The sequence below is a fragment of the Zingiber officinale genome, chromosome 9B (genome assembly GCF_018446385.1).
Source record: "Zingiber officinale cultivar Zhangliang chromosome 9B, Zo_v1.1, whole genome shotgun sequence".
Lineage (NCBI taxonomy): Eukaryota > Viridiplantae > Streptophyta > Magnoliopsida > Zingiberales > Zingiberaceae > Zingiber > Zingiber officinale.
This window is the reverse complement of record NC_056003.1, coordinates 110,071,523-110,138,994: the sequence shown is the minus strand read 5'-3', so window position 1 is coordinate 110,138,994 and position 67,472 is coordinate 110,071,523. Positions and strand designations below refer to the sequence as shown.

The 67,472-nt window shown below is 37.2% G+C and overlaps 3 protein-coding genes and 1 pseudogene across 3 annotated transcripts; 2 read left to right on the top strand and 2 right to left on the bottom strand.

Moving 5' to 3' along the window:
* Positions 1-8,871: 8,871 nt before the first annotated feature.
* Positions 8,872-11,098, bottom strand: LOC122025111 (cyclic dof factor 1-like). Its single transcript, XM_042583871.1, has 2 exons — positions 10,720-11,098; positions 8,872-10,242 (listed from the first exon to the last, which is right to left on the bottom strand). Exons 1-2 carry the CDS (start codon positions 10,807-10,809, stop codon positions 9,253-9,255), a joined length of 1,080 nt encoding a protein of 359 aa, XP_042439805.1. The 5' UTR covers positions 10,810-11,098; the 3' UTR covers positions 8,872-9,252.
* A 4,482-nt stretch (positions 11,099-15,580) lies between these two features.
* LOC122023561 (probable glucomannan 4-beta-mannosyltransferase 11) lies at positions 15,581-21,901 on the bottom strand. Its single transcript, XM_042581721.1, has 10 exons — positions 21,813-21,901; positions 21,395-21,732; positions 19,540-19,638; positions 19,064-19,316; positions 18,372-18,482; positions 17,770-17,906; positions 16,991-17,104; positions 16,569-16,768; positions 16,141-16,335; positions 15,581-16,050 (listed from the first exon to the last, which is right to left on the bottom strand). The coding sequence occupies exons 1-10, from the start codon at positions 21,817-21,819 to the stop codon at positions 15,885-15,887; spliced, it is 1,620 nt and encodes a 539-aa protein (XP_042437655.1). The 5' UTR covers positions 21,820-21,901; the 3' UTR covers positions 15,581-15,884.
* Positions 21,902-36,008: 14,107 nt separating this feature from the next.
* Positions 36,009-45,863, top strand: LOC122023289 (annotated as a pseudogene).
* A 14,801-nt stretch (positions 45,864-60,664) lies between these two features.
* Positions 60,665-61,798, top strand: LOC122024161 (myb-related protein 306-like). Its single transcript, XM_042582717.1, has 2 exons — positions 60,665-61,033; positions 61,120-61,798. Exons 1-2 carry the CDS (start codon positions 60,901-60,903, stop codon positions 61,776-61,778), a joined length of 792 nt encoding a protein of 263 aa, XP_042438651.1. The 5' UTR covers positions 60,665-60,900; the 3' UTR covers positions 61,779-61,798.
* Positions 61,799-67,472: the final 5,674 nt, after the last annotated feature.

Sequence of the window (67,472 nt, the reverse complement as noted above, 5' to 3'; positions counted from 1 at the left end):
ATCGTGCCATCTACAGTGGCTCCATTTTCTATGATGATCCGACGACCCCCTTTGCTTGGATATCTCAAACTTCTTTTATTGTGAGCCACTGGATGGTGTTTTGAACTTAATACCCTTATGAATGTCGGCTATAAATAGGCCGCCTCCTCTACCCCATGGAACTTTTCGCCTGCTTCCTCCTTCTGCTCTCGCTTTCTGTTCACTCCGTGCTGTTCCTGCCTGACCTCTCGCTCCCTCTTGCCTCCTACTTCGCCTTCTTGTCCTTTGCCTCGCCCTTGACTACTTTCTATGGCTTTTCCTAACATCATTTACCCCCCCCTCCCCCGGGAGTTTCGTCCTTCGCAGGTGTAGATCTAGATGATCTTCGTTTCACTTACGAAATCCCAGATGACTTTCACATCATAATTCCTAACATTCTCTACCAGGCTTCCTCCCCTCCAGCGAGGTACGTCACCTTTTACAAGGAGCAGTTTGTCGCTGGGCTACGCTTTCCCATTCACCCTTTATTTTCGGATGTAAGTCGATATTTTCGAATCTCACTGGGCCAATTAACCCCCAATTCCATAAGAATCCTATGTGGGTTTGTGGTCCTGTGTGAAGTTTGCGAACTTTCCTGGTCTGCCCGCCTATTCCATTATTTCTTCACTCCTTGCCAGCACAGTGAGGGCTTGTTTCGCTTCCAGGTCCGTACCCGGACCACTTTCTTTTGTCACATTCCCTCCTCTGAACCTAATTGGAAGGATAAATACTTTTTCCTTAAGTTTCCTTTTGCTGTGGAGTGGCCTACTCGCTGGTAGCGAATTCTCCCTGGAGCACCCTACGTGGGGGACTTCAGCACTGATTCCCTCTTCACAGAGGCTCTGGCTCAGATGAGATGTTGGAGGCTGGACTTAACGAGATTGCTATCCGAGGAGGTCTTGTCTTTCTTCAGGCTGAGTCGCATCTCCTCTTCCGAGCTGCCTCGCTCCTTGGGTGAGTCTTATTATTCTTTAGCCTCTGTATGTCATTATATATATATATGTGTGTGTGTGTGTGTGTGTGTGTGTGTGTGTGTGTGTGTGTGAGTTACATCTAGTATCTAATATCTAAGTGTTAGAAGAAATAGTATGACATTCAATAAGGAAGACATTTGAAGTAGATGGGGTATCAGATGTCATCTTCTTCTTCATGGACTCAAGATAAATCTTGCAGTTTCTTCGCTAGTGGCCCATCTTGCCACAATGGTGACACGACCCCTTTAGTGTTGGTTCTTCTTTCTTAGTCTTTTTTTTTCCCTTTAGCAACCTTTCTTTGAAGTGTCAAACAACATCACAACTTTCTATTCTTTCTTAACAAATGACTCCACTATCTTAAGCATGCTGATCAACTCTAGAATTGTGGATTCAAGATGGTTCATCTGATAGTTCATCACAGATTGCAAATAGCTATCAGGCAAAATGTATAGAATTAAGTCAATACTTTATTCATGATCCATGACAAATTCAAGTGATTCCAACCGCCCAATATAGTGATTCATCTTTAGTACATATTGCACTACATATGTACCCTCCTACAACTTTAAGCGAAAGAGAAACTTGGTGACGTTGAATTGTTCGGATCTAGCTTGCTCATCGAACAACTCACTAAGATTATAAACAATCGTATATGCATCCATATGCTCATGTTATTTTTATAGTTCAGGAGACATCAAGACTAGCATGATGCAACTAGCAAGTTCAAAATCAGTCGTATATTTCTGATATGCCAACATTTGGTCCAATGTAGCATCATTAGCCACACTTGGGGGGAGAGGCTCTTCGAGGACATATACTATCTTTTCAACCTTGAGAACCATTCTCAGGGTTCGAAGTCAATCCAAGAAGTTTAACCCAATCAAATTATTTGTATCCAAAATTGAGTGCAAATTTAAAGAAGACATTCTAATCCTATTAACCTAGCAATACAAAATTGAGCAAATATAAGATATATGAATTAACTATGTAACGCAAACTATTTACACACATAGAAGGAAGTCTCACTTGCTTATCGAATTTAGGAGCCCTTACTTTGAATTTAGTATATGTCTGGTTTTCTCCAAGTGGGTTGATATCCTCTATAGATAAGAACAACCTTAGAGTGAGTCCAACAATTTATTCTTAGTTCTGGTGGTAGGTATCGACTATACCAATTATATATCGCATATATATAGCTATCACATTATGTTATCAATTGATTGATATTTGCATAAACATCTGGTTGTTAACTCATTAACATATATACATCATATACATGTCACCCAACTTCACCCCCTATCCACATTAAGGTGGGGTTTGGTATGATGTAATATGTCTTGTAATGTAATCAGGGTTACATTACAAGGTTGATTATTTTGTTTGGTTTACTTTTAAACTGTAATGTAATGTAATCTCAATTACAAAAGGTAGTGAAGTTTTATAATTTAGATTACAAAGTAAATACTATGTAATCTGATTATATTACGAGGTCATCGTTTAACCAAAATTTGAATGTCGAATATACCCCTAGTCTGCCGCCGCTCATCGGCCGCCTATCGACCGTCGGCAGCCCCACAGCCGCCGCCGACTGCCGTCATCGCTCGCTGGCGATGGCCGACGGTTGTCGGCGGTCGATGGTTGCCGGTGGTTGCCCAAGCTTCGGCAGAGGTGCAATGATCGCCAGTAGAAGTCGAAGAATATTTTTTTTATTTTATAATAATACGAATTACATTTCTTATAAAAAATAATGGACACCAACAAACAAAAGAATATAACCACCCTTGTAATCAAAGATTACATACATTATATTATCAAATGTAGTAATGTAATCAATATTACATTACATTGCAAATTTGATTATATTACAAGCTCGATTACATTACATCCAACCAAAAAATAGCCTAACTTTGGAGTGAGTCCAACAAATCAATGCTTTAATATAAAGCTGACCCATTAATCATGAGATCATATATTAATATTTTGAATTTATCTACTTTTTCAAGTTAGGCTTAGAGTGAATCCAATAACCCAAGCTTAAAAATTAAACTTTGATTTTAGACCATATTAATGGAATGTGTAAGCTTTAAAATTAAATAAGGGATTTCTATTTATTGGTCTCATCAATTACATGCAAAATAAGTAAATTATCTACATGCATACATGGTATAATCATAGCATAAATATCATGGCATAAATCATAGCATAAAATATGACATCAATCATGACATTAATCATGGCATAATTGTTATAAATTAATTATAAAATCAAATATTATAAAGAACTTGGTTTCCTTAAACCAAGATACCGATTAGGAAATAATTTCTAAATCTAACCTAATATCTTATTAGGGCATGGCCAATGGGACTAAATTTTCAGATTTAAAAAATAAACCTCTATTTTTAAACTTATTACCTTTGGGTGGCTTGGAATTTTGGTTTAAATAAAAAACTTAGTTCCAAAATCAAGAACCAAATTTTTATGGCCCCATTAATATCTAACCACCATGTTTAACTATATATTCCAGTGACAATATATGGAACATCAATCTACTTGGATGAGTCAAGTTGTACATAACCCTAAGATCGAACATCAATTAAACTAAATGGTATTCCAGTGACAATATATGGAACATTATGATGGGCAGATCAATTGTGCTGCCTCAACTCTAGATGAGGCTAATGACACATTTACTTTATAAACCACATGAAAGCCAAAGATCTAAAAGAAACTTTAAAGACTGTTATTACTTATAGAAACTGATGTTGTTACTTCGAAGAGCAATAACATTTTGCATAAGTGTTAAAAGGGAATTCGAAGAACAAACAAAAACCATAACAATATGTCGTATAAAAACAAATCTGCCAAGCTGAACAAAACACTGCGATCGAACATCAATTAAACTACTGATTTCTTATAAGATCAAACCTGCAATAGAAACAGAAAGAAACAAACGAGGTTTTACCTACAAGAGAAACCCTAGATTTCGTTGGGTGGGCGTGTGAGGGAGGCGCCTGAAACCCTAGATATGCCGAGAGCTTGGGAACCCTAGCTTCGTCTCGCCGAGCCTCACAGCCTATTTGTAAGCCTTGTCGCGGCACGAGGTCGTCTGTCGCGAGGGCACCGGCCACGAGCAGAGCTTGCGAGGGAGGGAGGTCGAGCTGCTGGTGGAAAGGGACGCGAGAAAGAGGGAACGAGGGCACGGCGATGAGTCAGGTGCCGGCGGACGCGAGAAGAAGGAAGCCAAGGTCGGCGGGAGGCGTCAGATCTTCTCGCGGCGGACGCGAGAAGAAGGAAGCCGAGGTCGGCGGGAGGCGTCAGATCTTCTCGCGACGGACGCGAGAAGAAGGGCTAGGGAGTAGCTTTCCACGACGCAAGAAGGGAGGAACCCCTGGCTGCGGGAGGCGAGCAGATCTTCTCGCGGCGAAAAAAATAGTGAGAAGGGTTAGGGCAAAGAATGCTTCACAAAAGTCGCTGCGGGGAAAAAAAACGTTTACAAATATGACGTGGCAACTGCCACGTCCGCAACGGTCCGCAGGAGTTGTTCCGCAGCAGAACAACTCTGTATATATATATATATATATATATATATATATATATATATATGTATATAAAATAGTGGGCTAATAAACTTACATTTTAGGTTTACCATTGGGGATACCCTTAGTGGGGTTATAATTTTTGATGTGGTAGGTGATGTGGCAAAAATAAATCTACATTTTAGGTTTACCATTGGGATGCCCTTAGGAACCAATTTTTAAAATTGGAAGTCCCTAATTAATTAGGAAATAATTTCTAAAATTGGAACTCCTAACAAATTAGAAAAAATACTCCGGATTTGATTTCCTAATAAATTAGAAAATATTTTAAAAATTAGAAATTTCCTAACATATTAGAAAACTATTTCTAAAATTAGATTTCATATAAAATTAGAACATAAATTTTAAAAATTAAAAATTTTATATAGAATTAGAAAACAATTTTGTATCTAAATTTACATAAATAAACTAGCTCTATGATCTATGTCGAAACACAAATAGCTCTGATACCACTGTTGAGGTTTCAGGAACATGAATTTTAAATTTTGTTTACTAAACATGCAGCAGAAGATTAATAATTTCCTCAATTATTATAACATATATCAGTATCACACATACAACCATAGGACATACATGCATTCGACATAATCATAGAGATAATAACTTTGTAAGAAATTATACCTGTTGGATGATGTGAAGCAGAAACGACATCAATGAGCAAGCTTAACGAAGTTAGCCTCTACTCATATCCACGTTGAGAAATCCTCAAGACGACTTCCCTAAGTCACGTGTTGTGTCTCCGCTTCAGTACTAGCCTAAGGGGGGAGACAAAGCGATCTGAGAGAGGCACCATGACTCGACTTGGTATCCGGCGGTAAGAAGCAACCAGGTGATACCAAACGAGGTCAACAACAACGTTGAAGTTGTTTGGGGTCAAAAAGCTCGCTGCCGGTGAGGGGTAGCAAGTTCAGCTATGCTAGAGTTTCGACAGGAACCCTTGCTTGCCATAACAACACCTGGGACGTCGAAACAGGGCAGACGACGATTGGAAAAGCTGTTGCTGGCTGCAAAACTTGTTTTTAGCGGCTATTCAAGCTGCTATCTGCCAAGACAACAACTATGGGATGGAGGTGAGGATGATTGGAGCTTCCCTCGAGGCAGAGTAGCTACTAGGAAGGTTGGCCTATGTCCTTTGGGAGGCGACGTAAAGAGTCTTCCTCCTCGTGGTCTGTGACAGTAAAGAGAGAAGAGGAGAAGAGGGATCAAAAAGCTAGCAATTAGGTTTTTAATCAAATTGATGTTCAAATTTTCTCTTCTACCCAGATCTATATATAGATCTCCTAACGGGTTTAAAGAGCAAGTTTAAACCCGTATCCGCTAACACAAAACCATATCCATTAGCTTTAAGTTTGGTTCAAAACCAACCCATCTTGGTTGAAAACCAAACCACCTAAGTTTAAAAAACCAAAACCTCTTTGTTTAAAACCAAACCAATTTGGTTCATGATTAGACCAAAAAGGGGCTAACTTGTCTACAAGATCAACTTCATACACCAATTCATTCTCCAATTGCTACATCTCTTCTTCCACGTCTTCCTCAATCAATAATTTTTTTGCCTTTCTAATAAGCAAGAGTAGGTTTCCTACATTGGTTTACCCTATGTCCATATTCATCACAATGATAACACTTGAAATGAGCCTTAGAATTAACTTATGGTGGCTACCATTGAGAAGGATGAGAATCCTGAGGGAAAACTGGCCAGCTATTTTGGTCGCCTCTACCCACTGGTTTCTAATTCTGCTACTTTTCAACTATCAGCGCACACTAGAAGGCCTCTAAAACTATCAACAATGAATGAAAGCTGAGAACATCTTGTAAGGCAAGACCTAGCGTAATCCTCCTAAGTATCGTACCACCATCTACTCCTCCATCAAGGATAAGTTGTTTCGGGTAACCAACTAGTAGAACTCATCTGTATATTTATTGATTGACCTCATACCCTGTCTCAACAAGTGAAGTAGTTGGAATAGAGTTTGGGTGCAGCCGAAAGAAAGGAAGTGTTCCCTCGTCTTCTTCTTCATTTTTTTCCCAATCAGTTATTTGGGATTTACCATATCTGTCTCATGAGCACCGCATCTACTCCCACTATGTCAATGCTCACCTCTTGAGTCTAATGACAATCAACTTCACTTCATCTGATCTAGAACTTGCTTATAGTAAAATATCTACTCCATTTCATTGATCTAATCAATGAAACCCTCTACTTGTAATGTACCAGAAAATTCAGGCAGTTCAACCCGAAAATTGAGGTCTCCATAAGGCTCGTCCCAACCATAGTGTTCCTAGTATGTAGCCTGATGGTGATATGGTTTCTCGAAGGTAGACTCAGATCCACGATTTGAAATCTCACGATCTTTGAGATCTCACGCCGCTAGACGTTGGGTTAAATCTACAACTTGTCTCTGTAAATCCTTCATTGTCAACTAATGAACGCAATGGTCATGGTGTTTGGCTTCCTCAATCAGAACCTGCCTGTTATTGCGACCGTGATGACAACCGCGACGACCTTCCATTGGATTTGATCTACTCTGATACCAACTTACGCTGGGCAAAATAGCGATAATCCTACGGGCTGTCAAGAAGGGGAAATTGAGGAGAAGGCAAGAAGAGAAATCGTCAAAACAAATGAAAATCTATCATTCTCTAGGTTTTACCAAAAAATAAAACTTTATTAATAATAGAGGATAATTCCTCAAACAACTAAACAGAGCGCTTATATAGACAAACCCTAACTCATAAATACTCGACATACAAAAAATATCCTAAATAATATAAAATAGATATTACTAAAAATAGCAAAAAGATGTTCGGATCCTATGAAAAATAACCTAAATGGTATTTTTTAACCCGAAACTTGGCGATTATGGGTTCCCCAATAACAAACGTAGATCTCTAAATTTTACATGCGTAAGGACAGACAGAACCTGACTCTGAATCCCAAGTCAAAAGTTATGACCCATTGAAGATTGAATACTTCTATGTTAGTCCTGCATCAATATCCGAATTTCATAGTTAGTGAATTGAGTCGTTAGTGTTTGTTGCTAACCTTAAATTCAGTTCACCCAACATGTCTTTTCATTTTCAGCAGTTTGATCAGAACGAATCTGCTATGAATTCTCCATCTCTGTAACAAGCTGATATACAGTGATTCTCAAATCAGTGCAACTATTGAAAACGTTGGTGAACTTAGGCTTCAATGATGTATCATCCTTGAGAATGCTTAAGAATGCTGACTTGTTAAGATTTTCTGGGGCTTATGTTGGATCTGACCTCTGTGCTAGGAATATATATGATTTTGTATTTTAGATAGATACCAAAGATTTCAATGGCATGCGATAAGTGTTATATTCTTCTACTTCTTTGAATGCTGTAATTTTAGCAACAAATTTTCTTTTGAGCAGTATTAATGATGCCTTTTTTGCAAGCTTTGAACATTTTTTTTTATTACTCTACGTTTTTCCTGAAATATATTTTGAATTCTATGGTTATCAGATATGGTTAACAACCTAGCTAGATTCAGTCATAAAGTGTGTGTGTGTGTATACTTGTGCAAAGCTGAAGTATAGTCTTAGCAAATCCTTCTTCTTGATAAAAGTAAGACAAATAAAATCTACAAGTTTGGATTATTTTGCTTGTTTTTTATTCCCCGTGTACACTGTACATGGCCTAGCTATCTTCTCAGTTCATACTTCACTAGGCATGATGCTGAGGTCATTGGGGCCATGCTTGCAACTTTTTCCTTGTCTTTGATGGGGAAGAACACTCATGCATTGCCCAAGTGTATAAGCTTTATGAACCTGAGTGCTTCAATGACACATGAAGCTTCCAATCGGTAGATGACAAAGAGGTGGCTAAATGCTTAATGCACCACAAAGTCAAAAGAAGCTCAACTCTTTTCATTAGTGGCCTGAAAACTATACATGAGGAAGTAGAAATTAACATGGAGACATGTTCTAACCATGGTCCTACTTGAAAGTTTGGTTCAACAATTAGATAACCTCTATTTTGATCAATGGACTCAGCATCAAACTATTGATCCAGAATTCAGCCAATTTAATTTTCAGCTCAGTTTTTATAGCTACACTTTGTTTACTTGTGATTGTGAAAACAATGATATTTCTCAATTATCTTCCCCATCACTTTTAGCTTTTGATAGGAGTCAACTTGGTTGTGGCCTTTGAGAAAGTGAAGATGCTTGTCTGTCTATACTCAATGGAGGAAAAGTGGGCCAAAGTAGAACCATCTTTCAGTTGTGCTTCTTATAATTGCAAGCACATTAGTTATAAACTGAATGTTTCTTTCACTCTTATATTCCCTTCCTTGTCATAAGCAAGACATTCTCATTGATCCATTTGGTCCTAAAATTCTTCCTTTTAGACATTCTCACCCTTGAATTCATAGACTTTAAGAGGATGAAAGTGTTAAATCATTTTCTTTTCCAATCAACTTCTCAAAGTCATGATGTTCAAAGGAACTCTCTTGCTCTTCCTCCAGTTATCATAAGCCTTCTCACTTCTTATCTATTTACATGCAGAAAACTACTCAAACCATTAAACTGAAGACTAACTATTAAACTTCTACCGTTACATTAGTAATGGCTTCTTCTTCCTCCTATGAAAAATTTCAGGCTCTGCTTTCAGTAGAATTCGCATGTTGTGGTCCGACTAGGAGGTCTCTTGGAAGTGGAGAGATCGAGCAAATGCTGCAGGGTTAGCATGCAGCAGAGAAGGCACCTCAAATCCGTGATTCTTGATGCCGCCCTTGGGCTGGAAGGCCTTGAGCAGCCCTCCACCACTGCTCGCGCTACTTACCATCGTCCGGATAGAGCTCTTGGAAACTTCTTCGGAGTCATCAATCTTAAATGTTCTGGCAAGATTCATCTGCTCGCATCCATCTTCTCCATCTCGCACATGCTTGCCTAAGGTAGAACCGGCTGTCATCACAGGAGATAGCCATGGCGTATTCCATGCTCCGGGAGGAACCGCGCAGCTCCAATAGGCTGCAGCATGATAAACCGGAATCGGCACGTTTGGAGCACAAAAAGGAAGTGCTGTGTTCCATAGATATGGCCAGGTAGATCCAGTGAGACATGGAAGTTGAGTGCCTGCTTCTTGAGAACTCTCGTGGACCTTGCCGCTCAGTGCAAGTTCGGACGTGTCGTCCTCGTTTGCGGTGATCAAGGAATTTGTATTGCGCAGAGGTGCATTAGAACCAAAGCTGAGCACACTGCCATTTGGGGCTAAACATGGATAGTGAGCTGATTCAGGTATGGTGATGTGCCCGTAGTGGCACGAGTTCTTGTTCTTGCGTCGACCAGCGCCTACGGGGACGTTCCTCATGGTGCCTCCGGCAGTCCAGTACCTTTGGCAGTTCTTGCAGAAGTGCCGGGGCTGGTTTACATTGTAGTTATTGTAGTAGCAGAACTTGGTGTCCATGCTTTTGCACCGGGGGCACGAAAGGATCTTGTCGGGCTTCTTCAGAGTTTTCTCCTTCGAGTTGCTTCCTTCGATCGATTGTTCATCGCATGGCGACTTCTTGGTAGAGGCATCTTCTTGGTCGACCGAAGGAGAGTTCGAACACTCATGCTTCTCCTGTGAATCTGTTGTTTCTTCTTGGCTTGTCTTTGGAGCAGTTTCCTCATGTGGATCCTGAGGCTGAAACAGGGTCGTGTTACTTTTGCAAGAGGAAAGTAGAGAATAATCAAAGCTTTTGTCATTGCTTTCTAAGAAAGACAAGACTGGGAGTTAATTTTAATATTTTCGAACTATTACTTTTGATCTTTTGAGATCGATATAAAGGTTCAAAGCATGTCTCTTCAATTAAGGTATGAACAAGGTGACTTATTGGCAAATCCAAGAAACCAATTCCTCAAAAGAACATGAAAAGCAAAAAAAAAAAAAAAAGTTCTGCTCAATTTATATGAAGTAACTTGAAACGGAAATAGTTTTTATTAGGTAATCAAAGAGAAAAGCCAATCAAATCAAGTACAATTTAAAAAAAAAAAATCAAATCTTGAGAACGCGTACGAGAAAGAGCTGACTCCCCTGTTTTCCTTAACAAGACCGACTGAAAACCCACCACCTCAGGAAATCAATCTTTCATATAACACGAGAACAAAAAGGAATAACTACCTTCCCTCCTTCTCCGACTTCTCCTTGGCGTAACGTTATCGTCTTCCCGAAGAGCTTGATCGCGGCAGCGGAGTCTCTTATCTCAGGCATCGTCCTCCCCTGTTTTAACTTCTCTTTCTCTTTCTCTTTCTCTTTCCCCTCTAATTTGACTTATTCCTTCCGCTTGCGGCTCGTCTCTTCCTCAGCTCTCTCTCAGTGTTTAACTGCATCAGAAGAGGAGGGCCAGGTCAGCACTCAGAGTGGATTTTGAGCCACAAGTTCCTTTGTGGCCTTGGGAGGGCGTTATTTGATTCTCTCTGCCTTTTCCTCCGACCTCGCCATTTACTTTTGCAGCAAACCCTTGCCACCCAAGTACAAGTGTTCAGTGAGGGCTGTAAATATGTCGAATTGAGCCGAATCGAAGAGCTCATGTCTAAACTTATTTGATAAAATAATTAAGTTAAACCGAGTCGAGTTTAAAATGAATGAAGTTTTGGAAGTGATTATTCAAAATTAACTTAGTTTATTTTTTTATGAGCATGAACTTATTTAAAGCTTGACTTGAATTTGGTTCGTCTAGATATTATCGAACTCTCAATTCAAATTTGGCTTAAACTTAGTTCAAGCTTGACTTGAACTTGGTTCGAGCTTAGTTCGTTTAGATGTTGTTGAGCTCTTAATTTAAATTTTTATTATTATTTAAAATTTTTAGTTGTTTAATTGGTTATTAAACTTGATAATTTAAATTTATTTATTTATTTTATTATTTATTTAGCATATTAAAAAGAGTTTTATTAATAAATATGATTCGTGAACAACGTTCATGAACGTTATTCACGAACGTTAACGAACTGAACACATATGTATTCAAACTTGTTTGTTTAGCTTAACAAGTTGTTCAAGGATGTTTATTTAATTAATCTTGTGTATATTAAACGAACATAAATAAATTTTTACCAAGTCAAATATTAAATTTATTCACGAACGTTTAATTCATTTATAGCTCTATTAGTGCTCGACCAAATGCTCACCAACTGTTGTTGAAGATGTTTTTAAAATCAAATCAGCCCGATCTGTTCACTCGATTGAATAGCATATCACACTTGATTCTTGGATGGGTTCAAACGAAACTCAAAGTTCAAGTTGATCGATAACCAATAAGTCGCAGAGTCATGAACCAAAGGGAGGCTCCATGGATCATTTCCTTCCCAACTCAAACTATGAATATACCTCCTATCCTTTTCTTGAAAAAATAAATTTAAACTTTTTTTATTATTTCAATTAACCAATTTATCCATCCAATTATCTTTGTTCTATGTTTTTGAGTAGGAATACCAATTTCTTTTATATAATAAAATAGAATTTTGGAGAAGGCTTTGCCTGGATACCTTAAGTATAGCTTTGGGAGATTTACCCCCTCCTTTTTCCTTTTGCAAAATTCTATTAAAATTCGAATATCATCCGACACTCAAAAAAAGTCCCTAGGCGGCCCTACTATTAAAATTCTAATATTCCCCCTTTCGTTGAATTTATAGATCAACAAAGGTTGGCTTTATATTTTTGTTTTTATTATAACTTTTCTTTCGATTATACTTATTGATCAAAGTAATCACATTGTCAACTCCAAAATAACTTTAATAATATATATATATATATATATATATATATATATATATATATATATATATATAAATAAAGGATGTTATTAAGGAAGAATAAAATAAAGATATTAATATTTATGAATAATAAATTAAAAGTTCATTTATTTAATTAAAGTATATGCAACTTAAATTAAACTTGCTGTTCTGTTCTGCCCACTGTTTTGTAGTATTTATTGTGGACGGATGAAATTCCTGGTTTTCTTCTCTCCCAGTGGCACAAAAGTCATCGGTCACGGTGGATAAGGATGGCAATTGGTCGAGTTCGGATCAGATTTTATATCTTTCGTATTTATATCCATCGGATATAGGATATCCAATGATATCCATACCCATTAAAAGATCAGATATATTCTATACGTGTAATTTTTCTTCTTTCTATCGAGCTATTATCATTCAACAAAAACATATTAAAATTAACATTATATATATATATATATATATATAGATTAAACATCTATATAGGCCTATTAATATCAACAAAAAATAATAAGTTGATTTTAGAAAAAAAAAAAAATTCTTTAATATATGTATATATATTATTTAATCGGATATTCGGGTTGAGTATTGGGTATTGATAGTCCCTCCATACCCTCTTCTATTCGGGTCGGATATCAAATCTTTCATCGGATTCAGATGAAATTATCATCCTTAATAACTGACAAGTGACAAGGTTGAGAAGATTCTAGAACAATGCATTGAAGTTGTTCTAATAGATTATAGGACCAATTTTCAACTGATATAAAATGTGTTACAAATGTCTCCGTAATTTATTCTCTTTCCAAGAGTGAGGGCATTGAAAACATCACTAAGATGATGGCCTCAAAAACGCATTGAGAGAAGAACCGACCACTGAGCCTGGAGGAGAACGTTGCATAGTGATGGGATAGAGACTGATTCCTCCGTTCTCACTTGTGTGTGTGTTTTTTTTATCTCAAGTAGTAGTGATGCCAACGCGCCTCCGTACAACTGATCTTTCATTTGCTTTTCTTGCTCTTCGTCAGGCTTGAACGCGTTGTGCTCGCGCGGCTGATGATGGCGAGTGAGATGGTTAGGAACAGCGTGTGTTTAATCTCCAGCAGCTCAAGCAGACACGCGAGGTGTTCGGTGGATTGCCTTGGCGCCAGAAACAGGGATGTTGAAGTTTTCGTACGAGAGTTATTGTTCTTTAATCTTTGTTGAGTCAGCCCAAGACACGCCATCGTGCTTAGCATGACGAATCTTAGCCGTATCAGACCTAACGCTATCCACCAAGAACAGCCAAAGGACTTGTGCAAAGGTAAACATTCTTAAATTCAATCGTCGAATTGACTCTCACTCTCCTTAATGACCTGATTAGAACAACCATCAAAGGTTGAAAAAGGAAAAAGAAAAATGGATGCCAAACACCAAGAGAAAAGTGGCATTCAGCGGTTGCAAGTTGTATCCGCTGCATAGCAATAACATAAAATACACTTGTTTTTGTGTAGTGGTGTTGGGTGCTCTCAGAAAAGATCTTACATTGCACTCCAACCTGGTTCATCCCCTTCGTCCTACATCCTAATTATCTCATCCCACTTTCTTTTCTTTTCACAAATGGGATGTGCATTCACTTTCTGGACTCAGTATGCATCAGCAAACCTTTGGACAGCATTATCCAACGGTTCAAATCCACTAATTTTGCATATGATCAACCCAGCCCAAGGAAATTTTCCTCCTCGGCTATGGTGCAACGGTAAGGAGTTTATGTAGTTAATAAGGCACTCATGGATTAATTCTTGACTATGGCGTACTGCAGATTAATTTCTAGAATGGTATTGCAAAGTGGAATTATTCTCCCATAAAAAAGCACCCAAAAATTTTGATGGAATGTTCATCAATGGCACTGCATAAAGGGATTCCTCATGACAATACTATGGAGAGGCTGACCTGCCTTAGTTGTTACTGATCTCATTGGCCTTCTCTCAGCTCATTGCTTCATGCTGCCATGGAATTCCAACAAGTAGTCATCTGCTGCACCATCATCATAGGAAATCAAGTAAATTATTTTAAAAAATATATATCTAAACGCAATTGTTTGGTTCTTTCTGGGTGTCGAGATTTGTTCAGATTGGAGAGAGAAGTGTTAATGATGCTATGCAGATGTTTGTTCTCTCCCATTGTTTGTTCTGTTAAGCTTGAACCAAATATAGTTTTAAGTTCACGTTCTTCGACTGGAATGCAGACTAGAAATGGAGGTGAAGTGTTTCAGGAAGCCAAAAGTGAAAGAATGGATTTTGAGATCAATGATTACCCAGGATCGAGTGTTAATGTTCGCTATAATCCCAAACCACCAGAATAATTGTTCATTTCTGTTAAAAGTCAAAAATAATAATAATAATAATAATAAAACAGCTGAAGTACGAGTATTTGTACTGTAGCAGTTGGTGTGGCCGTCTGACATTAATACTTGCAGACAACTAAACTTTGGATCATCTCCCCCGAATTAGTCGATTCCAAAAACTATATTGGGATTACTTGAAAACAAGAAAAAACTTTGGATCTTCTTCTTCATCATCATGTGTGTATATGTATCTAATGATACACTCAATTATCTTTTGATTGAATTTCAAGTATAAAAATACATTATATAATTTTTTAGTTTGTGCTAAAAATGTGTTGTATTACGTCAAAGCAACTGGTGTCAAAACTTATTTAAACCGATTAATAGGAATCTTAACTTCATTTTCTATAAAGCAATTCATTAGCTGTAGATGGCTTGATGAGCCTTCACTGGAGATAAACACAGAAACCTAGCATTTTTTAATTACGCAGTCCATTTGACGAAAAAAATCCTACAAATTCATTATACCTAAGATCGAATTTTGGATGTCTAGATAACTACTTGAATGTCCTACCACTACATCATAAATCCAGGAGCTATCCCTATTCAAAGAATAACTAAGTGGTCATCTAAAAATGACCCATCACCGATTAAAATATAACCTTGCATAGAATCAATGGATAGAAAATTCATGTAATCAATCTCAAATGGATGAAATTGCATATTATTTACTCACCATTGCAGTCAATTTGAGCAAATACTGGATTGGCAAAAATGTCTACATACTTGAAACTAAAGTTTTTTTTTTCTTTCTGTTTTCTAATCTCTTTTACACTCCACCATCGAAATGCAAATCGAGGCTCTTCCCTCACATGTGATTAGAACCAGAAAAAAAAACAAAGAAAAAATTGTCATCACCACATTTGAATGAATCCATCACTAATCACCAAGAAAATTTTACACTGATAATTTAGTAGCTACATTCTGCATTCTTTCAACTCTAAACGCCTAAACTTGTACTGGATGTAGTCTGCCTCTTGTTCCCAGAACAAGTTCTCTGCATTTCTTCTTGTTATTCGGTGAGATTTTGTTCTCTACCTACAGCATGATGCTGAAATGACCTTTTTCTCAAGAATGTTACATAAATAAATCTCAAAAGAATTTGAAGATATGTAGATAATGTGACCGAGGAAGAGCAAGCCAATGAATGTTTTGGCTTTCTTCAGCTACTTGGTTTGTGGGAAATGATTGCCAACAAATCCAAACCCCATCAAGAGGAAGGAAATAGTTTGAGGGAAAATGAAAAAGAAGTACTGATTTCTTCTGAAGAAGAAATTGTGGCATGCACATAATAAGAGGAATAATCCTAAGGCCAACTCTAAGAATAGGAACCTGTTTGCCATGCAATAAAGGTTAATTAGTAATCATAAATTTTGGATAGCCATGTGGAAGTTAATTTTATGGATATGCTATCAAGATTACCTTTCCCACAAGTTCCTTGGGAATTTCTTAGCAACTGCTGAAATTTGTTTAGTCTTCAATGCATTCCCTAGTTTCTCGGTGACAACCCATTCATTTACCCTCCCAGCTTCAAGAAGACCGATGTAAACAGCTTTGCATCGATGCAAGGACATGACATTTTCGAAAAATATCCAGATGACAATTAGATGTAAAGACCTGTGAAATTAAAGATAAAAAAAAAAGTGAAAATGGTGAAAAAGGAAAAACATATCTAACCTCTTTCTTTCAGTTTTCAGAATACTACCAAGGAAGTTTATTGAATCAATATAAACCAATAGAAGACTGACGCCATGTCAACATAATTTCAGCCTCATTTTTCGGCTTTTGGCTTTTGACTTCACTTTTGTAGTTCATAAGCGCAAAAAAAGGTAAATGTAAACGTGACAAACCTTGGAGTTCCAACTGCATTGAGGATGGTAATGAGAGTTGGAACATAGAACACCCCCCATTTTGGAATCACAACTTCAGGGAAAAAAGAAGACAATGGGATGATGATGCAGTAGAAGAAGAAAGTCACGTTGTGGGATATGATCCTTCTTGCAAAGAAGAAGTTATAGAGCAAAAATAATTTCTTCAATGAGGTCACTTTCTGTTGAAACCAAGTAAAATGAAGTACATTACTAACACTACTTTACTGACAAGTTTAGGATCATTCAGTACATCATTCACATGAGTGAGTGATGATTTCTCTTCTTGATTCTGCCATAAGGTGACATCTCAAGAGAATCTATATAGTTTTGGCACAATCATCACTGATTCATGGATTTGATGTCATAACTAACTGCATGACATACAACAAACTAGCACTGACCTTAGCCATTAGAATATCTAATGCCATTTTCTTAAACAAATTTGCAGGTCCACAGGCCCAACGATGTTGCTGATAACGATATGCTTTATAACTGCTTGGTAGCTCACTTTTGACCTAGCAAACCAAAAATTTGCCTCGGTTAGATATTATCTGAAGAAAAAAGTTGTTATTGAGTTGCAAATATTCTGAATACTTACCTGTATCAAAGCTAGAAGTTCCTGAGGAAGTCCAGGGAAGATTACAAATATTCAAAAAAACTTGTTCTTGTAGATGAAAAAGTCCTTAAATGGGGTATGAAAACAATAGTTGTTGAGAAATTGAATAATATGCCACAACTAAGTTTTACCAATGGGTGATAGATGATTAAGAAACACAATAGGCTGCAAAGCATGGAAATTTTAGAATGCTAGTTGTATCCAACTATATCATTTTCACACATTATGTCAGATAAAGCATCAATCTCATTGAGGCATAATAATACATTATCATCAACAAAAGACTACTAGATATGCTAATAACATGCAACATCATGTGACTTCTTTTGTGTGGGGGCCCATGGTGCGTGTGTGTGGGTTTTGCCATCCCATATGTACAGTTCATAAATTTATCATGTTGGTCTGTTCTAACTGTGCCCCATTCCATATCCAAGTCAGACGCTTCATGGAATAGTTTTGACAAAGAAAACCGGTACCATATCCAGCATAATTCTGAACTCATACTAGTCATGCATTCATTATGATAAGTACAGCTACTCATTAACTTATTATGTAAACACAAACCTTCAGGTCTCCGATGTATAAAAATTTCCAGCCTCGAAGGGTTGCTCTGACTGCTAAATCCATGTCTTCAACAGTAGTTCGCTCTTTCCAACCATCAGCTTCATTAATAGCTAAAATTCTCCACACACCAGCAGTTCCTTGGAAAGAAATCAACAAATCAATTTGATCAGTTAGACTGAAGGTTAAGTCCATCCTTGTTTTCTTGATAAAGGAAAAATGAACAGACGCAAAATATCCATGATCATGTCATTTAGGTGTTGCAAGATATTTCATAGCACATTATGAGTAATCAAGAATTTTTGTGTCCTTGAGAAAATTCTCTCATAGCAAGCCTTCCAATGAGCCTCATTCTATTATGTCTTGTAGATGTGCAGACTTGAAGGGGAGCCTTGGCGCAACGGTAAAGTTGTTGCTTTGTGACCAAAAGGTTATGGGTTCGAATCCTGAAAACAGCCTCTTGCAAAAAATAGAGTAAGGCTGCGTGCGATGGATCCTTCCCCGGGACTCCGCATGGCAAGAGCTTCATGCACCGGGCTGCCCTTTTTTTAGATGTGTAGACTTCATGGGGAAAGTTTATGGTGGCAATAGAAAGCATAACTTACCATTAAATCCAAAAAATGCCATAGTTGACGAACCCGATTGTTGCTCCACTTTGAAATGGTAGTTCAATGACATTTCTTGTATCCTTGTCATTATGCATTCATTGGCATTCACTACAGAGGATACAATCATGCAAATATTAATCAGTTTTACTAAATACAATTTGTGGGTCCTAATACAAAAATAGTATGGCAATGAATGGAAGTTTGAAGTTTATCCTGCATGTTATAGCATTACCAAAGTAGTGGCAGTGGCAGTGCTGTGATGAGAATGAGACGGCATAATAGTTGATGAATGAACCATCAGTTGATCAAATTATTACTTAAAACAACTGAACTTTTCTCCCTTGTTCTTTGTCTATTGTCTATTGTCTACACATATAAGTCATGGATAATAAAGACTAAATGAATACTGAGAAGTTAACGAAACATGTGGACAGTAAAAGGAAGGCTTAGAAAAAATATTCTGGTATGCAATATTTGTAATTATTTTATTTGGACCAAGATGTAATGTTCCTCTAACATCAAGAATATTATGAAGGTTTTGTTAAAAGTATTAGAGGATAATCAATGTTAATCATGGCCTCAATATAACATAATAGTGACAGTTTGCAAGTTCAACTGATGCAAAATATGGATAAAAGTTCTCTGTTTTAGAAGAACGGATATAGAGAGTTGGTTATGCATAAACTTACCAAACTTCCACCGTGCTTGAACAAGTGCAATCTCATGATTGTGCATGAGGAAAGGAACAGATCTTAAAAGGAAATCAGTTGGGGGCTCATGATCTGCATCAAATATTGCCACATAATCACATTTTTTCACATAGTCAAGTTCCATTGCTTCTTTCAGAGCACCAGCCTTGTATCCATTTCGGTTATCCCTAGATATATAATGTATGTTCCGACCCTTTCTCTGCCACTTTCCACATTCCTCTTGCACTAGTTCCTAAATATACATTGATATTTTTCTCTTAATATCAATTTTGATGAGTAATTGCAAATATATATGGTTTAGCACTGTTATAACAGTAAAAGAATCTTGACATGCAACTTTTAGTAGGAAGTGATTCTTATCCTGCAATATATTTTGGGTTTAGCACTGATATAAGAGAAAAAACAATCTTCAAATGCAACATTTAGGAGGAAGTCAACAATAAGGGGAAACTTACCCTAATTGTGATGTCGGTCGAATCATCAAGAACTTGAATTATGAGTTTGTCATTTGGCCATGCAAGTGTGCAAACTGCTCCAATTGAAATTTCATAGACCTGCATAGATGTAACCTGATAGAGTAAAGAGGGAATAGAACATGGAACATAAACTATGGTCCTTATTTTTGTTCATTTTTTTCTTTTTTGAACAACACAAACTCCTGCATTTTTCCTTAATTGACACCATATAGCAACACTGACTTTTTCTTAGACTAAAGGACAAGGTCTCATCTTCATAAAGCCATGTTTCGATATCCAAGTCTACACGAGCATTGTTGAACTTTCATTCAGTTATCAATTATTTAGTTACAGATCGCCCTTAGCTTTACTTTGATCCACAATGTATAATTTTTTATTGCCTGAGTTGACACTCCAACTGAGGGGATGTTGTCAACATAATTTGTATGCCTTTATAATTGTGTCCACATGTTACTGACTGCTACATGCTTAGAGCTGAGAAACAGATTAAGTGTTCCAACTCCAACTTTACCTGATGTAAAAAAAAGGTTTGGAAGGTTTGACAAATGCAGAACTAACTCCATGACAGTAAATAATTGTCGGATTTTGTCTCAGCCGAGAACAATGAAGATGTACCCTAATTTTATCTAGTGACTCAGTCTCTCTAAGGGCAAAGACCAGTACAAACTAAAATAAACTAGATCTGCCAAAGTATTCCACCATAATAGTGGTTTCACAGCGCAGCAGCTTCATATAAAATTCTGGTCCATCACGTGAAGATAGGATATACTTGATTTGAGGATCCAGAAGAAATATATCATATATATTATATGATAACATAACATATCATATATATCACGTTGTAGACTGCTTACAATAATTGTAAGGCAACTCTTGGTAAATAGCAAGTTGGCAAACGCGCTTTTGGCCCCTACATCCACTGATAACCAAGCACAAAGCTGCAGCCTGTCGTCCTACTTACTGTCTAAAGATTAAGATTTGAGCACATTAAAAAATTCCAGCCATATTTCATGATTTTTAGAATTGTCATACAAGACTCTAAATAGTCCATAACGCACTCCATCTATCGATCCTATATTTGTGGTTAATTAATGATATGTCTAACCTTAAAACGCTGATATTTAGTAAGCCTGAATTAGACAGAAAATTGATGCTTAATTTTCTTCGGTCCTACAATGGAAAAGACCACTCCAAACAAGAGACGGGGTCTTGAGCACCATCACATGAATAGTGTCGGTAAGCACAAAAAATTCAACAAATTTTGCTGCTATAACGTGAGACACACAGATCCAATCCAACCAAACCAAGCATCCTCCACACATCAGATGGATGCCAATATTGCATTGGTCCACATCAACAAATTAACAAAATCAGCATTGACTCACACATATAATTGAGACCCAACATAGAACCACAATAACCTAATTTAACTGGCACTAAGTTCTCGAATAAGGGTAATTTAGTCCAAAACCACTGTAATAACCAGCTAGAAGCCTTATGCATTGAAAAAGAGAGTGCCTTTCGAGAAGATGCTAGGTCTTGGTTCACTGCGCAAAAGATGACTTACAGAGTGGAAAGATTGCAGACTTTGGTGAAGATGACTCGACTCAAACGTTCACACACACCAAAAGGACAAAATAAAAATAGAAAAAAAAAAATAGTGTTCCTCATCTCTCGACAATGCTCAAGATGATCTGTAACTTCTGATGCGCGTTTTGAGGGAGAACAAACTAGTCTGAGTTCCAGACTTCCAGTGTTTAAAAAATGAACTCTTTTAAAGGGTAAGTGTAAAAAAAACAGAGCTTTAGGATCCGCCGAGAGAAATAATCTTTACCTCTCGCTCATTGAACATGGGGATCTGGACCAGGACCATGGGGTAGGGCAGTGAGCCGAGCTCCGGATCCTGCGGCATCTCTTGCCACTTGTACACCTTCTCCGGCGTGCGTCCGAAGACCTTCACGTAGAGAGCGACGAGCGCCATCGACAGCTTCTCGACGACAAGGATCAACGACATAACCAAGCACAGGACCACCGCCGTCTTCATCAGCGGCAGAAGCACCGCGGCCCTCACCGCCTCCCATACCGGCGCCACCCGGCTCAAGGAAGATAAGATGAAATCGGAAGCAGCATCCAAGTAAAGAGCCAAGGAGGTCGACAGATCGGCAATGCCTCCTGCATCGACACGCATTAACCCAAGTGGTAGCCGCAAGAACAAGAGTGGGAAAAAACCAAACTTGAGCTCAATCACGTACCTTCCATGGCCCCGACCACCGCCAACGCCTATTCGGCTGTCCTCTCTCTCTTCCCCTCTCCCTCGACTTGGAGTCATTATTTATTCTGCGAATAATTTTTTAAAAAAAACAAATAAAATAAATAATTTTCATTATTATTAAAGAGAATGAAAGAAAAATGCCAGTCTCATTGCGTGCCAAACAGCCAATAGAATTGAGAGGAAAGAAACAAAAATGGCAAGTACGTGAGTAGGACCCACACGTTATATATTTAATGATTTTATATATTTAAAAATAGTAATTTTTTGAGTTATTTAATTAATGGTTTCTAACTTGACAAAATCTTGTACAAATAACGACGAAGTCGATTATGGCAATTCGTATCTTGTTTATGCAAAATAGTAGTAAAGGGGCTAGTTTACGAAGGAGCAAAGATGGTTTAAGGCTTAATCATCCATTAATCGCGCGGGAGTAGCATTAACAGCAGGGCTGGTTCGCCATTAAGTAGTCAACGACGAGTTGGAAAAAAATCGCAAGAGCATGTGGTAGATGCAATGATAAAAACGTTAAGTCGACGTTGACTCGAGCAAACTTATCAAGCTTAATTAGCTTGCATTTGTATTTTTTTTTTTTCCAATCTAACAATCTGTCTCACTGTATTTTTCCAATCTAACGTTAAGTCAACGTTGACTCGAGCACATGTTTCGCACGTGTGATAGATGGACTTGGAGATTCATACGACGTCAGGCACATAAGATGGTCAGGTTTGTGTTTGGGCCTCTGTCCAAATTACAGGCAGCCGATCTGGAAAAAAAAAAAAAATTAATAGTTATCTTTAAAATGATGAATCTGATTCTATGAAGATTTTTTTATCGGTCATCATCAAGATAAATTAAAAAATACATGTAATAATTATCCTAAAAATTCAACATTCTTTGATTATGCTTTTCATTTGGAAAAAAAATTTCTATAAATACATCGTAGTTGGGGTTCGAACCGTGAATATCTGGATGATAATCTAAATATCTTACCACGATATCATGATCCCGAGGACTACAAGCAACCGATTTAGATGGTATGAAGCATTACATTTGATTTGATCAGTCGAATTAAATTGACTAGTTTTCTCGACTAATCAGCTAACTCAATTCGATAAATTCACTTGACCCAGCCGAACCATTCCTTTAATTTACTCCGACGGGTTGATCACCTTAATAATTTTCAAGACCTACATTCAATCTGTGGTTTTTTAGTATTTATATGGTTTAAAACGCTAGTTTCGATTAATTAAAAAAAATAAAATAAAAAAATGATAATTTCAGTTACCCTCATTGACTTTCTCGGAATGATCGATCCGGTCCCACGGAAGTTTCCTATCGACCACCAGGATAAATCGGGAAGTACACGCGTCAGTCAACTCAGACGACCAGCATCCTTTGATTGTACTCCCCATTTAGAAAAAAATTCCTACAAATACGTCGTAGTTGGGGATCGAATCGTGAATATCTGAATGATAACTTGGATATTCTACCGCGACACCATACCCCGAGAACACTAGATCCGATTAATTAGAGCTAAGTGCAGATGCGACTAGATTTATTTAATAAATAGGTACTTCAAATTTTTGTCTTTATTAATCATGTATTTTGGGTCTAATTTGATAATAAAATTATATGTATTTCTAATTCCTTAATTGCTTCGGCAGTTTGTATGCACTCTTTAGCCTAAGAAGTGGTGATAATTATGGGGCAAAAATTAAAAGGTCTTCCTATATTTTTCAGAAACATTAAAGGAGTGTCTCTTTTGATTTTTTTTTCATCAAAAGTATCCCACCCTACCAGCAACTTATATAAAATGATTGAATTTGATGACCATACAATTAAAATTCCATGTTAAAAATAAAGGAAAAAGATCATAGGTTTACAAAATGAAAGATATTTTTATTAGTATAAAGTTTTTTGATATGTAAATTATTTTGATCCTAACAAGTTTGGATAAACTCAAAAATAAATTTATGAGGACTAGACTCAAAGTAAATAATATCATAGAGATATATGAATTTTTTTAATACTAACAAAATTGCCTTCAAATATAGTATTTAATATTATTATCTCCTATCATATATACATTAAATATTAAATATAATGTTAGATAGATTTTAAATGTTCAACAATATTTACTTTATAGTAGCAACGAGTTTATACAAAATAATAACTACAATATTGTAAAAATAAAAAGGCTAGCTCGGCTATCATTAGAAATCAAAAAGGGTATCCCATTGTTAAAAAATATATATATATATATGACCCTTTTAATTTTTGCCCATAAGTGTTCCTATAGCTCTCAACCTCATGAGATATATATTGAAAGGAGAGTAAACATTTTCATTTTCTTTGTTCCCTCAATTGATTTTCCCTTGTTTGAGACTTTTATGGGGCTTATATTCCTTGACAGATTAGTGAGCAATCTATATTGGGGATTATTGTCGCTAGCTCTGCTACCATCTTTCATTTAGTGGTCCTCTTCTTTAATTCTTCTTTCTTTGTCAAAGTTTAGTTTTAATGAATCGTCGCTCTCTCTACTACGATCATACATTTAGTGGTCCTCTTCTTGCTTCTGTCTTCTGTCTTTTTTCTTCTTTCTTTATCAAAATTTAGTATTAATGAATCATCTCATCTTGTCTCAAAAAGATAAGTGTCACCCCGTTCATGCAAATTTAGTATTAATTTTTTTTTTCGTCGCAAAATTTAGCAACGTCATTTTTTTAGACGAATATATTTCGTTCCAAAATTCATCGTAAAAAATTTTACAACAAATTTTTTTAAACAAATTCGTCCCAAAATTCGTCCTTAAAATATTATTTTTTTTAGTGATATCATATTAATTATCTTGACTCTTTTTTACATATGTTATTGTTACGGGACGAAACCTTCTATGATTTACCTCCTAATGGGCGGCCATCCTGGAAGGATTGTCGAAGTGATGATTTCACCATTTACTATCAATATATATAAAATTTTATTATATTATGAGTTGATGTTCATATAAGGATATTTCTAAATTTTGAACGGACATATGTCTCATTAATTATTTCAACCCTTCTTTACATATGCCAATATTATTAGGTGAAACGTTTTAATTTACCTCCTTTGAGCGAGGAAAATCATTTTTGAAGTCGATCAGGTGAGTATTTCACCGTTAATAATTAGGATTTTATTGCTATGTCAGGTAAAGTATATACATGAGAGAAGAGCCAAAATTTTATTCTTATTAATTTGTCATTGTCGCTCTTCTTTTCTTCTTTAATTTCATAGTTTTTTAATCATTTAAGATATTTCATGCAATTTGTGTGCATCTTGCTTTGAGTTGGGTTGTTTATTTTTTTATATCTTTTATTACAAAGTGGTATTAGAGCCAAAAATCTTTCTTTTGATCTTTATTTCGGCAACTATGAAATATGATATTTTGTTGTTAGATAACAATACTAAAATTTTACTATGGAAGATCAAAATGTGAGTTGTGGTCATGTAAATGGATTTGGATGACACGCTATTAGGGTTTGAAAAGGTGTGTTCGTGTTGGTCACCGTAAGAAAAGCAACTTATGAACTAAAAAGTGTTGGTAAATCATATTTCAACTAGTCGTATTTGACCCAGTGAAGATTGAAAAGGTTATTGATATAATCACACCAAGTGTACTATGAGAAAATAATTCAGACATGATAAGATTAAGTCTCCACATCGTTAGTTTGTTTATTTTTATTTATTTTCTTGATAATTTTTTATTACTCAGCCGATCCTATTTTTATGGATCTAATGTTAGCTTATCCTATTTTTATGGATCTCGTAGTCTTTGCTCTTATCATTTATGGTGTATTTAAAGGGTCATAGAGACGTGTAGAAGGTATCTCAATGTAAGATTTTCTTTTATAAGTTAAATTTCTATTTGTCCTATTCTTCTTATATATACATGTGTGTTGTGGGTGTGTTATTCATCGATTCTAAGCCAACATCTGGTATCAGAGCTTTGGCAGTATAGAACACCTAAGAATCCACGATTCCACAAAAATGTCTGGCACCCCACAAGTTGCTGCGAAGGAGAACGACGGAGTATCATTTCTGATGCTAAGCCCTCATAATTACACTGTGTGGACAATAAAGACAGAGGCGATTCTTGATGCCCAGGGAATCTGGGAGGCGGTGGAGCCAGTGGAAGGAGCCCAAGTAGATACAAAGAAGGACAAAAAGACGCGTGCATACATCTTGCAATGTATCCCCGAAGACATCCTTCTTCAGATTGCAAAAAAGAAAGACGACGAAGGAAGTCTGAGACAACCTCAAAATGAGGTACCTTGGTAGTGATCGGGTGAAGAAGGCACGTGTATAAACGTTGAAGAGAGAGTTTGATGCCCTCCGGATGAAGGAGATCAAGACGATTGATGAGTTTGCTGGCAAGCTGAGCGCCATGAGCAGCAAGTTCTCCACTCTTGGTGCCACGCTTGAAGATTCCTCTTTGGTAAAGAAGTTGCTTGATTCTGTCCCTGATAAGTTCTTCCCTATTGTTACCGGTATTGAGCAATTTCACGATCTTAAGACGATACCATTTGAGGAGACTATTGGACGACTGAAGGCGTATGAGGAACGTGTTGGAACCCCAAGGTTGTTTTGGTGTGATCAACAAGTTAAGTTAGGTCCTGTGTTGTTTTAACCTTGTGTCTAAGTGTGCAGGATCTTAGGAGCACAGGTACTCTAGCGGAAGGCGCAGCTAGCGAGAAGGACGTCACGCGGTTCGTCCGAGGGGAAGAGGTGCTGCGAAAGAGTACCCCGGTGGACGAGAAGGAAGCGTGCGGTGGTTCCGAGAAACGAAAGTCGAAGCGGAAGATTGCTCAGGGAGCAAGAGACGCAGCTAGTGAGAAGGTCGGCACGGGGTGCGATCGAGGGATGAAGACTGCGGATGAGTACGCTGGTGGACGAGAAGGAAACACACGGCGATTCCGAGGGACGAGAAGCCGGAGCGGAAGGCTGCTCGAGAAGACCGGAAGTTGGGTTCGGGTGAGCCCTTTTCCGGATGGCAGAGATCACACAAGTGAGCGGATCCGGAGGAGAAGAACCGGACCGAGGCGGGACTGAACCAGAGACGAGGTCCCGGACGAAAATGTCAACAGCTGTTGACTTTGGGCTCCGGGGCGCCCGGAACAGCCCGGGGCGCCCGGAGCAGCCCGGGGCGGTCGGAATGGCTCCGGGCGCCCGGACCAGTATTGTTGACCAGAACACGTCATTCACGTTCTGAACGTCGGGGGGATAAAGTTTTATCCCCCCCAGGGCATCCGGAACCCTTCCAGGCACCCCGACCAAGGCTATAAATATAGCCTTGGTCCAGAAGTTTTTCAACAATCACGAGCATTTCATTTCCAAACACTTGTACGCTTTAGTTGTAGTTAAGCTTCTGTTTCTGCACTTCAACGTTGTAAGAGGCTTCTCCGCCTGAAGAAGTTTTAGTGCTTAATCTTCCTTGGATTAACAACCACATCGGTTGTAACCAAGTAAATCCCTGTGCCTCGTTCTTTTTAATGTTCTATTTACTTTCTGCTTATTATTTATGCATGTGTTAGCTTAAAGATTTCTAGAAGGGTTGTTTGCCTTTTGTCTTTACAGGACTAACCAACAACCCCCTCCTAGCCGGTCCAACGGTCCTACAAGTGGTATCAGAGCCGAGACGCCTCAGAAGGACTAACCGCCGTGTGAAGCAACAAAACGATGGCCGGAGCTAGCGACTACCCACCAGCATTCGAGGGGGAGTTTGCCGTTTGGAAACAAAAAATGAAGGTATATCTTAATTCTGATTTTGGTATTTCTTTAATATTAAAATTTGGCTATGAAGCACCAAAGACAACGAATGGAGAAGAACTCGATCTACGCCTCTGGAACAAGAAGCAACGTGACGAGTCAATGGCAAACGGTCGGGCAGAATTTCATATTCTAACCGTAATATCAAATGAAGATCTCAATAGAGTTGGCGAGTACAAAAGCACAAAAGAACTTTGGGAAAAGTTCTTGAAGATTCATGAAGAATCAGAAGAAGCCAAATCCGAGACTAAAGAAATTGCCGAAACAGCAATCATAGCAGAAGACCCACCTAAAGATGAAGAAAGCTCAACCGAGATGAGCATTGAGAAAGAGGGAGAGTCTTCAGAAGAGAGTAATTTAACAAGGGGAGAACCAACGGTCGATGAGGTAAGTAAGGTATGGTCTCTACCCTCAGAACAACTGGTTAATTCAATAGAAAAGTTGTCTGGAGATTATTGTGATTTAAAAATTTATTTATCAAATAATTCAATAGAAAAGTTGCCTGAAGATTTTTGTGATTTAAAAATTGAACCATCGAAAAAGTTTTTCGGTTTACCAATATTATCGAAAGAATTTTTAGAATTGCAAAAAGTTTTGACGAAAGATTCTTGCGAATTACAAATTATTTTGTCAAAAAAAAATTTCAAATCAGAAATATTGCCAAAAGATTCTTGCAAGTTACAAAATATTTTGTCGAATGAATCTTGCAAATTAGAAAAATTGTCAAAAGAATTTTTACCAATTATTTTATCAATACAATTTCTTGCATGTTTAATATTTGTTGCTTTAAAGTTGAAAAAAATAGCTTGTCGATTAAAGTATCTCGACAAACTATTAACAGATATTAACATGATACAATTCTTCGCATGTTCAAATTTTCTTACTTCAAATTTGAGAATTTGTAATAAGTTAAAATGGAAATTTAAAACCTTCTGATAAAAGCATAAAAAAAATGATGAAATAAAATTAAAAATAAACACATAGATTTTTTATTATTTCTGCATGTTCCAAAAAAAATTTTATGCATAAAGTTTTCTACTGAGAAAATTCTTAATTTTCATGATGAAAACTTGGAAATTTTCCAAAAGTTATTTTTAACTTAGAAATTTTCTCTGATATTTTGAGATTGCTTTTGTGGAAATTATTACAAAATTTTCAAAGTTCTCAAAATTTTCTAAAAGTTCTTAATGACTTAGAATTTTTTTTTTAAAATTTTCTTTGACTTAGAAATATTATCCAGAAAATCAGTGAAATAGATCTTTATAAAGTTTCTAAGTGTCAAACCTTAGATTTTTCTTGCAACCCCAATTTTTTATGTGATCAAAGGGGGAGAAGAAAAAGCATAAGTCTAGGGGAGGTAGAAATTGAAAAATTAAAAAAGGAATTTAATTTTTTCTATCTTGTTGAAAAATTAAAATGTTTAATTTTTATATCTATTTTTGTCACTAGCTTAACTTGGGTTGATCACATCAAAAAGGGAGAGATTGTTGGAACCCCAAGGTTGTTTTGGTGTGATCAACAAGTTAAGTTAGGTTCTATGTTGTTTTAACCTTGTGTCTAAGTGTGCAGGAGCTTAGAGCACAAGTACTCGAGTGGAAGACGCAGCTAGCGAGAATGGCGGCACGTGGTTCGTCTGAGGGACGAGGTGCTGCGGAAGAGTACCCCGGTGGACGAGAAGAAAGCGTGCGGTGGTTTCGAGGGACGAAAGCCGAAGCGGAAGATTGCTCGAAGAGCAAGAGACGCAACTAGCGAGAAGGTCGGCACGGGGTGCGACCGAGGGATGAAGACTGCGGATGAGTACGTTAGTGAACGAGAAGGAAACACGCGGCGATTCCGAGGGACGAGAAGCCGAAGCGGAAGGCTGCTCGAGAAGACCGGAAGTTGGGTTCGGGTGAGCCCTTTTTCGGATGGCAGAGATCACCCAAACGAGCGGATCCGGAGGAGAAGAACCAGACCGAGGTGGGACTGAACCAGAGACGAGGTCCCGGACGGAAAAGTCAACAGCTATTGACTTTGGGCTCTGGGGCGCCCGGACCAGTATTGTTGATCGAAACGCATCATTTGCGTTCTGAACGTCGGAGGATAAAGTTTTATCCCTCCCAGGGCGCCCAGAACCCTTCTAGGCGCCCCGACCAAAGCTATAAATATAGCCTTAGTCCAGAAGCTTTTCAACAATCACGAGCATTTCATTTCCAAACACTTGTACGCTTTAATTGTAGTTAAGCTTCTGTTTCTGCGCTTCAACGTTGTAAGAGGCTTCTCCGCCTGAAGAAGTTTTAGTGCTTAATCTTCCTTGGATTAACAACCACATCAGTTGTAACCAAGTAAATCCCTGTGCCTCGTTCTTTTTAATGTTCTATTTACTTTCTGCTTATTATTTATGCAAGTGTTAGCTTAAAGATTTCGAGAATGGTTGTTTGCCTTTTGTCTTTACAGGACTAACCAACAACCCCCTCCTAGTCGGCCCAACGGTCCTACAGAACGAACACTACGATTACACGGCAACACCAATGACACTGAAGGTGAGCTCCTACTTACTCATGTCGCATGGCAAATGCAATAGAAGGGGAGCAACGTGGACACTTCATCAGGAGGCAAGGGGTGTGGGTCTAGCAGCCCTAGCATGGCAAATGGCGTGGGTGTGGGCGAGGGCGCAGTCGTGGCCGTGGTACGTCGAGCCAAGACAGTGCAGGAGGCACTAGCAGCAACGGCAGAGGCACTCGTGACAAGAGTCGTATAAAGTGTTTCAATTGTAAGAAAATGGGGCATTACGCGTTCGAATGCTACAATAAGCGTCATGATGATGAGGCTCACCTCACTTGCGCCACCGATGAAGAGCCAGCACTGATGATGACTGTGTCCCATGAGGAGCCTGACACTAGGCGTGAGCGGCATGATACCATTCTGCTTAGTGAAGATAAGTTACTACCGGAGATATACCATGACGTTAATAAAGGAGATAAAGACGTCTGGTACCTTGACAACGGTGCTAGCAACCACATGACTGGCCATCGCGAGAAGTTTCAAGAACTAGATGAAACCATCACCGGGAGGGTGAGGTTTGGCGATGGATCAACCATTGAGATCATGGGCAAGGGGCGGTTGTGTTCGAATGCAAGAACGGCGATCGGAAGGCTCTCCACGAGGTATACTACATTCTGAAACTTTGTAGTAATATCATAAGTCTCGGTCAATTGACAGAAACTAGGAACGAGGTGCACATGGAAAGAGATATCATGAAGGTGATTGATAGGAGCGGGAAGCTCTTGATGATGATAAAGCGAATACAAAATCGCTTGTACAAGATAACCTTGAAGATTCAAGCAAGTCTATCTCCTAGCAAGACTAGAAGACCCAACCTAGTTATGGCATATAAGGCTCGGACATGTCAATTTCCATGACTTGAAGCTGTTAGGGGAGAAGAAATTGGCAGTTGATGTGCCTCCATTGCCCTAGCCGAACAAGCTTTGCGAGGTGTGTGTGATCGCCAAGCATGCAAGGTCGCCATTCCAGTGCCAAGCAAACTGTAGAGCGGAGAAGCCGTTGGAACTTCTCCATGCTGATATTTGCGGGTCAATCTCACCATGTACACTAGCCGATAACAAGTACTTTCTTCTGATTGTTGATGATTTCACAAGGTGGATGTCGGTGTTTATATTGGCATCAAAGAATGATGCATTCCGAGCATTCAAGAAGTTCAAATTCTTGACGGAGAATAAGACTGAATATAAGATCAAAACACTCCGGACAGACCTGGACAGCGAGTTTCTATCCACAGAGTTCACTCAATTCCGTGAAAATGAAGGAATCAAGCAACATCTCATGACTCCCTACACACCCTAATAAAATGGTGTTGTCGAGCGCCGTAATCGCACCGTGATGGCCATGGCAAGATCTCTCCTCAAGGGTACACATATGTCGGCAAGGTTCTGGGGAGAGGGGGTTCGGCATGCTTTCTATCTGTTAAACCGTCTCCCAACTAAAGCGCTAGGAGAGCGCACGTCATTTGAAGCTTGGATGGGGAGAATGCCACATCTCGCCCACTTGAGAGTGTTCAATTGTGTTGCATATGTGAAAAATACAGCCCCTCACCTCAAGAAACCTGACGATAGAAGCTCACCCATGGTATACTTGGGTGTCGAGGAAGGTTGCAAAGCTCATCGTCTATTTGATCCAAGGCATGGCAAGCTACAAGTAAGTAGAGATGTGATGTTTCGAGAAAATTGTGAATGGACATGGAATGCAGGTGCCAACAATAAAGAAAAGGTACCAGAGTTTATGGTGGTGGATGCATTCGGCACCGACGAGGTGATTGTTACAGCAGACATTGAGGCCACAGTGGAAGATGTCACAACACCAGCAGTAGTCGTGGTACCCATGACAGGAGCGTCAAGTCCATCTACACCATCATCGAACACTCATACAACTTCCTCACCTTCGATAACAAACTCACCCGATTCTTATGAAGGACCGGTCCGTTTTAGATCCATTGATGATATCTACGCCAACACTGAGGAAGTTGTTGGTATTGATGAAGAAGAGGGTGAGGTGATGATGGTGATATCTGAAGAGCCGACATGTTATCAAGAAGATGCAACCGAAACTTGCTGGTATGAAGCAATGGAGAAAGAACTTAAATCTATTGAGATGAACAATACTTGGAACCTAACTGAGCTCCCATTAGGCCACAAGCCTATCGGCCTAAAGTGAGTGTTCAAATTGAAGAAAGATTCAGATGGGAAAGTCGTTAAGCACAAAGCAAGATTAGTGGCTAAAGGCTATGTACAAAGATAAGGCATCGACTTTGAAGAAGTGTTTGCGCCTGTCGCTAGACTTGACACTATTCGAGTCATTCTTGTGCTTGCGGCAAATCAAAGCTAGGAGGTACACCATCTAGATGTGAAGTCAGCATTTCTTAACGGAGAATTAGAAGAAGAAATATATGTCACTCAACCAGAAGGGTTTGAAGTACAAAATCAGAAACATAAGGTATACAGGTTGTTCAAGGCCCTCTATGGATTGTGGCAAGCTCCACGAGCTTGGAACATGCGTTTGAACAGGAGTCTGGAAGAGCTTGGCTTCAAAAAAATGTACTCAAGAACATGCAGTATATACAAGAGGTAAAGGAGAAGCAAGTATACTTGTTGGAGTGTATGTCGACGATCTCATCGTGACAGGAAGTAGCACAGAGAAAATCAACAAGTTCAAACAACAAATGATGACAAAATTTGAGATGAGTGATTTGGGTCTTCTCTCCTACTACTTAGGAATTGAAGTGGAGCAGCAGAAGAGTCGAATTTTACTTAGACAATCAGCTTATGCCAAGAAAATTCTATCTCAGTTCAAGATGGCAGACTGCAATGCCACAAATCATCTAATGGAACCCAAAACACAGTTGCATAAGGACTTGGAAGGGACTCTAATTGACGCCACGGAGTATAAACACATTATTGGTTGTCTGAGATATTTGCTACACACACGATCGGACCTGTCATATTCTGTCGGAATGGCGCCAAATACATGGAGAGGCCTACAATCATGCATCACAAGGTGGTCAAACAGTTTCTCAGGTATTTGAAAGGTACAATCTATTTTGGGCTTGTTTACATAAAGGGACCCCACGAAATTGGTATATTCTGCTACTCGGACAATGATTTAGCCGGCGATCTAGATGGGAGGAAAAACACAAGTGGAATGACTTTCTATTTTAATGAAAGTTTGGTGTCTTGGAATTCACAGAAGCAGAAGACAGTGGTGCTTTCATCGTGTGAGGCATAGTTCATGGCAGCCGCAACTGTGACCTGCCATGCTTTGTGGTTGAGGAGCCTTGTTAGCGAATTAACCGGAGTAGAGCCAAAGCTAGTACTTTGTTTGTTGACAACAAATCTGCGATAGCTCTCATGAAGAATCCGGCATTCCATGATCGAAGCAAGCATATAAATACAAGGTTTCATTTTATCAGAGAATGTATTGAAAGGGGACAGATTGTGGTTGAGTTCGTTAATACCGGAGAACAACAAGCCGATGTGTTAACTAAAGCATTGCCAGGTGTGAAGTTAGCTTCCATGCGACATCTACTCAGCGTCCATGATTTACAACCATGTCAGGATTAGGTGGAGTAATGTAAGAAAATAATCCAAACATGACAAGGTTAAGTCCCCACATCGTTAGTTTTTTTTTTAAATTTATTTTCTTGATAATTTCTTATTACTCAGCCGATCCTATTTTTATTGATCTAGTATTAGCCGATCATATTTTTATGGATCTCGTAGTCTTTGCTCTTATCATTCGTGGTGTATTTAAAGGGTCGTAGAGACGTGTTGAATGTATCTCGATGTAAGATTTTCTTTCATAAGTTAAATTTCTATTTGTCCTATTCTTTTTATATATACCTGTGTACTTTGGGTGTGCTATTCATCGATTCTAAGTCAACATGCACGAGAATAACCAAGATTTTTTGATGTTTAATCAGAGGTTTATGTTAGGCTAACTAAATGTGGTGTGCCAGTAAGTCGAGGTTATGTTGGCATCAAAGGGATACAATAGGTATTGATAGTGAAGAATAATCAAATTGTTCAAGGATGACCAAACACTTAATAATTAGAAAAGTCTATAAGATTGGAGTCTAGAGTGACTTGTATTTTGGATAAACTTTGGCTTAGGCAATATCTCGACCTTATATTTAGTTGATTGTAGTCGATGATTCAATCAAATAGATAGTCAGCACAAGTTGATTTGCCACATAATAAAATATTTTTGTTCAGAGCTCAATCAATTGGTCCATCAATGAAGGTAAATGTTAGGATTCGTGCGAGCTAGAGGGGGAAGGAGTGAATAGCTTCGATCGTTTTGTCTTGATCTTGTGCTCGTTGTTTGAATGTGCAGGAATTTTGATTCAAAACTAATTCCACATGCACGATACTTGGATTTTATTTTATATCTGTCTCCTTGAAACGACTAATCAAAGGTTCTACTCCTAACTCTCCAGTTCCACTAAAAACTTCATCCTTCTTAGAAATCTTTTAAAACCGGAGAAACTTCTTACAACAAATTCACGATAATATAATAACAAAAATGATTACAACTTGCAAATGAAAGTAACATAACTTTAGGAGATGAGAACTTTGCTTTGATCGTTGTTGATAGCTTTGGAATATTTCTTGTTGGTCTAGATGTTGGCGTCATTGTGCTAGAAACGACGCTTGCCGAACTCTACCCACCAATAAGTTACTGCTGCGACAGTAACATAAGGCAATTATTGCCAATAACTGCACGCCATAACAGTTACAACGTCCAAATTATACAAGAAGAAGAAGACGGGAAGAAGAAGAATGAACGAGAGAGTAAGGTCAATTCGAGATTTGATTTGTGAAATTTGAAAGGCTTTCAATTTCATCATTGATCGTTCTTCCGATGGCCAATTATTCTTCGACCACTACAAGAAAAACGTCATTCAACAACACTCAAACGACAACGGTTTTATACCAAACCATTGTCTTTTTGCCTTTTAACAACGATTTTAACAAAAACTGTTGTCTTTTAGTAATTTTTTTGGCCTATGACAACGGTTTTTAAAAACCGTTGTCTATTTATGTTTTTTTTGGGATACGACAACGGTTTTTAAAGGGTACGACAACAGTTTTTTAAAACTGTTGTCTATGTGTGCTTTTTTAGGATTACGAAAACGGTTTTTAAAAACCGTTGTCTATTAAGTGTTGTTGAATGCGATTGTTTTTTCTTTCGCCATTTTTCTCCTTCGTCATTTTTCTGTCTATTAAGTGTTGTTTACGCCTTGTTTTTTTCTGTCTCTTTCCAAAAACCCTACTCTTCGTCGCCTCCTCCTCATCGCCCTCTTCGTCGCCTCCCTCCTCACCACCCTCTTCACCGCCTTCTTCTCCGCCTCCCTCCTCACCGCCCTCTTCGCCGCCTCCCTCTTCGCCGCCTCCCTCCTCACCACCCTCTTCGTTGCCTCCTTCCTCGCCACCCTCTTCGTCGCCTCAACTTTCGGCCTCGCCACCTCCTCCTCGCGGCCTCTACTTTCAGCCATCTTCACCACCTCCTCCTCGTCGCCTCGACTTTCAGCCATCTTTGTTGCCTCCTTCTCACCAGCGCCTCCTCCTCGCCACCTCGACTTTCATCCATCTTCGCTGCCTCCTCACTAGTGCCTCCTCACTTCTGCCGTTGGAACATGCATGTTTGAAAGTTCTAAATCTAACTCCTAGCTAGATTACTTAGATATTTAGATCTTCCCAAGTCCTTGAGCCCGTGTATGTACTAGCACTATTCTAGTTATTTCAAATTCCTATTTAATATTTTTTTCTTATCAAAATTAGCATTAATTGTTCTTTTATTACTTTTTCTCATCAATAAAATGCTTTCCAGATATGAGGATTTTTTTGGGGGCAACAAGAAAAAACAACAAAAAAAGGGTGGTACTGTTGGAAAGAGAAAACGCTCTTCCTCTGAACTTGACTCTGCTGATCATTTTGAGAACACTGATGAAGATGTTGAGAAGAATGATAGCAAGGTCACAAAGCCTAGACATTGTGCTTAATTTCTCTGATTCAACTATTAGAATGAGTTTGACATCTTATTAGGCATGTGTGTTTATTTTTGCAATTTCCTTTGATGCAACAGCAAAAGTTACTCTCAACTCATGAAAAGGAGCTTCAAAAGATGCGTTCAAAAATAGAAGAAATGGAGAAAGCAAACTTGGATCCTAAATCCTGGACCATGCAAGGAGAGGTACATCTTTTTATTTGTATATTTATAGAGAGATCTATATAAAAAAACCAAGAGTTGTTTTTTTTTTTGTAGTTTTCGATTTTGCATTTACAAGAAAGAAAATGATTTTATTTCAGTAGCATTTTGAATTATATTGAAGACTAGATATTGGGTTTAACAATTTACTTCTTGCAATAGGTTACTGCTGCTAAAAGGCCGAAGAATAGTGCTTTGGAAGTGGACCTTGATTTTGAGCACAATGTAAGACCTGCTCCAGCAATCACAGAGGAAGTTACTGCTTCCCTTGAAGATATAATCAAAAAAAGATCATCGAGGTAGTTTCGTTGTGTTACAATATTAACAGCATTAGATACTTGTTTTCCACCAATGTGCATAGTCATTCATAAAAAAGAGCAGAATGAAATTGTTATCACTTGTCTTTAATGATCAACTAATGCTCTTCACTCTTCGGTCCTTACTAAAATGATTAAGATATTCTAAAGTTAGATTTCAGCCTGATGAAGAATGTTCTTTGTGACTGTACAATAGTGCAAGCAGAGCAATTAAATGTGCTAGTTGTTGTAAGATTTTTACTGAAAATGTGTGATAATACATATAGTTTGTCAGGAGTAGGTTTATTTGCTGAAATCACTCATTTTACAATTTAACAACATTTAGGAAGTGCATTTCTCGGTGCTCTAGCATTATGTTTAGGCAAAGTTATGGAATTAATTTATATTTTTTTATCTAACAGAAGTGTTAAGTAATTATCTTTACAACCTTTTATTCTTGGACTTTCATTTACAAAAGTATTTATCCTCTGTTGATGGTAATTTTCTTAGCAGATGAACTATTCAATCTGGCTAACCGGTCATTGTGCATACCTAGTCTTAGCGTTCATCTTTATTTTAAAATTAATTGTAAAAGATTCAGTTTAAGTCTAGTCAATCAGTGTCAGTTCCAGGATTGTGGATACTATTTTTGTGCCATCATCAGACAATCTAATTCAAGTTTATGATTGCTTCCAGGGTCATTTTGATGACGTTGAAAGAGCACCTATCTTGCCATCTAAACCCCCTAAGGAGACCAAAGAGATGGTAATTTTCTTGTTCTGTCTAAATTTGGCAACATTAAGATATATAAATTGAACACTTCTAAGTGGGAACAATGTCATAATGGACTTTTTAACAGGATGAAAATAAGAGTAAGAAGGGTCTTGCCGAGATATATGAGGTTCGCTGCTTCATTCATGCAAATCATTTTTATTAATCAGCTAATGCGTAATACATAGACTATGCTCACTTCTCTCTCTCTCCTTTTTTTTTTTTGTAATTTAGGAAGAATATGCGCAGAAGACGGGTCTAGCTCCAGCTCTTCTTTCTGCTTCTGATAAACTTAAGATTGAGGTATTTTACTTGTCCACTTATTTACTATTCCTATGTGGTAAATTTTGTCATAAAAATTCAAACTGAACCCTGGCAATTAGTAGCTATTTTTACTAAAATTATCTGCATTTTTTTCAATTTCTAATTTCAGTTGCTGGTAGGATAGTAATCATGTTGGATCGAGACGCGCTAGAGGGAGGGGGGTGAATAGCGCTCGTGGCTAAAATCGTTCTATTATCGGAATCGTAAAAACTATCGGAGAAGTAACGCAGCGGAAAGTAAACAAACACACAGAAAGACAAGAGAATTTACTTCGTTCGGAGCCTGTGACGACTCCTACTCGAAGGCCAGCGATCCTTGATCACTTTCCGTGGGCAACAACTATAAGCTCGACAAGAGTACAAGTATTACAGTTAAGTATAATGAAAAAGTACAGTTATACCGACGACAATATCGTAATCTGAAGATTTCGGAGCTCCGGGTCGTCGGTGTCTCGTAGCAGCACTTCGAGATCGTCTCGTGAGCAGCTTGTAGCAGAAAGATTGCTTGGAAGTTGTTGTACAGAGCTGCTGGTCGAAACCCCTTATAAAGGGTGTTCAAGGCGCCTTGAACAGCCGAGTCAGCCGCGGAGATCAGCACAGACTTGGTCGAACTTCATCCAGTTCAAGGCGCCTTCAACCTACCCAAGGCGCCTTCAACCTTCGACCCAAGGCGCCTTGAACTTCATCTAAGGCGCCTCCAACCTTCTGCGCTGGCTTTTCCTGGTTCGCACCCGAGGCGCCTCCAAGCTCCATGGAGGCGCCTCGGACATTGTTCATCCGAGTTGTAACTTGCTCCTTTGTTCCTGCAAAATGTGTTAGTCCCAAACACATACCCTGCAAAACAAAGTTAGCACAGAATACAATAAATATTATAAATGAAGTATTTAACAGTCTCCGGACTGTCCGAGTCTGACTTCAGGTTTCCTACCGGAAACCCTAGGTCGACCCGACGCCTATTGTTCCCTCTACGGGGAACGCGTCCTCACCTACTCCACTCAGGAGATTTACCTGTTGCCAGTGCGATCCTCCAGATCGACTGGACTTTTGCTCAGCACTCGACGCTTCCGGACTTTCTGCTGGACATCCACTTCCCGGCTATCCAGACTTTCACCTGGTTCGCGACACCAGGACTTTCCACCTAGGGTTACCACCCCCTAGGACTTTTGTCTGAAGCCATCGACCTGCCAAGACTTTCCGCATAGGGTTACCACCCCCTATGACCTAGGGTTACCACCCCCTAGGGTTTTCACCTGCCTAACCGCAGCTAGGACTTTTGCCTAAGTATCACTTAGGACTTTCCTGCAAGCTCCATGAACTTTGTTAGATAACACCACCACTTAACTTTTAGCCCTTTGCCATAATCAAAACTCAGGTTCGATCATCTGGTGCTCACTGCACCAACAATCTCCCCCTTTTTGATTATGGCAATCTTGGTTCAAAGTTAAGTAAAACATAAAAATAAAGGAATAAAGAATGAAAGTTAACCAGAAGCATCAATGCATAAATAAAATTTAAAGTTTATGCTCCCCCTTTCATTCTTGATTTCTTAACTTTGACTTTTCTCTCCCCCTTTGACATAAATCAAAAAGAATTAAGAAGAGAGAAATAGTCTAGTTAATTTAAGTACTCAGACTTAAAAAAAATTTAGGTGAAGTACTTAGCTCAATTCATAAGGTGTTTGAAAAGAATTGTTGCATAGATAATTTAAATTTTAAGTTAATGCCTTAATAACTTCTTTTAGTTTAGGTGTCCAAGCATGAGTCAAATTTATTTAACTTGATTGGGTATCAGAGCCCTAAAGGAATTTGTTTAGCCTTAAAGTACTAGCATGACTCTGTTCATTCCCCCTTAATTAATGCCAAATTAAATTCTTAGGGTCTTAGAGTACAAGCATAAGAAGAACTTTATATTATCCTAATTCTAGCTCATCCATTCTAGATTATCAAACATGTGCAGCTTATGAATGAGTTTGAGATGAGATTATTTGAAAATATTGAAAATTTAAGTTCCAAATGAGAAAATGCTAAACTTTTGAGAATTTATTGAAAATTAATTAGAGTTAACTTTAGCAATCACTTTAGCAATCAGAATTAGATAATTAAATCCTTTTAAATCCTTTTAAATTAATATTTTGACAGTAATTGAATTAATTTTAAAAGATTTTGAAAAGAATTTTCAAAGATTTTTGAAATGAATTTTCAAAGGATTTTTAAATAAGTTTTTCAAAGATTTTTCAAATCATTTTTAAATAAGTTTTTCAAAGATTTTTCAAAGGATTTTGAAATTAAGTTTAAAATGATTTTTTTTAATTAAATAAATTTTTCAAATAATTTTTAAATAAGTTTTTCAAAGATTTTTCAAATAATTTTGAAATGATTTTGAAATGAATAAAAGAATTTTACAAACAATTTTGACATGAATTTTCAAAGGATTTTTAAATGAGTTTTTCAAAGATTTTTGAAATGATTTTTAAATAATTTTGAAATTGATTTTCTAAAATAATTTTGAAATTAATTTTCAAAAGATTTTTGAAATGATTTTTAAATAATTTTGAAATTGATTTTCAAAAGATTTTTGAAATGATTTTGAAATTAAGTTTTAAATGATTTTTGAAATGATTTTGAAATTAAGTTTTAAAATATTTTTGAAATGATTTTTAAATAATTTTGAAATTGATTTTCTAAAATAATTTTGAAATTAATTTTCAAAAGATTTTTGAAATGATTTTTAAATAATTTTGAAATTGATTTTTAAAAGATTTTTGAAATGATTTTGAAATTAAGTTTTAAAAGATTTTTGAAATGATTTTTAAATAATTTTGAAATTGATTTTCTAAAATAATTTTGAAATTAATTTTCAAAAGATTTTTGAAATGATTTTGAAATTAAGTTTTAAAAGATTTTTGAAATGATTTTTAAATAATTTTGAAATTGATTTTCTAAAATAATTTTGAAATTAAGTTTTAAAATAGTTTTGAAATTAAGTTTTAAAATAGTTTTGAAATTAAGTTTGAATTAACTTGATTTAAGTTAATTTTAGTTTTAATTTCTTAGTCATCTCACCCGATCTAAATTTTCAATCAGGTAATCCTATAATTGTGGTGAGATGAATTGTGGTTCAGTTTAAGGGGTTGGTTTAACTTTGTGTTAGATTCAGGTTTAGCTTTTGGTTCAACAAGTAAGCATTCTTTGGATAAACTTCTGGGCTATGGTGAGTCACAAGGAACTCATTAAAGTAACCATGCCTTCGAGGTTTTCCAAATAGTCTTACCCATTGAACTTAATACTAAAACTTGGTCTAACTAGTTAGGATCCATTTAAGGGTAGCTTCGGTCACTTCCAAATGCACCAGGTCGAAGCCATATCTTCCTAGACATGCGATGCCCAAGCTTCCCTAACGTACTATCATCCAAAAACTTCACCAGTACTGTTAGTAAAGTTAAACCTAGCCTATTTTATCTAACCTTAATTACCCTGCCGGGTAGTCTACTCTTGTTTACCCATTTCGGGTAGATTAAGTTCGGTTACCCAGTCGGGTAATTTAGCCAGCTATTCTGGATCCTCCTTCTATTGAATTTTAAATTTCAAATTTTGAATTTAATTTTGAATTTGTAATTTGAATTTTGAATTTTTGAATTTTAATTTCGAATTTTGAATTTTAATTAAATTTCGAATTTTAATTTTTGAATTTTAATTTAATTGTGAATTTTAGATTTATGAATTTTGAATTTAATTTATTAAAATTGTTTTCCTTCTTGCTCCCCCTGGATCATAGCCTCGATATGGTCTATCGAGGTAGTGGACCTGATCCTTGGGGACCCAATATTGTCCAAGTCCAATTTGATTAACGAGGTTGGACTTGGGGACCCATGCTTGAATTATGTTCCTTTTATTTCTATCTACCAACGACAGATATGATCTATATTTAGTTTTGGGCTTGAATCCAAGTCCGGATTTGTTGTAAACGGCACGCTGTTTTCCAAGAATCAGATCCAAATTCTTGGAACCCAACGTAAAGCGTTCTAACGTATCCTTGAGTTCTTTAATTTGAGTTTTCAAATTGGAATTTTCTTCCTCAAGTTGTTGGACTTGAGTTGAACTTCCAACTTGAACTGACTCAGTTAAAGAACTCGAGTCAGTCGCTTCCTTAAGGGCTATTACTTCCTTTTGGAGCGACTTAGCCCGGATGTTGGATTTAGCCAATTTTTTAAGCAAATAAAGAACTAAATTTCTTAAGTCATCTATTTGAGTTTCGGCGAGAAAAGAACTTACAGTGGGGATCGGGCCTTCGGAAACGGATGCGGATCCGTGGCTTCGCTCGGACTCTGTTTCTGACTCGTTCTCGGCTTCGGACTCGAGTTCGGACTCGATTTCGTCAATTAGGTTAGCCTGCGCTGGTAATGCGAGAAAGCTCGTTGGTTCTTCTTCCTTGTCAGTCTCGGATTCGTCTGACGACTCGGACCAGGTTGCTTTCAATGCCTTTCTTCTTTTCTTCTTGTTTGGGCAATCTGGCTTGTAGTGACCTTTTTGGTTACAGCCGTAGCAGGTGACATCTGATCTGTCCTTTGTGTTCATTTGAGTTGCCTTCTTCGACTTGCACATCTTCCGTACGAGTTTTATCAACTTGGAAATAACTTCGTCTTCGTCTTCTGTGTCTGATTCATCGTCTTCGTCCTCTGATATTTTAGATTTGCGCCTTGACGTCGATTCACACGTTCTGCTAGTACCTGCAACCAAAGCAACACCTTTCTCGACCGGGCGTGCATTAGTCTGCTCATGCAATTCTAATTCAGAAAACAATTCATCTAGTTTTATTGAGGATAAATCCTTGGAAACTTTGTAAGCATCAACCATGGATGCCCACAAAGTGTTCCTCGGAAAAGCACTTAGCGCGTACCTTATTACGTCGCGGTTTTCCACCTTTTGGCCGATCGCATGAAGCCCGTTGAGTAGGTCCCGGATGCGTGCATGAAGCTGGTTCGCCGTCTCACCTTCCTGCATTTTAATATTATATAATTTATTTAAAATTAAATCACGCTTACTTACTTTAGCGTCTGACGTGCCCTCGTGCAGCTCGATTAGTTTGTTCCACAGCTCCTTCGCACTTGAAAATGGTCCGACTCTATTCAGTTCTTCTTTTGTCAACCCGCATTGCAGCATACAGGTTGCTTTGGCATCAGCTTCGACCTTCTTTCTTATGCTGGTATCCCAGTTAGTGCATGAAACGAGTTCTCCAGCGCCGTCAAGTGGTAGCTCGAGGCCGGTCTGGATGATGATCCACATCTCGACTTGCGTCTTGAGATGGTAGATCATCCGGTTCTTCCAATAGGTAAAGTCTTCGCCGGAGAAGAGCGGGGGGCGAGAAGTGCTAAAGCCTTCTTGGAGGGCCATTTAAAAGAACCTTGCCCACAAAAAATTGCAAAAAAAAATGTACCAGGACTTGATCCTGGATTAGCAGCGCGGTATGGAAGGATAGAAATAGAAGTTCACCAGTTTAAAAAAAAAATAATAAAATATTTAAAAAAAATATTTTTAAAAAATACTATTTCAAATTTTGTCAAATTCAATATTTTATCAATACTAATAAACCGTGAAAGGATGAAAATGAATTTTTCGAAAATAATTTAGGAGGGAAAAAAAACGAAAGGCGTAAGGTTTTATTTTTACCCTATATACACGACAAAGCCACGAAAAATGCTTGAATGGTGGTTGCACCAGTTCAAAGCAACCCTGCTCTGATACCAATTGTTGGATCGAGACACGCTAGAGGGGGGGGGTGAATAGCGCTCGTGGCTAAAATTGTTCTATTATCGGAATCGTAAAAACTATCGGAGAAGTAACGCAGCGGAAAGTAAACAAACACACAGAAAGACAAGAGAATTTACTTCGTTCGGAGCCTATGACGACTCCTACTCGAAGGCCCGCGATCCTTGATCGCTTTCCGTGGGCAACAACTATAAGCTCGACAAGAGTACAAGTATTACAGTTAAGTATAATGAAAAAGTACAGTTATACCGACGACAATATCGTAATCTGAAGATTTCGGAGCTCCGGGTCGTCGGTGTCTCGTAGCAGCACTTCGGGATCGTCTCGTGAGCAGCTTGTAGCAGAAAGATTGCTTGGAAGTTGTTGTACAGAGCTGCTGGTCGAAACCCCTTATAAAGGGTGTTCAAGGTGCCTTCTACTGTTCACCAAGGCGCCTTGAACAGCCGAGTCAGCCGCACAGACTTGGTCGAACTTCATCCAGTTCAAGGCGCCTTCAACCTTCGACCCAAGGCGCCTTGAACTTCATCTAAGGCGCCTCCAAGCTCCATGGAGGCGCCTCGGACATTGTTCATCCGAGTTGTAACTTGCTCCTTTGTTCCTGCAAAATGTGTTAGTCCCAAACACATACCCTGCAAAACAAAGTTAGCACAGAATACAATAAATATTATAAATGAAGTATTTAACAGTCTCCGGACTGTCCGAGTCTGACTTCAGGTTTCCTACCGGAAACCCTAGGTCGACCCGACGCCTATTGTTCCCTCTACGGGGAACGCGTCCTCACCTACTTCACTCAGGAGATTTACCTGTTGCCAGTGCGATCCTCCAGATCAACTGGACTTTTGCTCAGCACTCGACGCTTCCGGACTTTCTGCTGGACATCCGCTTCCCGGCTAGTCCAGACTTTCACCTGGTTCGCGACATCAGGACTTTCCACCTAGGGTTACCACCCCCTAGGACTTTTGCCTGAAGCCATCGACCTGCCAAGACTTTCCGCATAGGGTTACCACCCCCTATGACCTAGGGTTACCACCCCCTAGGGTTTTCACCTGCCTAACCGCAGCTAGGACTTTTGCCTAAGTATCACTTAGGACTTTCCTGCAAGCTCCATGAACTTTGTTAGATAACACCACCACTTAACTTTTAGCCCTTTGCCATAATCAAAACTCAGGTTCGATCATCTGGTGCTCACTGCACCAACAACCCGCTGCGTTCTATTTTCAAGTGCCCCCCGCTCTTCTCCGGCGAAGACTTTACCTATTGGAAGAACCGGATGATCTACCATCTCAAGACGCAAGTCGAGATGTGGATCATCATCCAGACCGGTCTCGAGCTACCACTTGACGGCGCTGGAGAACTTGTTTCATGCACTAACTGGGATACCAGCATAAGAAAGAAGGTCGAAGCTGATGCCAAAGCAACCTGTATGCTGCAATGCAGGTTTAACTCTAGGTCGACCTTCTTTCGTATGCTGCAATGCAGGTTCATAGTTTAGTGATTGATGGCTGATGAGAATGCGAATTTGTATGTCTTAGGTGTCAGTTTATAAGTCTTCATCGACGTATTTTCTTTAAGCTCCTTACAACTGTTGTATTCTCACTATTGAGAAATTATATTGAAACCTCTCAAGCTCTTTGGGTTTTCCCTCCTTTCTGTTTGTTTTCCTGGGAAACTTTCTCAGAAGTCCTGATGGAAGATTATATTATCGATAGATGTCTTTCTTACCGATGCATATAATGACTTTACTTTATAGCAAAAAAAAAACTGACATTGGGATATATGCAATCTGAATTTGTTAATAATACAGATCCACTAGATCTATGGTATTGATCTGCGATAACATCTGGCTGCTTGTGTAGCTTCTCAGCTTTTCTCATACACTTTTTCTTTTATGCCTGCAGGCAACAATGCTATTCAAAAATATTTCCTTAAAGTTGGATGCGCTGTCTCACTTCCATTTTGCTCCAAAGCCGGTTAGCAATAAAGCTTATCAAGTTTTTAATTCTTTTAGTATTTATTTCTTGATTGACCATAAGTTATGATGTAGGTTATTGAGGACATGTCTATACAAGTCAATATACCTGCTCTAGCAATGGAAGAGGTAAAAATATCTTTTGGAGTTGTCTTTTAGTTTATGGTAAAAACAATTTCGAGTCACTAAAATACAATGGTTTTGTAGGTTGTTCCATTGGTCGTCTCAGATGCGGCTATGCTTGCCCCTGAGGAGATTTTTCATGGAAAAGGAAACATCAAAGAAGAGGCAGAGTTAACAAAAGAAGAGAGGAAAAGGAGGCGGGCCAACCAGAAAAGAAGATTTAGAAGATTGAAAGGTATCCTTTATTCGCTTATATTTATGGTTCTGCTTATTTTCATGCTTGTCTACAATCTGTGCAAAATGGTCAAAAAAATTAGTGGCGAACTTATGACAGACATGATCCACCACTTAGAATTACATAGTTCTTATGCACAGGATTACATAATTTCATTATGCTCTTTTTAGGTGTCCTTAAGAGTATTGGGAAGAATGCCGACAAGCTAAAAAAATGAAGAGACTTTAATAAATTAAGGAGCACTAGGAGTTGCAATCCCTCCTCTTCACCGACATCTAAGTAGAAAATCTTGTGTTATATTGTTCTACCTTTATTTTAATAGTGTTATCATTTTGTTGGTTGCTTATGAAATTTTATTGGTTGCTTATGAAATTTCTTCAGAATGTTATAGATATTATTTTTGAATGTTAGAAAATTGTATATTAAATTTTATTTTGAAATTTAGTATTTTGAATGATTTATAATATTGAAAAATTATGTATTAATTTTTGTTATATTTTTTCTAAAAAAGACAACGGTTTTTCACCGTTGTCGTAGATAGTTTAAAACTGTTGTTGAAGACTCTGTTATTAAAGGTAGACGTTCAAAGACAACGGTGAAAAACTGTTGTCTTTGAAGAAAAAGACAACAGTTTTTCACTGTTGTAAAAATATTGTCTTTGCCTTCAAAGACAACGGTTAAAAACTGTTGTCTTTGGGCACCCCTTATAACAACACGGCCTTTAACAACAATTCAAAATGGGCTACGACAACGGTGAAAAACCGTTGTTGTTAGGTTTTTTTCTTATAGTGGACATCTTCCTCAATCTTCTTCTCTGAGTATCAAAGTTAATTATTCATTTTGTACGAATCTTTTTCTTATAAAATAATAATGGTATTAGAGCATATTGCTCGAGAGAGGAGAAATCTCTCTGGCAATCGATCACATCGCGGCCTCTGCCTTGTAGTCTTGCAAGGGAAAAAAAAGCGATTGGGTCACTTTTTCTCAATCGATGGAATTGACACAAGCACCGATGAGAGGGATGACGACCAGTGTCCTTCACCGACGAGAGCCCTCTACCGTGTTAAAATGCTGGCGATCGGCGCCTAGTGCATTCGCTGTGGTTGAGAAGAAGAATGAGTAAGTGTGACAGAGTAAAGTATTATGAGAAAAAGTTTGATTTTTAAAAATTAAAAAGAAAAAAAAAACAAAACGTGAAAGTTTCTCACGATAATTAAAAAAATCAAAAAGTTTTTTTCTTTTGAAACACAGGGTTTTTTTTTGTGAAATTAGTTGAAAAAAAATTAAAATTTATGTTTTAAATTTTCAATTAATTATACTTATTTTGTTTAGATTTACATGACTATCTAATGGTCAAATCCTAAGTAGTCTAATTCATTTGAACTAGATCATATCAAATTAGGTTGGTCCAAATAGATCCTAATTTGGTTCAAATCATTGGTTGGTTTAACCAAATCAATTAGGATGGTATAATTAAATGTGCTTAGATTAAATAAAAATAACTGAACATCCCAATTAAATTAGTTCTAATGAAGACAAGGTACTTAGGATCAGTTTCTCAATCAACTGATCCAGTGTGTTAGTCAACTAAAACTCCTTAAATAAATAAAAATATATTTTTCTTATAGACTTATGGATTCTGTATATTGTTCCATACATATGTGAGAATTGAATTTGATCAGTTTTGTTAATGGTTTGTCAGTTTTGTACTGACATTATTATTTTCAGTTCTAGATACCACGGACAACATACATGATAACAAGTCGCAATATATGACACATGAGCTTTGGGAGTATATCAAGGCGCTTGATTATGATCTGATTCATGGAGTCTGATGGCTTATTGGTCTGCTCGATCAGTTGTTCTGGAAACTAGAACGAGAAGAGTTTCCAATCTTGGACGAACATAGAAGATGGGCTCTGGTTCGGTCACTACTGGGACATCTTAGAGATATAGCACACCAACTAATGGATCATTCTGAAGGGCACATCTCATATTCAGAGATGTGCAAGGATTTACTCCATTTAGCATGAGATCTTGAAGAATCGGAAGAGAATACATATCTCGCAGATATGGATTCTAAAGAATCTGAGGAGAATCTAGAAATGGATCCTGAAGAATCTAAGGAGGATTCAGAAGAAGATCCTAAAGAATTATAGGAGGATCCAGAAGAGTGTGTGGAGAATCCAGACATAGATCCGAATATGGATCTGATAGATAATTTTGAGGATGATCTTGCCTTCATCGTGTCCGTAATGAACGGGATAGTACTGTCCACTGTACTAGTATTTTTTCTAATGGGAGTGGTGCTAACTTATCTTGTAAAGTAGAGTTCAATTATTATTACTATCACTATATATGGACAATATTAAGCTCATATTAATAAAATCATGTAATAGAAACTGTTGTTCTATACTAACAATGCTATTTTAATAAAATGTTATGTTATGCGTTAACGAACTTAAAAAAAATAATGTTATGTGTTAACAGTCTTGATAGAATGATTAGTTCATTTAATGATACGTTCATTACATGATTAGTTCATTTGATGGGATACGTGTAATATAATTGATCAATATTTATTATATTAGAACACACAAATGATGAGTGGAAACATAATTATTGCTTTATTTTGTAAATCAATTCTAATTTACATTGAGTCAATAATTAATTATATGCATATGAATTACACTGAAATAATAAATTATTTATTTATTTATTATAAAGTATGGCAACTAAGAATATCATAGCTGAACTTAATAAGGGAGAGAAATTATTGTTGGGACCTTGACGTCCGCTAGAGGGGGGGTGAATAGCGTCTCATCCAAAACGTCACTTCCTACAATGGTTAGTACGCACAGTGAAATACAAAAATAAATACTAACAATAGAAAGCAAACCTAACACGTTGATTTAACATGGTTCAGAGATAAAGCTCCTACTCCATGGTTATCCGTAAGGTGGACGATCCCGATCCGTCGGTGGATGATTCCTCGGAGAACTTTCAACTAGCTCACGTAGCTCCTTATGGGTGGAGAAACCTCGCCAAAACCTCGTACAAACACGCTAGATCACTTGGGCACTTAGAGACTCTAATTAGAGTTAAGCACCACTAATTTCGTCAACCTTGGTCAAGCACCCCGAGCTTTATTAAATAGAGATCTGGAGGAAAACACCTACTGTTTTCCTCGCCACCAGTCGACTGGTCATAAGTGAAATTCGACCGCTACAAGCTAATGGTCGACTACCAGTCGACTGATGAAAACATCAGTCGACTGCTACAGTAATGCTATAGCGAAACTCTAATCCTAGGATTTAACCCCCGAGTACATTCACTCAACACTCGTCCTCATCCGACCAACCTAGACCTAGCCTTCTAGCCTCCTCCATCAGCCTTGCGTCCCTCGGATGCCTCCCCATCCTTCACGTCTTACCTTCTGGAGCTTCTATCAGCCTTGTCATTGTTGTCGGATCTTCCTTTGCCAAAAGGTTGCGCCTCTGGGACTTCATCCATTGCCAAGTCACACTTGGACTTACGTTGCCAAGACTACATGCTTGGATTTACACTGCCAAGACTCATCCTTGGACTTTCCTCCTTTGCTAAGATCACACTTGGACTTTCCTTGTTATACTTATATCCTACATACTCACAATGCATATCAAATACAACAATAAATCTAATTTAAACCTTTGCCCAAACATCAAAATCTAGGGCACCTTGATTGCTTCAACAATTATATGGGAATAACTACAAAATCTGACACCTCAAGATACAATATATTCTTGAGGAACAAGAAGATCTAGAGGTTGTAGATTAATTCATGGAAGAACCTATTGATGGTTCTACAGCACAGCATAGATGTGATCTTGATGCCTATAAGACATAGAAAAAAAAGGACTTCATTGCTAAGGGAATATTGATTAGTTCAATGGTGGATGACCTGATATTTGAGTATGAGTCATTACCATCGGCTCATGTTGTCTGGGTAGCCCTTAGAGAGAAGTATAGTGAAATAAGTCTGAGTAAGTTTCGTCAACTGACAATTAAGTTTGACAGCTATAAAAAATGCTTGAATGTTACCATGACCCAACATCTGAGAGAAATAGCCAATACAATTCGAGAGCTTAAGACTGTTGGTCATGAGTTGACTAATGAACAATAAGTTCAAGAAATAATTCGTTCCCTTCCTGATTCTTAGGAAACAATAAAACAGAACCTTACACATAGTGAAAGTATCAAGACTTTAACTGATGTCTCATGTCATGTTGAGCTGGAGGCGGAGAGAATAGAATCTATAAGGATTTCTGGCTAAGCTTTTGTACCTGAAGGTTCTAATTCCAAGAATTATAAAAGATAGTTTAAGAGAGGAAAGGGAAATCGAAAAGAAGCTGGTGCTGCTGCTAGACAAGACCAAATCAAGAAGAAGGGAAAGAAATATGGATAAAAACCTAAGAGCAAGCTAACTTTCTACAACTATGACAAGAAGGGTCATTTTGCTCGGGATTGTACTGAGCCAAAAAAGGTAGATTAGAATTGATTTACAAAATCAAGCTAACTTTCATTACATTTATTGATAACTTCACATGTTTTGGTCATGTGTATTTTTAATTTCTCATAAATCTGAAGCATTAGATTGCTTTAATCGTTACTTGAACGAAATTGAGAATCAATTGGAATGTAATGTTAAAACCTTGCGCACTGACCGTGGAGGTGAATATTTGTCTGATCAGTTCAAGACAATGTGTAATAATAAAAGGATCATTAGACAACTAGCTATCCCTAGAACTCCACAGCAAAATTGGGTTACTGAAAGAAAAAATTGAACTCTTCTAAATATGGTTAGATCTATGATGGCTCAAGTTAATTTACTAATTTCTTATTGGGAAGATGCATTATTAGCTCCAACCTATATACTTAATTGAGTGCCTTTTAAATCTATTCCATCCACTCCATATGAACATTGGATAGGCAGAAAATCAATTTGAGTAATCTGAGACCCCGGGGGCCAGCTGCTTACGTTCATGATAAGATTCATAAATATTAAAAATTAGGATCCAGAGTTAAGAAGTGTATCTTTATAAGATATTCTAAGACTTCTAAGAGTTATGTCTTCATTGGTGAGTAATAAGATGGAATCATCTCTGAAATAGAGCTAAGAGATGTTATTTTTCTCAAAACTAAGTTCCTAATAAGAGGTGAAATTGATAAAACAATTTCTCTATTTATGATAGAGGAGGAGGATAATATTCCTTTATCAACAAATTAGGTATCACGAGCGATCCCTGAATCTAGTCAACATAGTGAGAGTGATTTGCCGATGAATGCTAACCTACAAAAAAATAGTTGTCAGATTATTCCTCGGAGAAGGTTTAATATTGAGAATGAGGTATTGATGATTCTCGTAGTTGACGATGAGGAACCTCGAATGGTTAAGGAACCTTTGAGATACTTAGTGAGAGAATAATGGAAAATTGCAATAGATAAGGAGATGGAATTTATGAGAAAGAACCAAGTTTGAGATTTAGTCGATCTTCCTCTAGGCTGAAGGATTATTGGGAATAAGTGGATTCTCAAAATCAAGAGAAAAGCAAATAGATCGATTAATTGATACAAAGCTCATTTAGTTGCAAAAGGATATATCCAAATGGAGGGTATTGATTTTAAAGAGACATTCTCTCCAGTTGTGAAGTTTGTGTCAATATGTGCCATCCTAGCTATAGTAGCACATTTTGACATGAAGTTACATTAGATAGAAGTAAAAATGGCTTTCCTTAATAGTAATTTTGATGAAAAAATCTATATGACACAGCCAGAAGGTTACATTGCTAAAGGCCAAGATAATAGAGTATGTAAACTTAAGAAATTTATATATGGTTAAAGCAAGTGTCGAGATAATAGAACATAAGATTTAATGAAGTCATTTTATCTTATGGTTTTGAAATGATTAATGAGGATCATTGTGTTTACCTAAGAAAGAAAAAAAGAATGTAATCTTATCACTATATATTGATGATATGCTAATAGCTGGAAGTGATATAAAGTGTGTGATAAAAGTCAAATTATGGCTTTCATCATAATTTGACATAATAGATATGGGAGAAGTTAAGTACATCTCAGGAGTGAAGATTATTAGAGATCGACCAAAAAAGCTTTTGGATTTGTCTCAAAAGGCTTATATCACTAAGATACTACAACATTTCAATATGTCAGATTGCAACATTGAACAAACACCTACAGCGAAAGGGACTATTCTGAGCAAAAGTATATATTCCAAGACTCCTGAAGAAATAATCGAAATGAAAAAAAAACATGTGCTAGTGCTATTGACAGTTTAATGTACACTATGTTGTGTACTCATCCTGATATAAGCTATGTTGTTGGTTTAGTTAGTTATTTCCAGTCAAACTTAGGATCAAGACACTAGAAAGCGGTGAAGAGGATATTTAGATATCTCAAAGGGACAATGGATTATTATCTCTATTTCTAAGGATCAAATATAAGCTTGAGTGGTTACACAAATGCAGATTGGGCGAGGGACCTTGACAGAAAATCCCTATTTAGCTATACCTTCTTGCTAAATGGTGGCGTCTGTCGGTGCAGTGGGGTCGGCAAGAGGGGAGTGAATTGTATGTAAAAATAAAAATTAACCTTTCTCGATCTTCCAACTTGGATTAGTAGCACAATTATAACAAAAGAAATTAAACAACTAAAAATAGAAGAGGCTAAGAAATTAACTTGGTTACAACCTAGATGGTTGTTAATCCAATACAGTGAAGAGCACTAGTAGATATCCTTTATTGCAGGCGGAGAAGCCTCTTACAGACGTTAACAGCTCAAGAAATAGACTAGGAAAGAATACAAGAGTTGTAATTACAGTTGTTGTTACTTTCCTAGGTCCAAGAGTCTCTTTATAACCCATGGAAAATCTTATCTGAGGCTGGAAAACGCCTTCAATGGGGTGGAAGGTGCCTCTAGCATGACAAAGCTTATAACCGAAGATAAAGTCTTATCTTCGGCTAATGGCTACTGTTTGCCCAGTCTAAGGCGCCTTTAATGGGCTGAAGGTGCCTTCCATAAAGGCGCCAAAGCACGAACCCATTTTCCGGCCTTCTCCTCGAGCAGTCTTCCTTCTCGGCTTCTCATCCCTTGAACTTTCACGCACACCCTTCTTGTCCATCGGTATACTCTTTCATAGCATCTCGTCCTTCGGATGCACCGAGCCCGTCGACTCCCTTCGTATGTCATTTTTCTCGCTAGCCGCATCTTTCATTCGACTTATATGTTCCTAAGCTCCTGCACACTTAGGCACAAGGATTAAACACAACAGTACCTAACTGAACTTGGTTGATCACATCAAAGCTATCCCCGAGCTATCCCGAGGTACTTACAGAGTTATCTCATAGAATAACAAGAAATAGGCTTGTGTAGCGCTATCAACAATGGAAGCTGAGCATATGGCTTGTGCAACAGCTGTGCAAGAGGCTGTCTAGTTAAGAAGGTTCCTAAAGCATCTAAAAATTGTTGAGGACAGTGAGAGTTTTATTACAGTGTACTATGGCAGTTAAGCTGCTATAGCTTTTTCTAAAGATTCCAAATATCACAGCAAAGACGAGCATATAAAAATTAAGTATAATTTTATAAGGAATATTATTGACAAAAAAAAGATAGTTCTTAAATGCATCCCTACACGTAATATGCTTGCATATCCTTTTACTGAGTCATTGACTAAAGAGTCATTTGAATGACATGTAAAGTCTTTGGGACTTCAAAAAATATAATATATTGTAAAGACAATTATATATATAAAAATATCATGATCTATTTAGTGTATATGTCTTTGTTACATTTGAATAAAGTCTTGATAAGTATGTTGGCAAGTTGAAATTGATCCATTCACATAGACAATCATATCTATTTATTAAGTATAAATAAAGGTAAGACCGTTACTTATGGGACAACTTATGTAAATATGAATAAAGACATATCCATAAGTTAAGGTAGTCTTGATAATTGTGTCAAGATAAGATTATATATGTAATGATTAGAGTAAATGAACTCATCATTTACTGAAGCAAGAGGTTGCCTAGTTAAGAAGGTTCCTAAATCATCTGAAGATCACTGAGGACAATGGGAATCCTGCTACAGTGTACTGTGACAATTAAGTTATTATAGTTTTTTCTAAATATCCCAAATATCACAGTAAAGGTAATCATATAGAAATTAAATATAATTTTGTATGAGATATTGTTGACAAGAAAAAGATAGTTCTTGAGTACATCCCTACACATAATACTTACATATCCTTTTACTAAATCATTGACTAAATGAATTCACCACTTACTCAATCTGTTTAAAGTCATATTCGAATTCGTATGTTGAATTTAGGATTAGATATTAGATATGTCTAGATCGAAATATGTACGATGTTAAATTTTTGAGAAAAACATGTGCTTCTTTTAGTAAAGAAAATAACATCGTAGCGAGTTATTTATACCACATATGCTATGACAACAATAAGGGTAGTAAGAGAATGGATCCCTATTTCTCTATTATGTGAGACCCTTGAGATTATAAGTTAATCTCAAACTTACCCTAAGTGACTATTTAGTATTGGGGTTGCAAGGTTGCAAACATAGTCCCACATTGAAAACACATGGGAAAGATTATAAGTTTATAAGAGAAAAGATATCTCCATTAACATGAGGCCTTTTGGGTAGAACCCAAGAGCAAAACCATGAGGGTTTAGACCCAAAGTGAACAATATTATACCATTGTGGAGATATCTAAATTCTTTTTGATCCTACATTTAGGTGTCTACTTGAAGTTATGATCAGTGTCTGCTACTTTAGCATGTTTCGTATTGACTATGAGTGATTCAGTCTATGGAGCATAACTATGAAAGTGACTGATTAAAATGAATAGATTCTAGCTAAAAAGGAAGATTAAGATTGATTTGCATCTTTGACATTTATTCATTGGTAGCAATTATATTTTTGTTCAATACGTAAAATGTAATTGTGAATAATTGTATTGATTGAAGATATTGAACATGCTCTTGACATAATACTCATTATGAGGGATCAAAGATATTCATAATTATATAAATAATTTAATCTAGGGTACATGCAAGATATTAATATCTCAAATTTATTCTATAGAACAGCTAAGTTATTTGTAACAACTTTCTTAGCAATAATTGCTCATTGTGCTTACTGTCACACAAACCATATTTCCTGAAGTATAAATTAAATGTCCTTACATGGTCTTTGTGACTATTGTCTTTCTTCTTCATGATCTATGGTTTTTGTGACTATCGGTCTTTATTCTTCATGATCTTTATGATCATTCTCTTTTATGGTTTAACTTAGATGAGTGGGAGATGTTGGCGTTACTTGCTAGAAATAGTGCTTGCTGAACTCCGCCACTAAAAAATTATTACTGCGGCAATAACGTAAGGCGATTATTGCCAATAACTGCACGTTGTAATAGTTACAATGTCCAAGTTGTAAAAGAAGCAGAAGATAGAAAGAAGAATGAACGAGAGAGTAAGTTTCAATTCGGGATTTGGTTTGTGAAGTTCAAAGGGCTTTTCGGTTTCATCCGTGATCGTTCTTCTGACAACCATTTATTCTTCGACATCTTCCCCAATCATCTTCTCTGAGCATCACTGCGAGTTATTCGTTTTGTATGAATCTTTTCTTATGAAATAACACTAGAAATGTAATAGCACTTCGCCCTCAAACCTCTAAGAATTGGCACCTTCAAACCTTTTTGAAATCACCTTTTAAAGGTTGTTGCTCAAGCTGATGTTTGCTTATCATTCAACTAATCTAATGAATTTGACCATTAAAATCTACATAATATCTCTTTTTTTGACTTGTTTGACCATATCAATCGATTGATTTCTCATATCAGTTGATTGATATTCCAAATCAGTCAAGTTGATTTGCTTTTGGATCAAATCGATTCAACTAGTTTTCCTAAGCAGTTGAATCAATTTGCTTCTGCTTACTTCTGGATCAAATCGATTGAATTGATTTTTCCAATCAGTTGAATTGATTTGCTTTTATTTGCTTCTCATTAAATCGACTCAATTGGTTTTCCCAACCAGTTGAATCAATTTGCTTCTATATCATTATCAATCGATTTATTTTCTCACCTAGTTGAATCAATCTGAGATTCCAATCCAAATAGTTGCTTTCTTGAATATCAGTCAACTGATACTTCTATATCAATCGACTGATCTCTGAATTTGGTCATTCTAATGATCAAATTCGTCTAAACTTCTTTACCACCCTTGTATCCAACCCAACAATCGATTCTAACTTTCATCTCTGGCCAAGAATCTAGTCCTCAACCTTCTTGGACTTTTCTTGTCTTGCATTTGACCTTACGATCTATAAGGATTTTCTCTTGCCTAGTATCCGGTTGACTTTAACTTACTAGGACTTTCTTTTCTCAGCATTTGGTTCATTATGACTTGTTGAGACTTTCGTCATCACTAAGTGTCTGGTTCTCTATAACCCATCTGGAGTTTCCATCTTCTCCCAAGTATCTAGTCTTCCATAATCCACTTGGATTTTCCTTCTCGTGTTAACTCCTTGTTAAGTTTCCAATCACCAAGTGTCTGATCAATTTTGACTCACTTAAACTTTTCGTCTCAACTAATTAATATATTGATCAAATATCAAAATTCAACGTGAGTCAACTTAATTTTGATCAATTTGGTCAACCTTAACGATGAGTTGATTGCACCAACAGTAAAATCAATCAATTAGGCAGTTGACATTTGAAGTTTTTTACTAGAAGTTGAAAGAAGACTACTAATATGATAGAAGAAGATAAGTGTTGTCAATTGGCTTATGTGATTGAGCAGTTTAGTTGATTGAGAACAAGAGCAATTGACTAAAGTATTAGTTGTCATGCAGAGCAGACAACTGAAAGCAGATGGAATCGATTAATAGAATTATTGTTGGCCAAAAAGTTGAAGTGATCATAAAATTAAAAAATAACAAGTTCCTAGTATAGAACTTGAAGACTATAAATCAGGACACAAAGAGGAGTTTGTGGTAGCAAGGGAATATAAACGAAATGAAGTTAAAGCAAATGTAGAAGTGTTGGGAAGAGTTCTAAGCTTATATTACTTCCTTCTGGTATATCTTATTCTTTTACTTACAATTGTTTTTTTTCTTATTACTATTACGAACAAGAAAATTATAAAAGATTTCTCTGCTTTTGAAAAGTTATAGAGGGATTCAAAGGATGGCTCATCTGAGTTATAAGCAATAGATTAAGAATCAATAGTTCTTGAATCATATAAAATATTAGCAATTGTCATCTCATCTTATTGTCCATTCATATTTATGTTGTGCAACTAACAATAACATTAAGGACGGAACTGGACATTTTATCAAGGAAGAACGATGAAGTCAATTAGGTACTAAACCCCTCTTCTAACAAAAATTAAAAGGGGAAAGAGTTAAATGGAGAGGCGATTTTAGCTATCTACTATTCACCTCCCTCTCTAGTATTCCCATTTGATCTCCTAAGCTTCAATTGAGCAAATGATTGTTACAAGTTTCTTATGCTGAATTTTGCTAACAAGGTCATAACTCGATTGCTTGATCTACCCTATCTAAGTTGTGAAACTCGCAATTACCAAGTCTTGATGACAATTCCCAATGATATGAAGATTAAAAAATGACCAAAACCAAAAGCATACATCCAATGAGAAAAGTTTAGCAAAGACAAATTGCATTTTAAAACTCTTGCCTACAATATTTTTTTTAAATTTTTTTGATTCTTTTAAATTAAAATGTATGTGGCGCCAACTCATAGTTTGACAATTCTATGCATAAATGATAAATTGTGAGTTAAATTCTCTCATTAATTGGGATATGGACCTTAACAACAAGATAAGATTATAATATCACTCCTAAGTCAAATCAATCTGTATCATATTTCTTCTTTAAAAATTAGTTAGATTGGACAACAAGCTAATTGGGGCCCACTTCCTTTTCACATTTTGTGGCCCATTTAATCCAGCCCATGATAGGACAGCTCCCACGTGTAAGAACCGCAGCCGGTCTAATTATGGAAATGGGCCAGCCGGTTTAATAAACCGGCTCGACGTGGGCAATTTTGGACGTCTTGGTTCATGTGGCGTTCCACGTATTAATAAAATAATATATTTCCTTGCCTATGGCCGGCAAATAAATTTGATATCTACCTTGTTTTTTTTTACTTATTTTCTAATCATAAAATAATAAAAATAAGATGGAGGATTCTAGAGACGATATAAATTTAATTTTGTTGACTTTTGTTTGCATTATTTTTTTAAAAAATAAAATGAATTTTTTTAATTCAACTTGAAGTCTTAAAGTCAAACAATAAATTTTAAAACTTAATAAGATATATTTATAAATTTTAGTTATATATTATTATTTTTATAATCAAGTGTTTAGGTTTTGTTCAGTTAACGAGAAAGAGACCGTCTTCCCCTTAATTTATCAATAATTTATGTACCTTCATTCTGATTAAATTCAAATTGTAATTCTCTTATTTATTCTCTTAAACGTGAAAGTTAAAGGGTAACTTGAGCGAAGTCTGGAAAATAGTCTCGACTAGTATAATTAATTTAATATCTTATTATTTTATTAAAAATCTATAATCTTAACTAACTAATTGCGATGAAATTTAAGATAAAATTATATTAATATTTTTTTTTTCTATTCATACTAAAAAAAAATTTTACAGTCTATTAGTAATTTTCAGAAACGCATGATAATTCAAGACTCAGTGTGTTATTGAGAATTTTCTAAACTATGGTGTATTATTAAAAAATTTTCTTATTAATCAATCAGGGATCTAAAGTTCGAGACTCAACTGTGATATATTATTGAGAATATTTTTTATTAATCAATTAAAAATTTAAAATCTCTTTAATCCTATGTCTTAAGATAGATAACATTGTAAATAGAGAATCTTCTATAAATACCAATAACATTAAAAAAGTGTACTTTTCTACTTGATATATTACATTATTTTTTATAAGGGTGAGTTTATTACATTAATTTGTTGTGAGCATGCGTGTCTTCATTTAGTGTCGTAATTTGACATTTCTTGGTACTCCAGATAAACAGAAAAATATTTTCTAAATTTTTTAAATATTTAAGACTCGAGTCTATTTTGATGAATTAATAAATTAATTTTTTTAATGGACACGATAAATTATGAGTACTTTTTAATTTATCATGATAAATAATAAAAAGCTTTCACAAAATTAAATTAATCACTCTAAAATTAATAGTGGATATCCCGTACCAATTAAAAAAATACGTATTTAATTAAGTTTTTTTTCTTTACATGCTTATTAATCATTAGACACCATCGATAAACTAAACTAAAATAAAATATGAGGAAGAAAAAAATGGCAAGGGAAGGTTATCTAGTGGCATGTGCCATATATATGCATATATTATTTTTTAAGAATTAGTTTCTCTGCAAATTCTAATTTGACAATGTTGGTAAAAAAATAAATGGCTTCATTAAAATTAATTTTCTCAACAAAAATATACAATGATAATTAAAGAGGAAATGGGATAACATTATTAATTAATTAATTGCATACAACTACTTTATTCATATATTTTCATTCCTGACTTTCAGGATATAATAAGTCTATAAAGCCGATAAAAATTTCCTAATGAATTATTTCAGTTTCTTTATTTACTTGCTACGAGGGACAGCCATAGAGGTTATTAAGATGATGGATTTCACTTGTAGAATATATTCTCATTTGCGGATGTTTTTTTTTTCTTATCCATGATGTTTCTCCAAAACTTCATAAATCGATGAAGCAAATAGCACCGATAAAGCAATTTGTAGATCTTGGCATTTTCCACGTTGCTTTAATCTTGTTTTGAGACAAAATTTATGAGCTAAATTAAATAAAATCATATTAAAATAGAGGTATATAAAGGACCTTACTTTGTTTCTGTGTTTTAAAACAAAATTAATGTGAAGTGATAAAAGATTTAAGATGAAGGAAGAATGCATGCAAAAAAAGTGGCATGAGCTGCCCAAATTATGTCGCAATTAATGTCATTGCATTAACTAATTGGACCAAGTTTGCATCCATTAGACATCGTCTCTAGATTTATATGTATGTCAAACATGTTTATCCAAAGCGGTTAAGATTTATTTATTAATAGCATAAGAGGAGATGTATCTAGGGAGTTAAAGGAGCTAAATCGAGTGAAGTTGTTTTATATTTCAACTTGATTTTAAATTATTTAAATTTATTTATTTAATTGACCTTATATGTATTGAATAAAAGTAAATAAATATTTATCAAATTCAAAGTTAAATTTGTTCATGAATATTAAATTTAATTACGGTCCTAGATGAATAAGAGAAAGTGATTGAAGTCATTTTTGCAAAATACTTTACTTTACTTGCATTTTGTTTCTATCTCCAGCGTCGACAAATCTATCCCAAAGATCTTCACATTTACCGTTTGCGTTGAGAAATAGATACACAACTCGGCGCCTCGAACTTTAAGCTCCTTTTCGAGGATAAATAAACAGTCATTGAATGAAGTTTGACTCCTGTGCGTTGACTTTTGCTCAGGCGAGCGGTCTCGGTAGCTTCGTTCTGGATCCGTCAGCAGGAGGCAATAACTCATCCCCCCATTGAAGCTGGTCAAAGGCCGCAGTAAAACCAGAGACGACCAGTTCGCGTTCAATCTCTTCTACTACTACTACTACTACTACCCGGAGGCCGGAGACCATTATTTAATTCGCACCAGAGAAACAGGATTGGATCAAGCTGCTGACTTTTTGGGTCTCATCATGGTCAACGCCTGCTTCCCTTTCTTCCTTCCCCAGTCTTTATATCGACCCCTTGACAAGCTTGCAAACATCACTCTTGGACGCTTGTCCTCTCTTTTTCTTCTTCTTCTTCGTCTTCTTCGAACTGAAACAGAGTGGACCTTGTTCTACAGAGTCCTCTGTTCTGAACATGGGAAGGCCACCGTGCTGTGACAAGGAGGGTGTCAAGAAGGGGCCGTGGACTCCAGAAGAAGACATAATCTTGGTCTCCTACATCCAAGAACATGGCCCTGGTAATTGGAGAGCTGTTCCCACAAATACTGGTTAGTTTTTGTTGTTTTATCTTTTGTTTGTTTGTTTTTTTCTGTTCTTGAATTTGAGGGTTTTTTTTTAAAAAAAAAATTTGCAGGGCTTTTGAGATGCAGCAAAAGTTGCAGGCTCCGGTGGTCAAATTACCTCCGGCCGGGGATCAAGCGGGGAAGCTTCACGGATCAGGAGGAGAGGCTCATCGTCCACCTGCAAGCGCTGCTCGGAAACAGATGGGCGGCGATCGCTTCGTATCTGCCGGCGAGAACGGACAACGACATCAAGAACCACTGGAACACGCACCTGAAGAAGAAGCTGGGGAATCAGGCAGCAAATGTCCCCGAGAACGGTAGCCGGGCCAGCTGCCGGTCGGTGGCGAAGGGGCGGTGGGAGAAGTGCCTGCAGACGGACGTCGGCATGGCGAAGCGGGCGCTCAGCGAGGCCCTGGCGGTGGAGAGGCCTCCTGCCGCCACCAGCTACGCCTCCAGCACCGAGAACATCTCTCGGCTCCTGCAGTCGTGGCTTAATCCCGGCCTGTGCGCCGCCGCCGCAGCCGCCTCCAGGGGGTCGGGGACGAGCGAGTCGGCGTCGAGCCAGGCAAGTGTCAGTACGTCGACGGTGGTGTGTCCGAACGAGGACTCCTCTCCGCCGTCGCCGCCTCTGATGTCGTATCTGGAGTCGTGGTTGCTGGACGAGGACGAGAGGCAGGACGTGTTCCTGGAGGACATGGCTGCTGTTAGTGACACGTGTAATTTTCTCTGATTAATGGTTGATTTTCTAGGCGATGGAAGGAAAAAATGGCTAAGTTTTTGATCTTCTGATCGTAATACGAATCGATTGAAAGAGACTGATCGATACGTAGACGATCAAAAAGAAGTGTAAAATTATGTTTTTTTTTTTTTTTCTGTTCTGCAGGGAGAACAAGATATGATTTCTCGTGTATTATTGATTATAATGTCGTCTATTTAATTTGTGGTCAGACTGTTTGTCTTTTTTTAAAAAAAAAAAAAATTTAATGGTTTTTTTCTTTTTCTTTTTGATAATTAAATAAGTTAAATATATATATGAGCGACCCAAGCATATAAGACAAGGTATACCATCAATATTTAACCAAATAAAAGTTTAGTTACGTTTGTTTAAAATGATTTTTTTTAAATGCAAATTTGAAGTTAATTTGTAGTTTGCCAAGAATAAAGAACGAGTTTAAACATGTGTGAAGTACTTTTATATGACCTAGTCATCCTTCTAGTAGTGATACATTACCATTTCTATAATAAATATAATAAAAATAAGTATTTCTTAATCTAGTTTATGAAATCAAATAAACATGCAATAATTATCATTACATTTGGTTAATAGACCCTAAACCCTATGTAAATATGTTATCCAAATCATTTAGTTTTACATGCCTAACATGCTCCACTCATATAGCTTAATTAAATCAGTAGTTTCAATCGGCTTGTCCAGCCTCCCAATCCAACATAGCTCATACACTCAATTGACCACACTCTAATCGTGCACCCCTAACTGATCTAATCGACTTGTTCAACTCAACTAGTCTAATTGATCTACCAAATTCAATCAACTCATATCTATGATTATTTAGGTTGTGTCCTATTCAACTCGATTGACCTAATTGGCTAGCCATCAGTTGTGTGGTTATCACATGAAAAGCAATCATCATCGACAAGATTGCTCAAACCGCCAGTAGGCTGTGATTATAAGGCCCTCCGGGTGAGTTGGGCGCTAATGAACTACCGGTTGCATGGTATCTCGGGCGCTCGATCGGCTATTCAAGCATGCCCTGGACTGGACCATCTTTTATCATGATCCAATCTAACTAGATTGACCAGGGCTTAGACTTGTTGACTCGACTAGCAAGACTGGCCCACTAATTAGGCCAATTAATCAATCCCTTGACCCACCTAGTCTTCCCTCCCTTACATTGTCTATAGCTATCATAGTACATGTGAAATTAATTAAGACCCTTCAGCAACTCCACATGGTCAGTTCTTGCCATAAATTCCTCTTCTAGATGAACAGCTAATTACCCAAGAATGAATATGTATTGCAGTCATTAATTTCCAACATTAATGAATCCAAATTGATTAACATTTCTGGTGCATGCATTCATTCCCTAGCTAGCAAGAAGAAGCAAAACTAGATCCTGCAACCTAAGCTTCTGTCTCATGGCCATGAACGAGGGAATTAGCAGGAAACGAGCTGTTAAGCTCTTGAATACTCCACGTGAGAGTTAATATGACTGTTGCTTCGCTGTCGTCGAATGTTCGCCTATGATCGAACTTACAGTTCATTCACAATCGTGATGTGTTTTGGAAAGCCAGAAACTTGATATAAATAGGGAAGATCTGGTGAGCAAATGTGAAGGAAGTCATTAATAATAGTCCAGCATTACATTAATTACGAGCTTTAATTTGTTCCCAAGTCTTCATAGCCTTTCGAATCCAAGTAGCAACAAGGAAGGCATTAGTTAAGTGATCAATGATGCCATGGATAGAAAAGGAAGGTGTAGATAGAGCTCGACTATCTCCGATGTATCTTTGGTGGGCACGGATGAAACAAATTAGACATTCATGTAGAGCTCAACTATCGCTGTTGGGATCATTAGTTGTATCAATCAACACCTACTTTGTTAAGCAATTTGCAATTTGACATAAGACCATAAAATATCATAAGTTGGTATAGCCGAGTTGGTATTCAGATGATCGAGTTATTTCATTGAATAAAAAACATTTTATGTGGGATTCATTCTCTTGAAGATTAAATACCCTCTCACTTAGAAGGTCGTTCATATGTAATTTACCTTTCTTCGTCTCGTTGTGGGGCAGACGACGAGAGATACTCGGAGTGAGTAAAATTACCATTTGCTTTCCAAAATATCATAGTTTCCTTTGCTTTAACAAAGTTCCATTTCTACCAAGTGTGACATGCAAATCAAAGCACAAGTGAAACCCACCCCACCTTCACACATGTTCCAATATATATGAATTAATGGAGTACTTGTTCGTGAACGTATCCTAAATTGATCTTCCGCATGAATCTTAAAATCAGTGTATACCCGAGTAGTTGATCGTAGAATTTGATTTAGAATTTTAGGACTAATGGAGTGAAAAATATAATTGACTAAAATGGTTAAATATATTGAAAAATTCTAAAATATATGAGCTTCTTCTCTAAATCTTAAAAATGAGCCCTGAGTTAAAGCTTAGGGAGGCTAACACCTACCTCCGCCCTTGCTTAAAACATTGTTTTGCATGTATAGCCCCAAAGTGCTAAGAGATTATAGTATAGATTAGGGGTGTAAATGAATAGAATCAAGCTCAATAATGTGAAAATATTGATATTTGAGTTCAAACTCAAAAAATATATATAATTTTTGAATTCAATTTAAAGCTAAAAACCTAAATAATTTTGTCTCGAGCTTGATTTGAAATAAAATTTGAGCTCGAGTTCAGTTCAAATTGTTCGAACATTAATTCAAGTAGAATCAAACTATAATTCAAAAATACTTAATTTGTGTTTGGTTAGAATTATTTGATTCTAATCTAAGTATATTTAAATTAAAATTATGTAAAAATAATCAGAGTTGAATTTGAGTTCGGATCATAAGCGACTCGTGAACAATAGGACAAAATATTATGTATTCACATTCAGTTCAAAAAAAATTATCGAACGTGTTCAAACTCAACTCATATTCGATAATTTTAAATATGAATCAAATAATTGTTGAACTAGCTCGAAAACACACAAACATGTTCCATTTGTTTGCACTCTAGTATAGATTTACCAAATTATGTTATAGATATTACTAAGTGTTGGTGCAATCGACCTCTAAGATTTTTATGTTTAACAATATGTTTAATGGAGCTTGGTCAAGGTTGACATAGTCAAGTGAGAAATCTAGTCAGGTCAAGATTCACTAGATGACTAGCAAGTAGTGAGTAGTCTACCGAGTGACTAGCAAGTCCAAGCAGGTTAAGGTGACCTAATACTTGGTAAAAGGAAAATCTTAGGGGGAGGTAACCGTAAGTCTTGAAGGAGTGAACTCCAAGTAAAAGTCCTAGTGGGTAAAGGTAGGTCTTAGTGAGTGAAGCTAGGTGGTAAAAATCCTAGTGAGTGAAACTAAACTCTAGTGATTGAAGCTAGGTGGTGAAAGTCCTGGTGAGTGAAGCTAGGTCCTAGCGAGTGAAGCTATGTGGTGAAAGTCCTGGTAAGTGAAGCTAGACAATGGAAAATCCTTGAGGGAGGTAACCTTAGGTAATGAGAATCCTTGGAGCAGTGAACTCCAAGCACATGTGACAGAATGGTTTCCAGTCGATCGCGCACGGTCGACCGGAACAGCAGATTTTGATAAACCTAAGTATAATTTTACCAATACTATTTTACATTACTGTTGTTTGTGGTTATGTTAATTTAGTATTGTAGAAAAAGTCTTACTGGATCAGGTGATGAAACACTAGCAGAGAAATTTCAAACAGGTCTGGAAGACTAGATGTCTGGCAGGTGAGTTGAGGTAAACTGGTGGAGGTAATAAAGTGAGGTCGTGTCTCATTAGGGACAAACCTTATACACTGATTCAATTGAAGAGACCAAAGGAGGTTTCTAAGTTAAAATTAAGACAGTCATTACTGTCTCATTCATGCATACTATATTTATACTAATCTTACTCTGCAGATTTATGTTCTAACTCTATTTTGCAAAGTAATTATTATATATGTTAGTAACATTATTTTGCAGAAAATGAGGTTCCATCGACGAAACAAATGTGTTCAGTCTATAGATCGATGAAATATTAGAACAATGAAATTTGAATTAGAGCATAAAAGGAAAAAGTTGCTCAGTCGACAAATAAAGTCTGATCAGTCGACAGAACAACGTGATTTCAGGGATTGGGCGGATTAGATATAAGCAAACAGGGAAAGCAAGGTTCAGTCAACTAAAAGACCTTGTTCCATCGAGAAAAAGTGAGATTTTCACGATCGAATGGATCGGATCACCGCAAATAAGGAAGGAATAGAGAATCCATCGATAGATAGAAGGATCAGTCGATTGATAGTTTCAGTTGATGGAACCTTTTATTAGTTGATGAAACGAGACCTATAAAAGAAGCCTTCGAGCTCTGAGCCATGCATAACTCCTGCTTTTCAATTTTCTGGTGTGCTCATTCTCTACTCATGCAAGCTGCAACTACTACGACGCTGAGAGGTTTATGACAAACTATGTTTCTTCTTATATTCATTGTTGTCGATATATTTGTTTTACTTGCACATTGTATTCATATTTATAATATCACTTTATTATTTAGTGGATTGTCCAATAAAAATGATTGTCGATCGCGGGTCTTAGAGTAGGAGTCGTCAAAGGCTCTGAACCAAGTAAAAAATAGACTTGTCTTTTGTCTTTCTTGTTTCACTTTATTCCGTTGCATACTATAAGTTTTTACGAAAGAAAAGAAAAGTTTTTAAAGCTATGAGATTCACCCCCCCTCGTTCTCTTATGATCCAACACTAAGTTGTATTTTATATGCACTTGACTTATAGTATAAGTGTTACTAAGTAGTATAGTATGCCAGGTATTATCAATTTTCCACATGAGCTAGTGGAGTCAAGAGTCATGTTGAGCTGTAAGTCAAAGTCAACCAAGTCAAACCTACTTGCGCCATAATCAAACCTAGTTAAGGGTGAGCCTGGGGTAGGTTGGGTCTACTCAACCAGCCGAGCCCAAGAGACTCAAAAGTCAGACCCAGGCAGGACAAATCAACTCTCAAACCCATGTTGGCCACGCCTGACCTCTACAACTCTGCTGCGCTAGACCTCTCTAGCTTCACTACACTAGACCTCTATAGCTCTACTACGCCAAACCTCTCCAGCTTTGCTATACAAGACCTCTACAACTCTATAATGCTAGACCCCTCCAGATCGATTACGTCCAACCCCTTCAACATGACCCACTCTTGATATCTGTGGAAGTGGTCACCAACTCCCTCTGATCATGGGGAATGTAGGGACCATGATAAGCAGAGAACATGGGGTAACGGGGGATGATAATAAAACATGCGGATCTACATGGCTATCCCATGACCTGAAATTGGGATTTATGTCTCCCTCTTAGGAGATAGTATAAAGGGTAGCCCACTTTCTTTGGCACAGGTGCACACCTTCTACTTTCCAACTTCTTTATCATCAGACTAACTTGAGTGTGGCTATATTGGGGTCTACCTCGATGCCATTCTAACCTCTATTGTTGGATTCACAAGTTCATCAGTTCTCGATCATTGACATGTCCTCTGCGTTAGGATCTCTTCGTACGGCTAGAGAGGGGGGTGTGAATAGCCGCCCCAAATCGCTCTCGTTTCTTCCTACAATTAGGTTAGTCGCAGCGGAAAATACAAAGAAACGAAGGAGAAGAAAACCAAACCTTAACACGAGGATGTAA

Coding starts and splice junctions, on each gene's coding strand:
- LOC122025111 (XM_042583871.1), bottom strand. CDS start 10,809: ATGCCTGAGATAAGAGACTCCGCTGCCGCGATCAAGCTCTTCGGGAAG. Junction 10,243..10,719: donor AAGTCGGAGAAGGAGGGAAG/GTAGTTATTCCT, acceptor ACCCTGTTTCAG/CCTCAGGATCCACATGAGGA.
- LOC122023561 (XM_042581721.1), bottom strand. Junction 19,317..19,539: donor CGACCGACATCACAATTAGG/GTAAGTTTCCCC, acceptor ATGTATATTTAG/GAACTAGTGCAAGAGGAATG. Junction 17,907..18,371: donor GGCATTTTTTGGATTTAATG/GTAAGTTATGCT, acceptor TTTCTTTCCAAG/GAACTGCTGGTGTGTGGAGA.
- LOC122024161 (XM_042582717.1), top strand. CDS start 60,901: ATGGGAAGGCCACCGTGCTGTGACAAGGAGGGTGTCAAGAAGGGGCCG. Junction 61,034..61,119: donor AGCTGTTCCCACAAATACTG/GTTAGTTTTTGT, acceptor AAAAATTTGCAG/GGCTTTTGAGATGCAGCAAA.